General features: G+C 40.7%; 1 protein-coding gene across 3 annotated transcripts; it reads left to right on the top strand.

Moving 5' to 3' along the window:
• Positions 1-5,869: 5,869 nt before the first annotated feature.
• Positions 5,870-41,655, top strand: MAPK6 (mitogen-activated protein kinase 6). Of its 3 annotated transcripts, none has more exons than XM_027099809.1 (6): positions 5,870-6,027; positions 26,815-27,995; positions 30,009-30,153; positions 32,504-32,668; positions 38,051-38,252; positions 39,298-41,655. In XM_027099809.1, exons 2-6 carry the CDS (start codon positions 27,441-27,443, stop codon positions 40,397-40,399), a joined length of 2,169 nt encoding a protein of 722 aa, XP_026955610.1. In that variant the 5' UTR covers positions 5,870-6,027; positions 26,815-27,440; the 3' UTR covers positions 40,400-41,655. The 3 variants fall into 3 exon arrangements, with proteins under 3 accessions (XP_026955610.1, XP_026955612.1, XP_026955611.1); XM_027099811.1 differs by lacking the exon at positions 5,870-6,027 and adding an exon at positions 6,589-6,696; XM_027099810.1 differs by lacking the exon at positions 5,870-6,027 and adding an exon at positions 6,739-6,882.
• Positions 41,656-66,519: the final 24,864 nt, after the last annotated feature.

Here is a 66,519-nt window from a genome sequence, read left to right as displayed (position 1 = left end):
GTGTGTATGGCAGGCGGGAGCTACAACTATTGTATTAGTCGTTTAATTCTACCATTTCTACAAATTTATCTGAACACAAAATACTGACTTTCAAGGCAGATAAATTACAGGGAGGATCCTTTGATTACTTGCTATTTTTGTAAAATTACCCCAATAGGTATTTCCCAGTACATTTACGTATTTAGTTATATAACCATTATTCAAAAAGTAAGTGTAGGGACTTCCCTGGTGGCGAGGTGGTTAAGAACCCGCCTGCCAGTGCAGGACACGGGAAGATCCTGTCCGGCAAGATCCCACATGCCTCGGAGCCTGTGCGCCACAACTACTGAGCCTGCGCTCTAGAGCTCGCACGGAGAAGCAGGCGCGCCGCAATGAACAGTTGCCCCTGCTCGCCGCAACTAGAGAAAGCTCGTGCACAGCAACGAAGACCCACGCAGCCAAAAATAAATAAATAAATAAAAAGTACGTGTACTGATTGTTTCAGAGATTTTGTTACAAGGAAAGCCAGGTTTTGTCTAAAAAATTTAAGTAGTTTATTGCAGCTTTCCTACAAAATCCTATTTACCATAGCCTAAGAGAATGAAATAATGTTTACAAAGTGTTTACCTGAAACACGTTACTTGATAAATGCTATTACCATTCTCCCAAGGAGTAAGCTCTTTGCTGCCCCATCACGTTAAATGTAGGACCCTTGATCTTCATTTACAGGTGTCTCTCGCTTCAAAAAACCTTCATGTGATCTGCCTCTCATTGAACTTTAGATACAGCTTCACTGGATCTTGACTGAAAACATTCTCTTCATAATCTTTAACTACAGTCAATCCTCATTATTCGCAGATTGCTTGCGAATTTGCCTACTTGCTAAAATTTATTTGGAACCCTAAATCAATACTCACAGCATTTCTGACATGCAGAGTGGTGAAAAAATTGTTGCCCTCTATGTATGTTCCCACTGAGGTTGAACGAGGCAACACTCTGCCTTCTTGTTTCAACTCTCACATTATAAACAAATGTCCTTTCTGTGGTCTAGTTAGCACCATGTTTTTTGCATTTTTTGCTTTTTTGTTGGTGATTTAGCTGTTTAAAATGGTCCCCAAGCATAGTTCTGATGTGCTGGCTATAAATGTAAGAAAGCTGTGATATGCCTTTCGGAGAAAGTATGTGTTAGATAAGCTTCATTCAGCATGAGTTACAGTGCTATTGGTCAGAGTTCAATGTTAATGAATCAACAACATATATTAAATAAGATGTCTTTAAAGAAGCACACATAAAACAAGGTTATGTATTGACTGGTTGGTGAAAACATGACCAGAGGTTTGCAGGAAAGTAATCCTGTATTTCCCTTAGAAGCAATGGTTCAGCAGTTACTAATTCAGTGCTCAAAGTGACTTTACAGAACATAACTACCACAAACAACAAGAATCAACTGTACTTGGCAACCAATTTCTTCAGTGGAAAGTTCTTTTGTTTACAAATCAAATTACAATGTGTTCTTTTAGAAACCATGTCTAGGAATGCAATCATTTTAAATTGAGAGTATAAACATCAACACATAGAAGCTTCTATCAATAGTTAGAGAAGACCTCGGATGTTATCACCTCTTTGCAGGTCCCTCCTCCCCCCAGCAATTTCTTTTATAGCATCCCTGACAGGTGGCCATTGTTTTCTGACTGAATGCTTCCAGTGATGTAGCGCTCTTCACCAGGAGGTCCTGTCCACTGTAGCTCAGTTCCAATATCCAAAACTGTCCTTTCTTACACTGATTCAAAATCTTTCTCTCTGTAATAGCCCTCCTGGTGGTCTTAGATTTGAACTCCAGTGCAACATGGAATAAATCTACTCTCTTCTCTGCATAACAACCCTTCAGCAAATTGCTTTTCTGCAGGTTAAGCAGACCCAATTCCCTCATCTTTTCTTCAGAGAAAAAATGGTTTCCACACTCTTCCTAGATGTCTCTTCCTAATGAATTCTGATTTGTTATGCAAGGTAGCTCTTTTTATGTGGTATCTATATTTGAACACATGAGTTCAGAAATCCTGAGCTGAATAGCATAGGTCTGGTGCCCCCGTGAACCGAACACTGTTTTGCATTAACACAGTCTACATTTTGTTAGTTGTTTGGTGACAGCTCACACTGCATGAATATCTGTAACTTATAGTTACATTATCAGGTCAAGCTGTTCCCCAAATCCTGGCCCCTTTCAAATGATTTTTCTGAACAAAGATACTACACTTTATATTTATTGCAGCCAAATGTCATCTTCTTTAAAAGAAAAATCATGATTTTGAATAACTATTCTGTCATCATATTCTGATCTGAGTTCTATATCTTCCTCAAATTTGATATCTTAACTCAAAACATTGATAAAAATATTGCTCAGGTCTGGACAAAGGAGGACAAATCTGCACTGCTCTTCTTGAGAATTTGAGGCCTCAAGATTAATGTCACTCCAGTAATTAGCACTCTTTGAATCAATTCTCTGCAATTATCTAAACCCATATTTCTCAATCTTATCCACAAAAGTGTCTTGACTTTTTGAAATGACCAACATCTTTGTTTAGTAATGTAATAATCCTATCAAGAAAGGAAGTGGTATTTCTTTGTCATGATTTATTTGACAAGAAGCCATGATGACTCCTATTAACTGTTACATTTTCCCTAACATATCGTGTTCAATGATTTACATTAGAAAATTTCCAGGAATTGGCATCAAGCTTAGTGGTCTTATTTCTAAAATCCGCTTTTCCCTTCATCTTGAAAATCAAGATATTGACAGTTTATTTTCATGGGAAGATGGTCATCAGAATGGAAAAAGATAAAATAAGTAGTCTAATGAGGGAATTTAAACTCAAATAGGCAAAATGGGAGCAACTGGGTAATTCAAGACTTTCCCCTCATGGAGTCCAGTTGATCTGGCTCCAAGAATATCACTTGTATTGTCATCCCCTTTCTGTGCCCAATCGAGACACATTCTCTCACTTTCTCTCGTGCTTAAACCAGAGTTTGGATTGGGTTTTCTGCCACTGTAACAAAAAGAATTCTGACTTATACAGGAAAGGGCTCCTTAAAGGACATTAGAGTATTGTTACCAGTTTAAAGCAGACTGGATACAGAGCAGAAAACAACAATGGATCCTCCTGCCCTCTTCCTGTTGCCAACCTCTTGCTCATCTAATCTACCCTTCCCATTCATAGCAGAATTATCACTCTAAAATACTAGGTGAATCATCTAAATTCCTCTCCTTCTGCCTTTAGCATAAATCCAAAAGTTCTGGCATCCAAATAAGGCCTTCTCAACTGGTGCTAACTTGCCTTCATTCCCCCAGGCCTGTAAGACTTTTTACCAAAGTGTGCCCAGCACATTCATGACTTTGTACACTCTGCCCTCTCATCCTGAAATTTCTTTTTTCCTCATACTTCCTGATGGAATCAAGCCCAGCTCAAATGCTCTGTCTTCTTGTTGGAACTTTCCTGATGTTCCCAGTCCTTTATGAATTGTTCCTTCCAACAAGAGCAGGTAATTTGCATCTCTGTTCGGGACGCACTAATCTCAAGCTGCCTTATGGTGTACTTTACCTGTTCCTTTCCTGCATTCTTCCACTACAACAGTGGCTTTCAAACTCTTTTTAACAATAACATAGCTCATAGCAATAATGAGCAATAAACAGTGCCACTGTAATCCAACTGGCACATTTATAGATACCTTATAGTTCAACAATTTTAAGAAGTACTTCCTCCATTTTAATATCTCTGAGATCAGGATGTAGCAATAGGGTATCATTATTTTGATAGTTTTCGCTTTCTTCATAGTACATAAAATAACGGTCTGTCATAATTGATTACATTTTAGATTTGTTGGAATATGATACATAACCAAAACAAAAGTTTCACAAAAGTGTTTACCCTTTGCTATAGACTATGGTCTCTAGTTTGGTTTTATTTTCTCTATTTCATTAAGAAAAAAATGCAGATCATAATCCACCAAAATGATTTCACTGTGTATGGCAGTTTGAAAAACTGAGAACTTAAGACTACTTACAGCCGCACAATAGGATTAAGAACTAAAACCGACTACCTCAACATGACTTTACAACCCTAACATCTGCATAAACATGACTTCAATCCCAAGAAATTCTTGTCTGAAAAAATGAAGTTGCAAGTAACTTTATTGCAGTTTCAAGAACTTCCTCAAAGTCCATTTGACTGAACAACAGACTACAACCGACCTAGCCTTCATCAGGGTAAACAGCCCCTTCTCAACAAAATTACTCTTGCGTTTATCAAACCATTGTTGACTTTTCTAGGTTTGCTTCAAAACTCTCTCCCTCCTTGTGTCTACTAATCCTAAAAGATTGTATAACAAATTTAGTCCCATCTGAATCATGCTTTCATTGAAAGACCTGTCTTAAATTAATCCTGACCCTCTGAAACCATCCCACTCTTGACCTCCCTCTTTGAGATGCTACTAAGACTCTGTCAACACAGTGGTTTCTCTTACCTCCTGTAAGGAATACATTTGTCTTTGCTTGATCAACAGGTTATTTTGGTGGTCTCTGACGGAAGTTAAGAGCTGACACATTATAACCTCCTTGAGCGAAGGCACAGTACTTATCCTCTACCCCCTCCCCCTAGTGATCAAACATTGATGGATGGGGGAGGAAAAGATGTCTTAGGAATCTCAGGGGAGCCTAGAGCAGGGGCTGCAGGGATGTACAATGGTCACAGGGAAGGAGCTCTTGTTGCAGAAAGGCTGCATCCAGAAATAAGAAATCCTGTGGTTAGGACAACCTTCCCCTTTCTCTTGGTTTTGTCTACTCACTGTGCCCTCCACACCTGGTAATCAGATGGTATTGTTTTAAATATAAAAAATATAAAACATTCAAACTCCATCCCAACCACTTAATTTCAAGCCACTATGTTACCTTTGAAGTGGTCTTTGCCTCGTGCTTGAAGCTTCAGGATGCGCATAATAATGGATAAAGGGCTGCCAAACGTTTGGTTCTCATCAGGAATGGTGAATAAGTCATTGAAAAAATATGCTGACCTGCGTCTCTAATTTTATAAATACCTACATACAATTCACATAAACACTAGATGGCTTCTCGGATTCAGTAAGCCATGATGGATAAAATAAGCTTGCTTTTCGTCCAAGTGAGCCCAAGAAGGCACCAATCTACGTTTCCCACTTATCTCACAGTACATTCCTGCTCAAATTCTACACTTCCCTCAAACTGGCCTAGTCCCAGTTCCTGCAACAAGCCAGGTGCTCTCCTCTTCCCTGTCTTTGCTCATTCTGTTCCCTCCGAAGGAACAGCCATCCCCTCACCTCTGGTTTCAAGGGCTCCTCATTTAGCTGAAAGGTCACCAGTGGCAACCTCATTTAGAAGCCTTCCTTAGCACCTGAACTTTAACGGTTTGCCTTGTTCGATGGCTGTTGCTTTCTAGCCCATATATCTTCGGGTCCAGCCTCCCAGTTCCCCGGAGACGGGGACAATGGCCTATTCCTCTAGGTTGTCCAGTACCTTGCACGTAGTAGGTACGCAGTAAACGCTCGCAAAGAGTTTGGTCACTTCGCCCTCTAATGCTGGGGCACGTAGAGCGAAGAGGGCCCGTCTGTTTACCTCCGCGCCAGCCCCCCGGCCTGGCCCAGTCCAGCCCACCCCACCCCACCCCACCCCACGCGAGACGCCTGACGAGCCCGCGTGCCTCTCCTGCAGCCCCTGCACCACGCGGAACCCAAACACCGACGTTGGAAATTCCGGCGCCGGCCGGCGCGCGGGGCTGGCCTGGGGCAGGGGGGGGGGGGGGGGGGCACCCGTGGAGTGAGCCTGTGACGTGAGAGGGCGTGGCTCCTGGAAACCCCGCCCCCTCTTCCTCGCCCTCTCTCGCGGGTCGGGGTTACATGGCGGCGACTGCGGCAAAGCGAGAGCCTCGGAGACGCCGCTGCCGCCAGCACAGCCGGAGACCTGAGCCGACACAGGGGGCTGTCCGTGGGCCCCGCACTCCCTCGATGAGTCGGAGAAGTCCCGTGAGTATGTGTGTGTACGTGTGCAGGGCGCGCCGGCGGGGCTGCTCGGGAGGGCGCCGCGGCGGGCCCGGCGGCGGCGGCGGAGCCGGCTCCCTCCATTGTGTGTGACCCTCCGGCTGCAGCCGCTCAACAAAGGCGCTTTTGTTCCGTCTCCCGCCCGCCCCCGGCCCGCCCGCCGGCTCGCTAACTCGGGCCTGGCCGGCGCGGCCCCGCACGGGCCGGCGGGCGGCGGGCCGGGGTCCCCGCGTGGGGCCGGCAGTGCGACCGGCGCGCCCCTCCCACCCGGCACGCCCCTCGCCGGCCGCGGTTCCGGGCCCGGCCGCGACTGCCCGCCCCGGGGCCCCGCTTTCCGGCTACCGCACCGCCGCCCGCGCCCGGGTCAGCGGGTTCGAAGCCCGGCCCGGCCCCGCCGGCGGGCCCGGGGCGGCGGCCGGGAAGGGCGGCCCGCCCCGGGAGCGTGAGGTGGCGCGGAGTCTCGCCTTGCTGGCACGCTGCCTTTCGAAATGCTCCCGCGTCTCCTCCCCCATCCCACTCGGGTGACTCGGCCTCAGCTGACTCCGGCCGGGCAAAGTCTCCAGTGCACTCGGCAAATTGCGTAGCGCGCCGCTCACCCGGCTCGGCTCAGAGCCCTGAAGTCCTCTGCCTGAGTTGAGTGTGGCCGTAAAGGAGGTACAGAAAAAGTCGTCTGAATCGGAATTCCTAATTTCCTCCTCCTCTACTACACCCTTGCCTGAGCTGCGTTCGGGACGTGGAGCGGTGGTGGTCCATGAAGGTCCCCAAATGAAAACTTGTTTTGTCAGTTCACTGAAAAGGGGCCTCCTCGCTCCGCTGTGCATTTTTCCCTGACTTGGTGAGGTGCGTTGAAAACTAAGGGCGTTTTGGCCGCCTTTTGTTCTTGGCTTAGTAAGACTGGTTCAGGTGTTATGTGGGAGCGCCCCGGAGCAGGATATTTTTGATTCCTTTCCTGTTTTATTTTTTCCTTTGCTCGCTCATTGGAAAAGGTCCAGTAAAGGGAAACTGGTGAGGTGGAATTAGAAGCCTACAGCATTTGCAGCAAAATTCATGTTCTTTCCTTCAATGCTAAAAATGCTCCCCAAAGTCAGTCTGCGTGTTAACTTTTTTACAGGTACAAGATGGTTTGTCAAGGGAAACAAAAATTAACAGGGGACAAAATGGAGCGAAAACAGCTTCAGAGTAGTTTTCTGATTGTTTGATTTGTCTAGCCGTGTCATTTTTTTTTTTTTTTTTTTCCTTTTTCGGTACGCGGGCCTCTCACTGTTGTGGCCTCTTCCGTTGCGGGGCACAGGCTCCGGACGCGCAGGCTCAGTGGCCATGGCTCACGGGCCCAGCCGCTCCGCGGCATGTGGGATCTTCCCGGACCGGGGCACGAACCCGTGTCCCCTGCATCGGCAGGCGGACTCTCAACCACTGCGCCACCAGGGAAGCCCTAGCCGTGTCATTTAAAGTTCTGATTGGACACATTCTCTCTAACGTTGGGAAACTGAGATGGTCTGACTAGAAGAATGAGTATTCTGAGCTAGAAGAATGAAGGGACCAAACAGGACTGGGCCCTGAAAGGGAACTGCCTCTAGAGTTTCTTCTTAGCAATGTCAGATATTTATGTTTGAAATATAATTTCTAATTGGGTGGCAGAGACTTTACACTTCTTAAACGGGTCGTTGTTCAAACATGTTTACATGTGCCAAGGAGCGTGGAGTTCTTTTCCATATATGTGTTACATCACTTAATAAGAATTGCCTTGTGAAACTTGGTAAAATTGCTTATTGGTGTCCTAAATTCAGTAATTGCAGTCTTCTAGGAAATATGCCAGATTTGAGCAGGATACGTTTTAATCACCTAAGTATTACTGTTCAGAAAAAAACTCTGGGAAATGGAGAATTATTTAGAAAAACCATTATATATCACCATATTTTGCAGTTCATTTATTTGCAAAAGAGGATTAAAAGTGTTTGCTACTTTCTGTGATTAAGAAGGAATCCAGAGAAGATTGAAGATCAGTTAATTTTGCAATAGGAAAAAAGCACATGTTCTAATGACAAATGTTAGTACTAAAAGTGTTGCAGCATTTTGCATAAGTTCATTTAAGCATCGTGAGAATTCATAACTGACAAAATAGGAAGGTTTGCTGACTCAGGGTACATTGCTGAAGGGGATGGGGTCGGGTAGGAGGAAGCTTAGAAGTGCTGCAAGTTTTGAGTTGGGTGATGACTCATCCTGCCCACGGACTGCTACGTGGCCTTTTTTTTACACACTGTATTTTTTTAAATGATAGGCTAAAATTCTCCTGTACACATTATAATTGTCTCTCTCATAGAGGAGCCACAGTTTCTGTAAAAAAGTAATGGCTTCTTAAATTGCATTTTAAAAGGATATCATTTATCCTGCAGGTGGAATTTTGTAATATTTGTTGAGAGGAAAGGTAAAATTAATTGCTGGTCAGTTGCTGCAATTAAATACTTGATACTAGCAGTTCGTTGGTTATTATTGAGAGAGATTTCTTATGGATTATTTACAAAGGACAGATAGTACTTTTATGGTGTGGATAGAAATTAACCTTTTGTTTTCATTGGTAATGTAAAAGTTATCTTTATAATATCTAGAAATTACTGTAGTTTAAATAAGTGTTGTAAAAGCACAGCAGTGTTTAATCAGATAAAGCTCTTAATATGAACATTTCACTCTGATGGAATTATATTTAGTGCTTTCTCCTGATCTACGTGAATTTGCTGTTTTAATAAAGACAACTTAGAATAGGTATTGTTATAGGCACTATTTTTTCATCAGTCTTTTTCTAAGATAAGCTGAATGTACAGCTCCAAATTTAGGACTTACATTGAAATTTGGTAATAAAATAATTTTGACCATTGTAGAAAGCCATTGTTTAGCAGGTTGGCTTAAAGTAAGATTGAGGGAAAAAAGAAGATTGAGATAGCAGTTTGTTTTAAAAGTGAGAAAAAACTCCCCACTCCCAAGTTTTTCTTTGTATATATGATTTATCTTCTCAGTGATTTATTTGAAGGGGTTTGTGGGCAGTAAAGTGTATTAATGAGAATCAGATCTTTGGAGAGATTTTGGAAGAACGTTGTATGATTTATATAGGGGAGCTTTAGTAAAATTTAATTCAAACTTTAAACTGTATTTCCCACTAAAGGAAATCTAAAAATACAAATTTAAAAGTATTATAGATTTTCAAAGCATCCTGTCATTTAGAGGTTGAACATGTATTTCCAGTGTGTGTGTGTTGAGAATATAGGTAATTACCTGTCATGCTTCATTCAGAATTTATAAACAAACTGGGTGTGTTAGCCTATCTCCTTTCTATGAGGTATTGCCTTATGAAACTATGAGCCTCACCACTGCTATCCAGTTCCTTGTTTGCATTGCATGCTCTAGGGCCCATGTTAAAATAGAAGATGCCTCAAAAGTAAATTCTTTCTGGCATTGTTGGCTTCCCACTATCAGCTCCTTCAGCCTGTTTTGTGGGCCTGTTACATTACTCCACTGCCTGCTAGGGGTATGGGGATTTGGGTCGGTTTTATTGCTCAGAGCCCTGACTGAGACTTCATAAAAACAATAATGTAATTGTAGTTACTTTTTTTTCCTGGGAGTTGCTTGTCATGTGGAGGTGATGCATTTAGAAAGGTTTGTCTTATATACATGTCAGCCTTTTAAATCCATTTCTGAAAAGTAGTACCGAGACTGATTGTCTGTAGCAAATCACATTTTCCCATTGATATTCATTTAAATTTGATATTTTTTTATGGGGAAAAAATGGTATCACAAAAATTGTTTGTTAGAATCCTAGCATTTACTTCAGGGAAGAGACTGCCTCTTCAAGAGTATGAGAAATCTGTGTGCATTTAATTCTATACAACTATAAAACTATAAAATGTTAGTTTTTATGGAGGGGTCATGGGTATTATCTTCCCCCAGTTACATCATTTGACAGCTAAAAAAACTGAGGCCCAGAGAAATCTAAGACCTTGTTGCTCACAGGGTGATTTCTGGACAAGCAGTATTAGCAGCACCTGGGAATTTGTTGGAAGTGCAGAATCTCGACCCCATCTCAAGACTTACTGTGTTAGAACCTGCAGTTTAACTAGATTCTTAGGTGATTCAAATGCACATTCATTTCTGGAAGCATTGCTAAGTAACCATACATAAGTTGCTCAGCTGGTTAGTGACTGATTTGGAAAACTCAGGTCTTCTGAGTTGCTCTTTCCATTGGCCCTCCTGAAAAAAAAAGTCAAAAGGAAGATTGAGGATCTAATCACTGTCCAGTAGAACTTTCTGTGATGATAGAAATGTTTTATTCTGTGCTGTCCAATGAGATAACCACTAGCCACATGTGACTATTGAGCATTTGACAGGTGGCTAGTGCACCTGAGGAACTGAATATTTAATTATATGTAATTTTAATTAATTTATACTTAAATAGCTGCATGAAGTTAGTGGCTACCATATTGGACAGCACAGATTTAGATGATCTTTGCCCACACTAAATTTAAAATAGTCTAAGCTGTAATTTAATAACTGATTAGGCTTTTAACGTATAATTTTCTTCTAACAGATTTTTTTGAAGGAAAAAAATTTAATCTTTCTCCTTGATTCTTGAGAAAAGTATTAGGTACTTATTAAATAGCTATGTTATAAAAGCAATTGATAACTTATGAAAAATATGCAATTTATTTTAAAACTGATACGTATGAATTTATGGCATGGTGAGCGTGATCCTAAGATGTACAGTTTGATAAGTTTTGACAAAATGTGTCGAGTTGAGAGTTCATATAACATTAAAATATAAAATATTTTTATCACCCCTAAAAAAATAACTGATTAGGCTTAATTTAATAATTTCCCTCTTCATTTACAAATTGGAGAGATGGTAGGTTTCTAACTACCTGCTTTTCTAATATGCCCAGATATTATTTTAGTAGTTATTATAAAACAATGCCAATTATCTGATTGATACTCCTGTGTTCAGTAATGTAGACACTCAAAGTTGCAAGAATATGCATTTTCCCATTTGTCTCAGTAAAGATATTTTCACTTGGATTTAAAAATATTAAAAATAACCTGTTAAGTAAATATTCCTTAATTATCTTGCAGATAGCATTGAGGGGACAGTTTTGCCTCTGGCCTAGTACCTCCAGGCTTTTTTCCACTTGTTGATAAGCTCCCAGATTGATCTGCCATTTGTTATGTTATTTCCAGGCATAGAAACATTGAGTGGTTCTTAACCTCCCACCTTATGCAGTGGTAAGATTCTAACCCTAGAGTAAGTTAGAGTGGCCTGCGTCCAGATCTTGACATTTACTATATGTGTGATTTCAGTGAACTTGATTTACCTCTCGGAGCAAAAGTGTTCATATTTGTAAAATGTGACTTACAAGGTGTTGGTTCTGAGTAACAGAAGTAGTTGGTTTTAGAAAGTGCCTGTCACTTAATAGATAGTAAATTTGAATTACCTTCCCTTCCCCTCGTGATTAGCTTTTTATAGCCTTCTGTATTTAGTCTTATGTTTAAGATTCCAACCAAACTTAAGGGATATTCTGATTTTAAGTCTTTTTGGTTCCCACCGATTACATGGCTTCCTGCCTTGCTTCATTCATGTTATATCCCTTGTACATTCCTCCACTTGTGCTCTAGATTCCTTCTCTTGACTTCTTAAGGACTCATTTCTTGCCTGCATCTTGAATTTTGCCCTTTCTATTGGGCCATCTTTATTGGTATACAGATGTGCTCTAGAGCTATGCTGTCCAATATAGCCACTAGCCACATGTGGCTAATTAAACAAAAATTAATTTTAAAAAATTCAGTTCCTCAGTCATACTAGCTACATTTCAGTTGCTTGGTAGCCATGTGTAGCTATTGACTCTGTATTGGACAGTGCAGATATAGAATAGAAATCTGTTATAAACCCTCTCCTGATTCCACATTCTTCTCCTCTAGTTACTGCCTCATTTCCCTGATCCTCTTTCAAGCAGATTTTCAAGAACTGTCTTTGTGTGCTCTCTCCACTTTCATTTGCTCTTCAACTCCAGACTGGTTTCTATCACCATCTCACCACTGAAAGTACTCTAGTCAAGGTTACCAGTGATATCCATTTACCAATTCTATCTTAAAGGATCTTGCAGCAGCATTCAGTATTATTGACCACAGTTTTCTGCCTATTCTCCTGCTTCTCTTAGTTTATGGGACACATATTCCTGTATTCCTCCTACCTCACACTTTGTCATACTTTTTTTTTTTTTTTTTACAGGCTTCTCTCTCCTCTCCTGCCTCTAAGTATTGGCGTATCCCAGAGGTTAGTCCTGGACTTTTTTCCCCCCTTCTCTTGATTCTATCCATAGGAGGTCTCATTCAATTTAGTTTTTTAAATAGTATCTATATGTGAATAATTCTCAAGTGTTTGTTTCTGGTTTAGACTTGTCACCTAAATAGACTTAATATGTCCAAAATAGACCTCTTTCTCCCATATTGTTCTCCAAGTCTTCCCCATCTCAGTAATTGTCACCTAGGAGTTATCCTTAAAACCTATTTTTCCCTTTATCCACCATATCTAATCCATCATCACGTTTTCTTGGTCTCCAAAATATGATTTTGATTTCTCCTGTTTTACATCTTCATTTCTACCAGCCTAATCTCAGTTGCCATCATTTCATGTGGCCTACTGAAATAGCTTTTAACTGGCCTCTGCTTTCACTTGACCATCTTCTTCAGTGCATTCTCCTCCTGGTAGCCAGAATCATCTTTTAAAAATGGAGAGGAAAAAAAAAAAAAAAATGGAGATGAAACAGGGCTTCCCTGGTCGCGCAGTGGTTGAGAGTCCGCCTGCCGATGCAAGGGACATGGGTTTGTGCTCTGGTGCGGGAAGATCCCACATGCCGTGGAGTGGTTGGGCCCATGAGCCATGGCCGCTGAGCCTGTGCGTCCGGAGCCTGTGCTCCACAACGGGAGAGGCCACAACAGTGAGAGGCTCACGTACTGGGAAAAAAAAAAAAAATGGAGATGAAACCATGCCAGTTGTCTGCTTAAAATCCTTGCAGTAGCTTTCTTAGTTATAAAATTCAGAATCCTGCCTCATGTGTTTGCCATCAGTCCCTGCTCCCTTTGCTCAGGACGCTGTCACATCTTTTCTTTTCCTCCAGAATACCAAGTTATGTCCTGCTCTAGGTTGTATTTGCTTTTTCCTCTGTTTGGAACACTCTTTTCCCATCTCTTAGCAACACTGGTTCTGTCTTACTATTCAGGCTTCAGTTCCTTAGATGGCCATTTGCAAGTCACCCAGTCATAGCACTTGGCCAAATCTGAAGTTATGTTTACTTGTTAATCTTTCCTCATTAGAATGTAAAGTCTTTGGAAGCAGAACCTTAACTGTCTTATTCTCCACTGTACCAGGAAACAGTGCCTGACACGTGCCAAGTGCTCAGTAAATTTTTGTGCACGGTATAAAATGTTTGTTTGACTCCCTTAAACTTCTATAGGGAAAAAGTACATTAAAGATTGCGTTGTAGTCATTGTAACATGTGATTCTGAACTGGGTTTATTTAGCTCTCAAGTACATTATTGGTACAATTGTAAAAACTTAAATGGGATCTGAGTACTAGATAGTAGTACTATGCCAGTGTTAATTTCCTGACTTTGATGATTATATTTTGGTTATGCAGAAGAATGTTCTGTCTATAAGAAATATACTGTACTATTAAAGGGTTGGGGGGGAATGTGTAGTGTACTTGTCAGTAAATTACATTATTATTTGAGAGACAGTCATGGGCTTTGATTTGAAACCTGAGGTTCAAATTCTGGCTCTCACTGATATGTGATTTTTAATGCATTATTTAAATTCTCTAAAGATCTTAGGACCCATTTTGCAGTGTTTTTAGGAGGATTTAGTGTAAGAGTAGTATGCTTCACACATACTACGTTCTTAAGCTTGCTATTGTTTATTCAGTTCTTTTAAAATTCAACTATTAAAATTCTATTCTCATGTTCAGTGCTGTGACTTCCTTTATAATACAAATGTTTTTCATTAATTGCTTTTCTAAAAGCTGATAATGTAGGATAAATATGTACCAGATAATGTTATTTATATCGTCAACTTAGAACTTTTGAGCTGTACTCCATAATGCAGTTTTTTACTTTTTTATATTTTTTTATTTATTTTGTTTTTGCGGTACTCGGGCCTCTCACTGTTGTGGCCTCTCCCGTTGCGGAGCACAGGCTCCGGACGCGCAGGCTCAGCAGCCATGGCTCACGGGCCCAGCTGCTCCGTGGCATGTGAGATCTTCCGGGACCGGGGCACGAACTCGTGTCCCCTGTATCGGCAGGCGGACTCTCAACCACTACGCCACCAGGGAAGCCCCATAATGTAGTTTTTTTAATTCTTTTTTTTTTTTTTTTAATTTTTGGCCGCACCACATGGCATGCAGAATCTTAGTCCCAGACCAGGGATCGAACCGGTTCCCCCTGCGTTGGGAGCACAGAGTCTTAACCACTGGACTGCCAGGGAAGTCCTTAAATTCTTAAAAACTATATACTTTTAAAGTAGAAAGTAGAGCCCCTCAAAATTATTTCAATTAAAATATTTGGGAAAAAATAATAAAATGTGTATTTATCTTGAGTAACATGGTTAATTTCTGTCTTCTTTGGAAGTGTCAGTGAATTTGTGGTATGTATATATGTATGTATGTACATATGTGTGAATGTATTTATGGCCATGCGTGTGGCATGTGGGATCTTAGTTCCCAGGCCAGGGATTGAACCCATGCCCCCTGCCCAACCGCCAGGGAAGTCCCGAATCTGTGGTATTTAAATGTTAATGTATTAGTTTGTGTTATTATTGATGTAAAAGTACACAACTGCTTGGCAAAATAAATCATTACTGATAATTGTTGATTTACTTAGTTTTCTTTTTCCTTCCCTTTACTCCCCATTGATGGGCATGTTAGTAAGTATACATAATGGCCAAAAAGGGACAAGGTGTTTAAAGATGACCCATGAGCCTTTCATTATTTATCGCAGTCTGTTTTGAATAATATAAACTACTTCACTAACACTGCAAACCTTACGATTGCATGATTCAGTTTACCCCCTTCTAGCACATTGTGCTCTTATGTTTTACTTCTACATGTGCTATAACCGCTACAGTACATTATTATTTTTGCTCTAAACAATCAATAGTCTCTTAAAGACATTTAAACATGTGTTTTGTTTTGTTTTAAAGGCTTTTTGTATTTTCCAATTATTTACCCTTTCTGGGGATTTTGTTCCTTTCTGCAGATCTGGGGTTCCATTTGGTGTCATTTTCCTTCACCGTAACCAACTTCTTTTAGCATTTCTTGTAGTGAAAGTCTGTTGGAGACAAGTTCTTTTCCCTTTTGTCTCTTTGAAATGTTTTTATTTCATCATTTTTGAAGTATGTTTTCCTAGATGTAGAATTCTGGGTTGATAGTTTCTTTTGGAACTTGAAAGGTGGTGTTCTGTTGTCTTCTGGCTTTCATTGTTTCTAATGATAAATCAGCCATTGTTTCTATTGTTTTTCCCTAGTATATACTTTTTCTCTTTTCCATAGTTGCTTTTAAGAGTTGCTCTTCCGCCCTTCCCACTCCCCAGTTTTCAACAGTTGATGATGTGCCTAAGTATGGGTTTCTTTGTATTTATCCTGCTTGCTGTTCATTGAGCTTCCAGGTTTGTGAGTTGATGTCTTTTATCAGTTTTGGAAAGTTTTTGTCCATTTTCTCATCACATACTTCTGCCCTGTCAGCTTTCTGAACCTTGGGGCTCTCTACTTTTCAGCCTAGCTGCCAACTCTTTAGATTGCTTGGACATTTTCTTTGCGTCTCAGTACCACCTCAGGTTTTCTTTATTTAACTCATGTTTTTGCCCATTTTCTAATGAAGACTATCTGCCTTACATTCAGAGTGACTTGGAGGGGTTTATCTCATATTCCTGTCTTGGCCTTCACCTTAAGAGGGCATCTGGGGCTTCCCTGGTGGTGCAGTGGTTGAGAGTCCGCCTGCCGATGCAGGGGACACGGGCTCGTGCCCCGGTCCGGGAAGATCCCAGATGCCACAGAGTGGCTGGGCCCGTGAGCCATGGCCGCTGAGCCTGCGCGTCCGGAGCCTGTGCTCCGCAACGGGAGAGGCCACAACAGTGAGAGGCCCGCGTACCCCCCAAAAAAAAAGAGGGCATCTGTCTTGTACACAGTGGAGACCTATATGCTTCATGAGATTTTCTCTCAGCTTTCCGGCCTTGACTTCAGACTTGTGCCCTTAGTGAGGACCCGTGGGGAAGAATTGGCAGGTGGGGCTTGTAACTGGGCTTCCTCTGAATTCTAATCTGTTACCTGAATCCACATTCAGCTAGTAAAATTTGTTTATAAATTTGGTTGGTTTCTTCTTAGTCCTGTTAGTGGAAAATTTCTTGTTTTCTTGCCACTTTGCCAGGAATGAGAATAGCCATGGTCTCTTGTCTTATGAAGAGCTCGACATTTTCTGGAACTTAATTTATTTAGAGTTCTTTGCATCCTTTCTGGTGTTTTTTAAAAATTTATTTGTTTATTTTTGGCTGCATTGGGTCTTTGTTGCTGTGCACAGGCTTTCTCTAATTGCGGTGAGCTGGGGCTTGTCATTGTGGTGGCTCCTCTTGTTGCGGAGCATGGGCTCTAGGTGCACGGGCTCCAGTAGTTGTGGCTCGCGGGCTCAGTAGTTGTAGCTCAAGGACTCGAGAGCGCAGGCTTAGTAGTTTGGCACACAGGCTTAGTTCCCCGCGTCATGGGGGATCTTTCCCGACCAGGGCTCGAACCCGTGTCCCCTGCATTGGCAGGTGGATTCTTAACCACTGCGCCACCAGGGAAGTCCCCTGATGTTTAAAAACAAAATAAAAAAACTACAATTTTGTAGCTTATTCAACTTATCAGGGTTTATAGGATGAGAGTGATGGTGTCTTGCAACTTTCTGCATACTAATCAGGAGTGGAAATCCTGAGCCTTTCACTAAACTTAAAACATTTTGGAGCTGGAAGAGACCATAGAGATCACGTAGTTTAGCTCCATCATTTTCCTGATGAGGAACTAAGATGTAGAAATCTGAGATGCTTTGATTACAAAGCTAATTTAGCCACAGATCCTGGACTAGACTTCAGATCTCTTCATGTTTCTTTGTTTTTGTTTTTAGTATGGGGTTAGTGAAATCAGACAGGAATTTTTCAGCAGTGCCAAACCATAGTGTGAATCTGAAAGGAAACTTACATGATTTTTTATTTTGCAAGCTTTGTTCAAGTCCGGAGAAAATGAGAAACAAAGGAGGAAAGATATTCCAGAAAAGTTATATGCCATTCTGAATCATTTTTTTAAAATTTGGGGGGACTTCCCTGGTGGCACAGTGGTTAAGAATCCACCTGCCAATGCAGGGGACATGTGTTCGAGCCCTGGTCCGAAAAGATTCCCCATGACGCGGGGAACTAAGCCTGTGTGCCACAACTACTGAACCCACGTGCTATAACTACTGAAGCCCGCGTGCCTAGAGCCCATGCTCTGCAACAAGAGAAGCCACCGCAATAAGCCCGCGGACCGCAACCAAGAGTAGCCCCCGCTTGCCACAACTAGAGAAAGTCCACGTGCAGCAACAAAGACCCAACACAGCCAAAAATAAATAAATAAAATTAAAAATTAAAAAAAGGATATCTCTTAAAAAAAAAAATGTTGGGGACTCTCTAACCAAGCATGTGGTTGTCTCCATTTGATGAGGGTCCAGAAATGTTTTGTGTGGTCCTGCACAATGTGGCCTTCTTCAGACCCTCACCAGGGTTAGCTCAAAAGTGACAGCTGTTATATTTGATGTATAGTCTGGAAAGCTGTGGTGCTAGATGCCATAGACCCTACTAGGATGGAGTAAAGAACAGTAAAATCAGAGTAATGTCAGGGTCTTGCATATCTTCATGATACCTACTTGCTGTCATATAGGCTAGTAGGACTTTTTATAGAATCCTACTCATCTGGTTATATAGGATACTATTTCAGTGGCACAGTCCCTCTCCACTACCTCAGCAAAACAAACCAGGAGCTATAACAAAGCTGAAGTGTTTTTGTTTCTTCAGTCTGAGTGGGTTGAAATCAGTTGCTTTCTTCAGATGTTGGCAGACCTATGTGTTCACCATAGGGTGAGGCTCTTGGGGGAATGCATGGAAAGGAAAGTACCATATTTAGGAGTCATCACTGATGTTCCCACTTGGTAGGTCAGAATGTGATCAGATTTTGAAAAATTGAGGGTAGAGCTTGTCCAAAACTTTCTACTATCAAGTAGAATATGTTATTTACATTAATTCATTCAGTAGTTTTTAAGGTGCTTACTAAGTACCAGGAGCTATGATCAGAAAATGTCAGTAAAGCTACTTAGTTCCAAACCTTTTATTTTATTTTATTTTATTATTATTTTATTTATTGGTACGCGGGCCTCTCACTGCTGTGGCCTCTCCCGTTGTGGAGCACAGGCTCCAGATGCGCAGGCTCAGCGGGCACGAACCCGTGTCCCCTGCATCAGCAGGCAGACTCTCAACCACTGCGCCACCAGGGAAGCCCCAAACCTTTTATTTTAAAATACAGCTACAACAAAGGGGAAGGGAGTGGTGCCCTAGAAAATGAAGATAGGATTTGAAGATTAGAGATTAGATGAGATTGGGGGTGGATGGCCAAAGACAAAGGAAGGAAAATGCTATTAGAAAAGAGAAGAGAGAAAGAAGGCCTAGTGGGACAGGGAGGAATGTACTACAATGGAGTCTGTTGTTACTGTGATGCTCTAGGAGTGAATATGTGCTCCATGAGGTTTTTTTGTTTTGTTTTGTTTTGTTTTTTGACCCCTTGTGTACCTTAATGCCTAAAAGAATGCCTGGCATTTGGTAAGCACTAAAGGTTTTGTTGAATAAAAATGTAGTGGATGGGGCTTTCCTGGTGGCGCAGTGGTTGAGAGTCCGCCTGCTGACGCAGGGGACACGGGTTCGTGCCCCGGTCTGGGAAGATCCCACATGCTGCGGAGCGGCTGGGCCCGTGAGCCATGGCCGCCGGGCCTGCGCGTCTGGAGCCTGTGCTCCACAACGGGGAGAGGCCACAACAGTGAGAGGCCTGCGTACCGCAAAAAAAAAAAAAAAAAAATGTAGCAGATGGATGGAAGAATTGAAGCTCTTTTAGTGAAAGCTGTTCGAAACAATCTAGGTTCTCTCTGCTTCTGGGCCATGTTGGGATTGCATTTCCCTACTGCCTTGAAGTAGGTGGGACAGTGTGACCTGCTTTGGTCAATAAAATGTGAGTAGAAGTGAAGTGTATCATTTTTAGACGAAGGTTTAGGCACCAGTGCGATATTCCTTCTTCTTTCCCTCTGGCACACTGAGTGGCAGTGACAGAGATGGTAGCTACTTCAAGAGTTTAGATAACAACTATGTTGGTCTTGTTGCATGAGCTGGACTTAAAAGTTTAAGTCACTGATATTTTAGAGTTATCGGTTACTGTAACACTGCATAACCTATCTTGACTACTACTACAGAAATTTATATTCATTTTTGTTTGGTTGGAGTCTTCAGATTTCCAAAGGTACTTGAAGAAGGAGGCTGCCTACTTGTCTCCTACTTATATATTTGCCTCAAGTGTTTCCTTACCATTAGTTAGGAGAGGAGTCAGAGAAATGAGGGCTTAGGCAGGAAGAGGATAGGAGAGGGATGAAGGGTTATTACAGTCATTAAAAATTTTCCAGCCATAAATTTCTAGAAGGGATCATGTTTGTTTAATGTTAGGTTTATAGTAATTTCAATCACATTTCCACCATTCTGGGCATCCCACCATAATAAGTGGGAGCAAAAACTAGTGAAATAAAAGACTTATATGGTGCTTTCATAAATCATAGACTTTTAGAATTGGAAGCGTCTTTAGAGAGATTCTTTGACTTGTTTATCTGGTCTGTGAAGTTCAAATATTCCAATATAGGTACTTAGAGTAAATTAAATAGCAACTAGAAATGAACATCAAAGTAAACAATGACATTTATTTTATAATGGCCTTTTAAATGGCTGAGTGTTATTTAGGCAAAGTTACAGACAATTTAAGAACAGAAGTTAGGAGTAGAAGAGGAGTTTTTAAAAAACTGGGTATTTTATTAGAAGCTATGTAATCATCCATCTTTGAGAGTTCTTCTGTGTAGCTTACAGTAGTTACTGAGAGCAGGCAAAGCCTGTTAGTCTTCAGGGCTCAAGTGTTAAGGTCCTCCTTCCCACACCAGCCAGGTTCCTAAGATGATTCACTGACACTGGTTTGCACTTTGGACCTCCTCTAGGTCTAAATCCTGAGAGGGGTCCCTGGTAACTCTGAGGGCTACCCTACATTAGGAGTGAGGGCTTTGTCAAGAATGTATATAAGCAAGCAGTTAAGCTGTACCCTTTGGCCTTCTCTGCCCTAGAAACTTAGTATCTTCGATGAGAGCTTGAGAACATGATCTTCGGGAAGGGTGAATTTGCTATAACAACACCTCTCTGTGCCAGGGTTAGGAGACAGTCGTAGGTGAATGTAAGCAGAACTCAACCTTTCCCTTCTCTCCAAAAGCAGCTGGGTTTTGGCTGAGGAGATGTGAGGCTGGCTGAATGCCAGTTAACTCAAATTACTCACTTCACCCTGGAAAAGAGCTAAATAGGCAAGAGCTCGGGGGGTGGGGGGGGTGTTTGAGTGAGTATGATCAGGCCAGATGACCCAAGTCAGCATTTAACCTCAGAAGCAGCAGAATAGAAGATGGAAGAGAAAACCGGACAAATAACCTTTATGTTTAAGGCCCTCACCTCAAACTTTGTACTTTGTGACACTGACCAGGTTGTTCCTGGATAAGAAAGGAAAGAAAATCCAATTTCTGTAGAATGTGGAGATGGGGCAGAGTGAAGTTATTCTACTGTCTTTTCTTTCTTTTGCGTTTTATAACTTTACTTCATACACTTAGGCTTGACTCAGAGTACCTGCATTTCTCTTGGTGTAGGGGTAGGCTAACTGACTGAAAGCAGGAGACAATTTCAGGAAGAAAGGAGAGCTTGAGGCAACAGTTGTGGCTAATGCAGCTTCAGGAAACTGCATGTAAATGTTGGAAACTGGTACCCAGCCTGGGCTACATAGAGAGCTTTTACTTCCATGTTATGGTGAATCACTGAAAGAAAACCAAAGAGCCAGTTTCATCCTTATAAATCATTCTTTGTACTTCATTTTATTTACCAAATTGTTAAAAACAAAACAACATTGATTCAGCTAATTAAAACTTAACCAGTGATCTCTCTCCAAGCAACAAACGCAGTGTCAACCCTGATGTTGGTAGGAACGGGTAATATTTGGAGGCAGAAATTGCAAAGGTGGTGGGAAGGGTCATTTTTAAGTTACTGTCCTGTAATAGTTTTCCCTTTCCTCCCTTGAAGTGTGTGGAAAGTGCAAAAGGAATATAGAATCACAGATCCTTCCAGAGTCTAAGCCTTGAACTTTGCTTTTATGGGGTTAAACGTGAAAGATGGTGGAGAAAATGGTATAAATGAGACATTTCTAGAGGTTGGTGATGTGGATGGAGAATGCTCTGATGAGTAATCTGCTGATCCAGTTGAGTTGCATGTGCATGCCCGTGGAACTCCCTGATGGATATGAAAGATGGAGGTGATTGGAGAGATCAGGATTTGGAATATAACTGCCATGAGGGTCAAGGTGATAAGGAAGAAGCTGTTTTCATGGTCACTAAGGAGGAGCATGGGAGACCTCTGGCTTTTTAGGGCTTCCGGAGGCATATATCCTGACCTCTAATTAGGTCAGATCCCCCAGTGTCTAGGCTCTCATACCATCCTGTACCATCTGGAACCATTTTTCCCTTCTGCATTCTCTTTTTTCATATTGTTAGTTTATTGTTTGTCTCCAACCATACCATAAACTCCATGAGGGCAGGGCCCAAGCCTATTTTTACTTACCATTTTATCCCCAGTGCTTAGTATATTGACAAGTACATAACATATAATTAGCAAATACTTGCTGAATGGAGTGGGACTGAATTGGAAACATTTACTGGATCTACTTTATCATGCAGAGGTATAACATTACCTCCAACTTACTGTTTAACGTGAGCTTATTCTTCAAGCTCCTGGATGAAAAGGTGCTAAATAAATAGCTTTTGGTCTAATAGATACTGAAGGACTTCAAAGAGTACTACTCACAGACAGTGAGGCAACTCACTGAGCAAGCACTATTGTAAATAATGGGATATTCTCCTTTACCCCCCCCCCCCAATTTTTTATTGGTACAGTCCTCACTGTGTAGTGGAATTACAGTTTTGTTGATAAATATTACCTTGTTTCTTTAGATTGGTCTCATTTCTGTAAAGTCTGCTTAAGGCTTTCAATATAGTCATCATCTGAATCTATAATGAGAACTCTGCAGTTCTCAGCGTAGGTAAAACTCCTGCCTTCCCCAAGATGAATTTTTACCCACTCTTTACCCCTGTAAATGCTGACCAGTCATTGAGATTTCTGAAGAGGCATTCTCATCCTTCCACTTGTTTCTGCTCTGTAGTGCTTCTTGGTCTCACTGAAATTGAAAGGGGGCAGTTGTGGTTGGAGGTCTTGAGCAGAGATCTCTCATAATCTGAGTAAAGATGTCTCTCTCATAATCTGGCTGCAGTTCCTACTGTCGTGCTCTTGGATGATAGTGGTGTTTTTTTTCGTGGGGCGGGGGCACGTCGGGTCTTCGTTGAGGAACATGAGATCTTTGTTGAGGCATGCGGGATCTCTTCATTCCGGCGCTTGGGTTTCTCTCTAGTTGTGGTGTGCGGGTTTTCTCTCTCTAGTGGCGGTTGGGTTTTCTCTCTCTAGTTGTGGTGTGCGAGTTTTCTCTCTCTAGTTGTGGTACACGGGCTCCAGAGTGCGGGGGCTCTGTAGGTTGCAGCGCGTGGGCTCTCTTGTTGAGGCTCGCAGGCTTAGTTGTCCCAGGGCACGCAGGATCTTAGTTCCCCAACCAGGGATCGAACCCACGCCCCCTGCATTGCAAGGTGGATTCTTTACCATAGGACTACCAGGGAAGTCCCAGTGGTGGTGTTTTTAGCAAAGCCTTATTTCTGCTTGCCCATGATTGCTATATTAGTAAACTAGAAGCTTAAGAGAGTACCTAGAGGTTTTACTGTTCTTATGTCAAGTCTGTTAAACTGACATAAAAATGTACCTTTATCAAAAACTTAAAACTTGACTGAGCTTTAAGGAATTGTCTATGTTGGGCAAGAAGGTAGGTGTGAACAAACATTCTATTTCACATGGAGACTAGAAATGTAAATTTCAGAAACAGTGGACAGCCTTTGAAAAATACTTTTTTTTTAATGAACAATTATTTTATTTTTTTTTAAGAATCATTGTTATTTATTTATTTATTTATTTATTTACTTAGGCTGCACTGGGTCTTAGTTGTGGCACGCAGGATCTTTTAGTTGCCACATGCAGACTCATCGTAGTGGCATGCATGCAGGATTTAGTTCCCCAACCAGGGATTGAATCCCAGCCCCCTTCATAGGGATCATGGAGTCTTACCCACTGGACCACCGGGGAAGTCCTGACATATACTGATTTTTTTCTAAGATATTTGGTAGGGAACAGGAAGAATCAAGATGTATACAAATAGAAAAAATTGGAGTGGGGGGAGGCACACAATATTAATTAAAGCCCTTTAAAAATCTGAAGTATTTTTTTATTTAAAAGTTTATTTGTAAACCTTAATTTAACTTTTAAATGTTTTACTACAAATAGACTGATAAGCTACAGAATTTTTCGGAGTCTGCGGAGTCTGTGTTTATTTTTTATTTCTGAGAAGCAGACAAAATACTTGCATGCAGAAGAAACCATCTCTGTCATAGTGAAACGAAGAAAGCTATTATGCTATTAACGTCTTTCACAATATTAAGTAGATGTAAGAAACACTCATATTTATTAAAATAACTCAGGGATGGTAAATAATCAGTTTTTATTAAATAAGCTATTGCCATTAGGATCATTTATCTACTTAGTCTCTGAGTTATTAGTGTCATCAGTTTCTCCTTCACACATTATTTTTAATGTTTGTGGATTTCTCAGAATTGAAGCATTTGCTCAGATTGAGGCAAATGCTGTTACCTTATTTTATTTTTCAGAATCTTGTGTTTCCACATGTGAAGTATGTAGGAATGTGAATGAAGCAGGCAGAAAATAAAGGCAGATTCCTCTGTTGTACGAAAGCTTCACCACTGGGAAATAGCTGATGTGTTTGGGTCCTAGCAGTTCTTAGGCCACACCTGAAGGTGATTGTAAGTTGTTACATGTTCAGGTTCGGAATGGACTGCTTTATTTCATACAATGATAAATTTTCTCCTGGCCTTTAAACGATTAGCTCTTTGAACAAAGGACTATTACAGCTGTCCTATTTCCAATCTCTTCAGACCCATTCAGAAAATAGCACTGTATATGCCCCTATACCAGCTTTAAGATCAAAAGTCAGCAACAGGAAGCCAGGGCTTCCCTGGTGGCACAGTGGTTAAGAATCCACCTGTCAATGCAGGGGACACGGGTTCGAGCCCTGGTCTGGGAAGATCCCACATGCCGTGGAGCACCTAAGCCAGTGTGCCACAACTCCTGAGCCTGCTCTCTAGAGCCCGCGAGCCACAACTACTGAGCCCGTGCTCCACAACAAGAGAAGCCACCACAATGAGAAGCCCGCGCACCGCCACACCTAGAGAAAGCCCGCACGCGGCAACGAAGACCCAACACAGCCAAAAAAAAAAAAAATTTTTTTTTAAAGCAACAGGAAGCCTTTCCATGTAAGGGTTAGTTAGGCTGTATTACATGCTCATAGGCATGTACATGAGCTACGACATTGCCCTCCTAGTTGCTTCTGGGACATGAGACACTCACCTTAGTGGCTTTCCAGTCTTAGTCCCTCTGTCTACAACAGTTTCTCCCACATAGCATCCCTAAGGCATACCCACTTCCTTACTTCCTCCTTTAGAGCTTTGCTCCAATAACACTTTATCAGAGAGGCATTTCCTAACTACCCTCCCTGTCCTCTTTCTCTGTTTTATTTTTCCACAACACTTATTGCCATCTAATATCTGTGTTTTACATTTTTGTCTGCCTGTATTCCCCCACTATAATGTGAGCTCTTCATTTACATACCACCTAACTGTAACATTCTAATAATTTGTCACACTTCAGTTTTTTTTTAAGAACTAACACATTAAAGATACAGTTGAAGAGTGCTGTGTAATCCTACCCTGATTCTTATCCCTTCCTTCATTCCTCAAGGTAATCATTATTATGAATTGGTTATTTATCAATCTTATGTTTTTTATACTTTTGCTACATCTGTATGCACCCTAAAAGCATCATTTTGCACTTGATATAACTGGTTTCAGCATGCACATTTCTCTCTGCATTTGCTTTTTAAATTTAGTGTGTATTTGGTGATTTCAACCATCTCTATTCATTTTTTACTATTATATAGTAGTTCACTATATGAGTATAACTCATTTATTCTCTTATTGTTGAAAGTTTAGGCTTTTTTTGATATTTTGCCCTTACAAAGAAAATGAACATTTGCATGTTCATTTGCAAGCATTTCTCTACGGACCTGTCCGTGAAGAAAAATTGCCAAGTCATAGGTATGATCCTTATTTATTTGCTTATGCCAAATTGCTCTTTGATGGTCTTACTGATTTAAACTCTCACCAATATTGTATGAAAGTTCCTGTTTTTCCACATTGCTCTCCAGACTTGATATTAACAGCTGACTCTTAAAAATGTTTTTCAATCTGAAATGTTATCTTCATGAAGTAATTTTTCTGATTACCAGTGAAGTTAAACATCATTTCATGGGTTTTATTCATAGGTTTATTCACTGTTTAAGTTCACTCCTATGTAAATTTAAGAACATGCTCGGCAAATTTGTTATTTGTACTGCTACACTTTTGTTCATTAGATATTGTTAGGCAGAGTTAATAAGTAAACATGTTCTTTTTTTTTTTTTTTGCGGTGTGTGGGCCTCTCACTGCTGTGGCCTCTTCTGTTGCAGAGCACAGGCTCCCGGACGCGCAGGCTCAGTGGCCATGGCTCACGGGCCCAGCCGCTCCGCGGCATGTGGGATCTTCCCGGACCGTGGCACGAACCCATGTCCCTGCATCGGCAGGCGGACTCTCAACCACTGCGCCACCAGGGAAGCCCAGTAAACATGTTCTTTAACAAACTAACACATTGCAGGCTATTATATATATTTTTTTAGAAAAATGTTACTAATGCTTTACCCCTCAAAAATTCTAGAGAATTCTTTAAAAATATTCTGAGCCTTCCTTTGCTCATTGACATTTAAGAAATTATACAAGCTAATGACCTAAATAATATAAAGAATCTAGAATGGTGGGATCTGGAGTCTGAGCCAACACATGTGAATTGCTTACAACATGGATAGCTGTTTTTGATTGAGGGTCATCTTTCCATTTAGTGACTATAAATACGTAAGTTTAATGTACCAGTAGTAGCCTATAGCTAAATGCCCAGTTGTGTCATTTTATAGAGTTGAATAAAAGAGCATTTCCTGGGCTTCCATGGTGGTCCAGTGGTTAAGACTCCTCGCTTACACTGCAGGGGGTATGGGTTTGATCCCTGGTCGGGGAAGTTCCGCCTGTCACAAGGTGCAGCCAAAAAAAAAAAAAGCATTTCCTACAGTGGTGACTCTTTTCCTTCTTTTTTCTCATCCTCCAGGTTGTATCAGAGTAAGATGGACGGTAGCTTTGATTGTGATTGTGGTGAGCTGGAGCCACCTGATCACTAACAAAAGACATCTTCTGTTAACCAACAGCCACCAGGGCTTCCTGTTGAAATATACAGCAACAAAGGAAGAAAAGAAGCAAAACGGAAATAGTGCTTACCAGCACCTTAGAATGATGCTGCTCAGGACCAGTCCAACACTGAATGTATCTGCACTGTGAGGAGAATGTTCATAGAAGCCTGTTGTGTGCATATTTATTCACATTTTTGTTAAATGTTAAATCCTTCAGCACAGTAAATCTGAGTGCATAGTATGTCATTTCATTCCGTTTGAGTTTCTTGAGTGTTTTCTTTAAATGTCTGCAGAGTTGCTGCCCCTTTCTTGAACTATGAGTACTGCAATCTTTTTAATTCTCAGTATGAGTAGAGCTTTTTGAGCTTTAAATCTAAGGGGAACTCAACGGGCCTGGTTGGCATATGCAATGAAACCATCTTGCTGTGGAAGCAAAATTATTTTTTTTCTACCTTTTTGAAAGATCTTTCCTTTTGATGCCAGCTTTCTTCCTTATTTACACAAGTTCAACAATACGAAAGGAAAAGGCAATAGTAAGGGTTTCAGAATGGCAGAGAAATTTGAAAGTCTCATGAACATTCATGGTTTTGATCTGGGCTCGAGGTATATGGACTTAAAACCATTGGGTTGTGGAGGCAATGGCTTGGTTTTTTCTGCTGTAGACAATGACTGTGACAAAAGAGTAGCCATCAAGAAAATTGTCCTTACCGATCCCCAGAGTGTTAAACATGCTCTGCGTGAAATCAAAATTATTAGAAGACTTGACCATGATAACATTGTGAAGGTGTTTGAAATTCTTGGTCCTAGTGGAAGCCAGTTAACAGATGATGTGGGCTCTCTTACTGAACTGAACAGTGTTTACATTGTTCAGGAGTACATGGAGACAGACTTGGCTAATGTCCTGGAGCAGGGCCCGTTACTGGAAGAGCATGCCAGGCTTTTCATGTATCAGCTGCTACGTGGGCTCAAATATATTCACTCAGCAAACGTACTGCACAGAGATCTCAAACCAGCTAATCTTTTCATTAATACTGAAGACTTGGTGCTGAAGATAGGCGACTTTGGTCTTGCACGGATCATGGATCCTCATTATTCCCATAAGGTATGTGGAAAGTCAGCTGAGACAGACCTTTAAACTGATATACATCATCAGATATAAGTGCTTATGTTTCCTTTGTGTGTTGTGGCAGAAATTTTAGTTAATTGTATTAAACTTTACATAGTACCTTTTTTCCATTCACAGTCTCCCTGTGTTTGAAATGAAGGTGGAGTAGAATCCTGATTAAATACAAATTCTTAAAAGTGTATGGTTATTTATTATATTGATTTATATATTTATATTTATTATATAACTGAAATTCTCCCTTATTTAAAAGTAGGATATATCCTTATGTGTTTAGGGCAGAAGGTGGTTCTATCTGAAGGTAATAGGGGTTGCTATTTCAACTTTTATGCCTTTTTTTGGTCCATTCGAGTATACTATTCTGTTTTGCCTTGTTTAGTAAACTTAGTTTAGTTTGAAATCTAAATTCGCATAAAGTAGACAATAAGAATAGCCAGAAGGATTCATAGTAACTTTGCCTTAAATAAAAGCTTGCTTTAATTTTCTGAGCTGAACTCTGGTCTTTTAGTTTTCAAATGAAATCATATGTGGGATCCTGATGTTCAAAATGTAAAAATGGAGCTGCTTTGGTTATAAAGCATCTGTGGGAGGCCTGCTTGCTTGGCTTCCCATAGCACATGTTTCAGACAAATCTTTTCATTTTCATGTATCATCTCACACTGAGTATAATTAATTTTAAAAAAAACCAACTTTAACATAGAAATTGAGTACCAAAATGAAATGGATGACCACATCCTCTTTATGGATAACAGTAAAGTATTGTAGATGGAACACTGAACTAGAAGTTACACTATCTAAAATTGAGTTAATTTCTACATCCAACTAAGCTATATGACCTTAAGCAGATTCTTTAATCTGTGTTAATATCTACCTTCACATTTTCTCAGGGTTGTTTTGAAGATGAAATGAGGCAATATATGTGTAACTGTTTCTGTCAAACAATTCATAAATGTAAAGTAGTAAAATTGATTAGGAATGGGGTATGCAGTAAAGCCAGGCCTGCTGGATTGTCAGTAAGGAGATTGGCAATGCATTTTTATTTTATTTATTTTTAAAATTAATTAATTTATTTTTGGCTGCGTTGGGTCTTCGTTGCTGTGCACAGGCTTCCTCTAGTTGCAACAAGCGGAAGCTACTCGTTGTGGTGTGTGGGCTTCTCATTGTGGTGGCTTCTTTTGTTGCGGAGCATGGGTTCTAGGTGTGCAGGCTTCAGTAGTTGTGGCACGAGGGCTCGGTAGTTGTGGTGCATGGGCTTAGTTGCTCTGCAGCGTGTGGGATCTTCCCAGACCAGGGCTTGAACCTGTGTCCCCTGCATTGGCAGGAGGATTCTTAACCACTGCGCCACCAGGGAAGCCCCAGCAATGCGTTTTTAAATAGCACCTCTGGTGCTCTTTCCTGCCTTTCTCTCATTGATTTAAAGCATACCTGCTCCTTTATTAACTTGAGACTTGAAATGAAAAATAGCTCTTCCTCTGAAACCTGTTTTGAATATGTGGCCTAGAGTTAACACTAAAATTCTTTTTTTTTTTTTTTTTTTTTTGTGGCGCGGGCCTCTCACTGTTGTGGCCTCTCCTGTTGCGGAGCACAGGCTCCGGACGCACAGGCTCTGTGGCCATGGCTCACGGGCCCAGCCGCTCCGCGGCATGTGGGATCTTCCCGGACTGGGGCACGAACCCGTGTCCCCTGCATCGGCAGGCGGACTCTCAACCACTGCGCCACCAGGGAAGCCCTAACACTAAATTCTTATCGTATACTTTGGTTAGCAGACTTCACGTGAACATAATTTTATAGATGGTATATTACAGGGGGAGTTTAACCTCCATTCATGCTCACAAGTGCAAGAGACTTGAAAATAGGCATAGAGATCAACAGTATTGTTTTAGGATTTTACAATTACAGTTTGTTTTTAGATTAAGGATTCTTTAGTGAATCATGTTTTTTATGTACTGTTATTCAGCTAAAGTAAAAAGTATATTTTTGTTCCTTTTTCAGGGTCATCTTTCTGAAGGATTGGTTACTAAATGGTACAGATCTCCACGTCTTTTACTTTCTCCTAATAATTATACGAAAGCGATTGACATGTGGGCTGCAGGCTGCATCTTTGCTGAAATGCTGACTGGTAAAACCCTCTTTGCAGGTTAGAAATTTTAAAATACAGGGGAAAAAATTATCCCAGAGAGAAATAATTTTGTATATATCTATGAAGCAAGACTTATGTAAGATTTAAAACAATTTATTGTAGTGTAGAATATTAAAATGAAAAGATAAAATGGTTTTAATATCTAAAAAATTGAGAAAACTTACGTATTCACTGAATTGTTCACTCAGTAAATTTAGTCAGAATTCTAGTGTTCTTTAGCATATATCTTCTTAAACATAATTTCATATTTTGTAGATCCATAGTATTTGTTAGGTTATTTGTGTTAAATGATACCTGAGTTGCCTGATTCTGTCAGTGTTTGTCACTTCCTGGTAAAATTTTTTAGCAGTTGTTGAAAATTCTGTAATTCTTTCTGTGTCCCCTGTCAACCCTGTTGCTTGATTTGCCATATCCTGTTGCCTGACTGCTGTGATATTTCAGAAACAACCAATTTTTGCAGAGTTTGGTGCTATGAAGGAGTCTAAAAACATGCGTGAGGGAGTTTTTAGTTAAGGTGGATTTAAAAAAAAAAACAACCTCTAAATAATGTAATTTTCGATCTTAAACCCTTTAAACTTTAAACATTTAATTAAAGAGAATTTTAACAAGAACTCAAACAAGTGAAATGATTTGAAAGATTCAGTGATAGTTCCCTTCTAAAGCCTCTTCGGTAGGTTTGTGATCCATCCAGTAAAAGCAACATGAGGGAGATCTAAGTGTTGATTAGTATAGGCCTCAATATATTAACAGAGCAATAAAGGCAAGGACTAAGCATTCATTGGAAATCTGTGTATTTTTAACCTATGGTAAGTGTCCTAGCCTTATTTTTCGGTCTTACTCAGTATCTCCACTTGGATGTCTAATGGCATCTTAAATTTAACCTATCCAAAACTGACTTCCTGATATTTCTCCCTCATACTTTCTCTTTCTGCTCTCTTCCTCATCTTAGTAAACCAGACCCACTACTTAGTTGCTCAGGCCAAAATCTTGGCATCATCTTTCACTTCTCTCAGCACAGATCTTGCAGGCTCTTCCTTCAAAATATGTCCTGAATCTAACTGCTTGTTAGTATCTCTATCACTACCCACCTCCTGCCAGTTCAGTAAACCATTATGCCTCTCCTGGTCTAATGCATGACCTCCTAACTGGCTTTCCTGCTTTAACCTTTGCTGTCTGTGGTCTAGTTACCACATAGCAGTGTAGTAGTTCTCTGAAAACATCGCTCATGTCATTTCTGTGTTCAAAACTCTACAATGGCTTCTTATCAAATTCAGGATAAAGTAAACTCTTTTGTTCTGGTACCACTGACCTCATCTCCTATCACTTGCCCCCGAGCCACTCTACTTGAGCTACACTTGCCTAATTGTTGTTTCTTGGACATCCCAAGCCCACTGTCTCCTGTAGGCCTTTGGGCCTTTTCTCATCTTCCTGGAACTCCTTTCCTCCATATGAATGTATGGTGTGTTTCCTAACTTCCTTAATTTTCAGCTTCTCAGTGAGGCCTTCCTTGGTCATCCTTGGTTGTTAATATAAATTAACCCTACCCCCAACAGTGCTCCTGTCCCCCTTAGCTTACTCTATTTTTCTTCATAGCATTTGTCACCGTTTGATGTGAATGTTTACAGAGTTATTATCTGTCTTCCTCCATTAGATTGTGAGCTTTATGAAAGCAGGAACTTGCTCAGTTTTGTTTCATAGATGTATTCTAAAGTGCCTTGCTCGTAGTAGGCACTCAAGAAAAATTTTGAATGTTGAATGAATTTCTAGAAATAAGTGGAAAAGCAAATGAATGGTTTTTTTAAAATTTTAGTTGCCCATTTAGCTTGAAGTGTTTCCCCTTTTATTTCTTTAATAGTGGTCCTGAAATGTTAACTGAGCCTAATATATAACTATAAAACTTTTTGTTTCACAAATCTAGTCCAGGCCTCTGTTTTATTGAGAGTGAAATTAAGTCATCACCATGTTAAGTATTCTCAGAGTTACAGTGAGTTAATTAGTGGTATAGTTAGGACTAGATTCTAGGTCTTTAAATCTCAATTCATTGCTTTTTTCACTACTTTATGGTACCTTAATATGAGGCCAGACTTCAAGTCAATTTCTTACGGAAACAAAGCAGCTAAAACTAAACATATCAGTGAGCAGTAATTGAAATAGATATGCTTTTTGAGCAGGTTGATGATGATATTCAGTGCAGTGAAATCTGCTGATTAATGATTCAGTTAAAACCATTTTCCCCCCAGTGTTCATTACAATATTTAAGTTACTTTCCTATAGCTTTAGAATGTTTATTGCCAATAAGTAAACAGTGTGTTTATTCCTGTTGTATTTGGTGTTTTTTTGATCTCAGGTGCACATGAACTTGAACAGATGCAGCTGATTTTAGAATCTATTCCTGTCGTACATGAGGAAGATCGTCAGGAGCTTCTCAGCGTTATTCCAGTTTACATTAGAAATGACATGACTGAGCCACACAAACCTTTAACTCAGCTGCTTCCGGGAATTAGTCGAGAAGGTATTGTGACTGAAGAGTAGGCATCATGTAATGGTGTGTTTGTGTGTAAGCAGGATTTGCGTAGGGAAGCTTTAGCTTTTTATCCTTAGATATGTAGCATTCTCGCAAATAGTCTTTAGACACTTTAAGGTATACCTAAAACTTCAGCACTGGCTTTCCCTTTTTTGGCCTGGCACTTAGGCTGGGATCTGTTTCTTTGCTCTGAATAATTTTCTAGATTCTAGAAAGTAACCCCTCTCTCCTGGTTCTAACTCCATCTACTTTTCCAGCTTACACCTCTGATTGTCTACGCTAGGTGAACAGATTAATCACTGACTCTCACTAAGCTGGAATGGGGTTCTGTGAGGGTTATATGATACATAAGTGTGGGTGTGAATATAAATGTGATTTAGATATGAAAGAGGGAATTGAGTCAGGGAAAGCAAAGGTTTCAGAGCAAGGAAGAGAAGGAGGAGAGATCAAAACTCCATGTGAGCAAACTTCCTACATAAAAGTTGGCAGATCACTGTTAGTAATATTAGGTGCTAAATGTGAGAGTTTGTGCAGACTTGAAAGTAGTAGGAACTTGGGGAGAATCAAAACTGTTGACCACTAAAGTAATTAATTTCATATCTCAAAATAAGACATATCTTTAGGGTTTGTTGATATAAATAAGATACAAAAGTCTAACTCCTGTAATAGTTATCTGTAATAAGATAACATTCTTTAAAAGAAGAGCATTAGACATGAAAAACATCTTTTGTAAAAGTTGATTGTGTCTCATTATCTTTAAGAATTATCATACTGTATTTAGCTACATCAATGCCAGGATTGTAATAGTTCTTTCATGAATCATAAAGATAGGAATATATAGTTTCCTAAACATCTTAAGCTTTTCTCACGTTCTGTTCATGATCATTGGAGGGAAAAAGCAAATAAGATTAAGTACATGTGAATTAACACATTAAGACTACTAGGAACCCTGTTCCCACTAGTGTCGTTAGATGAATACCTAGTCTTAAATTTCCCTCCATTCTTACCTTTCATCCTCCCTTTCTCTATAGTTTACCACTTAATTTCTTTTTTTTTTAATGGATCTTTATTGGAGTCTAATTGCTTCATAATACTGTGTTAGTTTCTGCTGCACAACAAAGCGAATCAACCATATGCATAACATATATCCCCATATTCCCTCCCTCTGGAAGCTCCCTCCCATCCTCCCTCTCCCGCCCCTCTAGGTCATCACAAAGCACCGAGCTGATCTCCCGTGCTATGCTGCTGCTTCCCACCAGCCAACCATTTTATATTCGGTAGTGTATATGTGTCGATGCTACGCTCACTTTGCCCCAGCTTTGCCCTCCCACCCCATGTCAAGTCCATTCTTGATATCTACCTCTTTATTCCTGCCGTGCAACTAGGTTTATCAGTACCGTTTTTTTTTTTTTCTTTTTTAGATTCCACATATATGCGTTAGCATACGGTATTTGTTTTTCTCTTTCTGACTTACTTTACTTTGTATGACAGACTCTGGGTCCATCCACCTCACTACAAATAACTCATTTCTTTTGATGGCTGAGTAATATTCCACTGGATATATGTGCCACATCTTCTTTATCCATTCATTTGTTGATGGACATTTAGGTTGGTTCTATGTCCTGGCTATTGTAAATAGTGCTGCAATAAACATTGTGGTACATGTCTCTTTTTGAATTATGATTTTCTTGGTATATGCCCAGTAGTGGGATTGTTGGGTCATATGGTAGTTCTAATTTTAGTTTTTTCAGGAACTCCATACTGTTTTCCATAGTGGTTGTATCAATTTATATTCCCACCAACAGTGCAGGAGGGTTCCCTTTTCACCACACCCTTTCCAGCATTTATTGTTTCTAGTTTTTTTGATAATGGCCATTCTGACCAGCGTGAGGTGATACCTCATTGTAGTTTTGACTTGCATTTCTCTAAAATTAGTGATGTTGAGCATCTTTTCATGTGTCTCTTGGCCATCTATATGTCTTCCTTGATGAAATGTCTATTTAGGCCTTCCACCCATTTTTTAACTGGATTGTTTGTTTTTTTGATATTGAGCTCCATGAGCTGTTTTTATATTTTGGAGATTAATCCTTTGTCTGTTGTTTCATTTGCAAATATTTTCTCCCATTCTGAGGGTTGTCTTTGTCTTCTTTATGGTTTCCTTTGCTGTGCAAAAGCATTTAAGTTTAATTAGGTCCCATTTGTTTATTTATGTTTTTATTTCCGTTACTCTAGGAGGTGGGTCTAAAAAGATCTTGCTGTGGTTTATGTCAAAGGGTGTTTTTCCTATGTTTTCCTCTAAGAGTTTTATAGTGTCTGGTCTTACATTTAAGTCTTTAATCCATTTGGAGTTTATTTTTGTGTATGGTGTTAGGTAGTGTTCAAATTTCATTCTTTTACATGTAGCTGTCCAGTTTTCCCAGCACCACTTATTGAAGAGGCTGTCTTTTCTCCATTGTATGTTCTTGCCTCCTTTGTTGTAAATTAGGTGCCCATATGTGTGTGGGTTTATCTCTGGGCATTCTATCCTTTACCATTGATCTGTATTTCTGTTTTTGTGCCAGTACCATACTGTCTTGATTACTGTAGCTTTGTAGTATAGTTTGAAGTTGAGGAGCCTGATTCCTCCAACTCCCATTTTTCTTTCTCAAGATTGCTTTGGCTGTTCGGGGTCTTTTGTGTTTCCATACGAATTGTAAAAATTTCTGTTCTAATTCTGTGAAGAATGCCACTGCATTGAATCTGTAGATTGCTTTGGGTAGTATAGTCATTTTCACATTATTGATTCTTCCAATCCAAGAACATGGTATATTTCTCCATCTGTTTACGTCATCTTTGATTTCTTTCATCAGTGTTTTATAGTTTTCTGAGTACAAGTCTTTTGCCTCCTTAGGTTTGTTCCTAGGTATTTTATTCTTTTTGTTACAATGGTAAATGGGAGTGTTTCCTTAGTTTCTCTTTCTGAATTTTTTGTTGTTGGTATATAGGAATGCCAGAGATTTCTGTGCATTAATTTTGTATCCTGCAACCTTAGCAAATTCATTGATTAGTTCTAGTAGTTTTCTGGTGACATCTTTAGGATTTTCTATATATAGTATCATGTCATTGGCAAACAGTGACAGTTTTACTTCTTTTCCAATTTGTATTCCTTTTATTTCTTTTTCTTCTCTGATTGCTGTGGCTAGGACTTCCAAAACTATGTTGAATAAGAGTGGTGAAAGATTTACCACTTATTTCTATATCTTAGCATACTTCAACACCATTGTAGTAAACAGACCGATTTCCTCCAGAACAGTGCTATCCAATAGCATTTTCAACAATGATGGAAATGTTTTTTCTTTGCATACATTTGGGAGCTCAGCCTGACTACTTTCTTTTTTTTTTTTTCTGCGTTGAGTCTTTGTTGCTGCGCACAGGCTTTCTCTAGTTGCGGTAAGCAGGGGCTACTCTTCCTTGCGGTGTGTGGGCTTCTCATTGTGGTGGCTTCTCTTGTTGTGCATGGGCTCTAGGCACACAGGCTTCAGTAGTTGTGGCATGCGGGCTCAGTAGTTGTGGCTTGTGGGCTCTAGAGCACAGGCTCAGTAGTTGTGGCACACGGGCTTAGTTGCTCCACGGCATGTGGGATCTTCCCGAACCAGGGATTGAACCCGTCCCCTGTATTGGTAGGCAGATTCTTAACCACTGCGCCACCAGGGAAGTCCATCAGCCTGACTACTTTCTTTGTTACCTCTGCCTCTTTCTACCTGCTATCTACTGTTCCCAAATGCTAGGGATTTTAGAGTATATTCCTCTTGTGTAGCTGGATATATTTCCTTCCAAGGATGGTGATTATGCTGAGTCAACCATTCATAACTCTATGCCTCAGATTGTCTCTTGCCTTGAGACACATGGGCCCTGGCCTAAGACTGACTTGCAGGAGAACCAAGAACAACAGCTTGTTGTATCATGAAATGACTTCCTAGATAGGGTAATATAATAGAGAGGAGTGGAGAAAAGGTGAAAATATAAATGGCTATATAAATGTCAGCTATTTTTCATGTTAATGAGAGATTGGGAATTGAGAATAGCATCCTTTCTAGAGTGCAGCTTAGTTTTAGACAGAAGGGCTAGCTAGCTTTTCCTTTGAGACAGAAAGTAAGGTTAAGTAGATGTGTGATAGACCATAGTGAAGAAGTAGGGATTGAGATAAATGTGAAGTAGGTTTATCTGTTGAGAATAATGGAAAGATAGATAGCATAAAGAGATGGTGAGGGACTTCCCTGGTGGCGCAGTAGTTGAGAGTCCTCCTGCCGATGCAGGGGACACGGGTTCCTGCCCCGGTCTGGGAGGATCCCACATGTCGCAGAGCGGCTGGGCCCGTGAGCCATGGCCTCTGAGCCTGTGCGTCCGGAGCCTGTGCTCCGCAACGGGAGAGACCACAACAGTGAGAGGCCCACGTACCGACCAAAAAAAAAAAAAAAAAAAAAGAGATGGTGAGGAACATTGCTAAGCAATAGCAGAGGCCAAATTGAAATTCCACAGTATGTATGAATTTGTAGAAAGCTAGATATACATGTGATTTTGCATCTAGTTTTTATCAGCACTGTATGGCTAGGAAATGGAGAAAGTGGAAGGTAGGAATGATTCAGAGTTGAAGATTGATGTCAGTCCTAAGGCATACAAGTGTGTGGTGGTGGAGGGCTGGTGACAGAGTGGTTCAGGCTGGGAAAGGAGCTTAGGAAGGCCTAAAAGACTGAGTGGGAAGAATTGGGTTTCTGGTAGCTCCACCATAGCCCTAAAATGATCAAGTGCATTGTGTGATATGCTGTAGTGGGATTGATGTGAAACAGAAATCAACAAATTAGTACAACAGCTAGTCAGTGAGATAAGGGGAAGAAAGGGCTTTATATTAAGCACTAGACACTATACATTTAATTTTTACACCTTGTAAGACATCTATCTATATATCCATTCTACACATGAAGAAACTGAAGTTCAGCAAGTTTAAATAACCTGTCCAGTTCCACATAGCTAGTAATTCAACTAAGCTAGTGAGTTGCAGAGCTGAAATTAGGACCTATGTATTAGGTTGAGCCATATGAAATTGCTGTTGTTTGACCATTTTTGACTGACAAAAATGAAAGTTTCACATGGTTCAACTTAATATATTCCTTTTTCTTTATAACTGGCCATAATATGAGATTGGGGTATATTTCAAATATTTACTTTGTTTCTTGGACGCGTGTCTTTTCAATCAGTGAATCAGGAAAGCTAGTTTTATTTCTCTGACAAAACTTAAATTAACTTACCTTTTAATTGTATAATCCCTTTTTGTTCTTTATGGGTTGGTGGACCTCCAGTATAGTTAAGGTGTTTTATTCCTCTGTTTTGCAGCACTGGATTTCCTGGAACAAATTTTGACATTCAGCCCCATGGATCGGTTGACAGCAGAAGAAGCGCTTTCCCATCCTTACATGAGCATTTACTCTTTTCCAATGGATGAGCCAATTTCAAGTCATCCTTTTCATATTGAAGATGAAGTTGATGATATTTTGCTTATGGATGAAACTCATAGTCACATTTATAACTGGGAAAGGTAAATTGACTCTAAATTAGAAAAAGATTTTTTTTGAAAATTATTTTCAATGAACCGTAATATAGTGAGTTTTATTTTTAAATTATAAATGATAAGAAAATGTAAAAGTCTTAGAAATTTAGAAATGGTCTTGGGTTTTTGTTGAACTTACTGCTGTCTTTGAATAGCCTTTATGTGATTTAAATATTTAATAATTACTGCTTAGGATATACATAATGGGAAAAATTAAATGCTACTTTGGAACAAGAAGTAGTTAATGTCGAAATTAGTTTGTTCACTTGTTGCATTTTTTTTACTCCTAAAATGTTGAGGTGTTTGAGAGTATGTTTACACACATCTGCCAACCATTTTCTTTCTCCACATGAACATTTCTACCATCTGTGTATAGTTCTTTCCTCACATACCCGGATGTTTTCCAGTCTCCACATTTTCTGTCATACTTATTAGTTATCTAATCTCTTTTCTAGTCCCTCCTCCTCAACCCCCCATGTTTTCATGTGTGTCTCAGTCTGCCTCTACTTGAGCATGGTGTGGTCACCTTACTGTAATGTGTCAGTAAGAGGATACCACATTCAGTAAAACATATACATGGATACTTGTTGGGTTTTTTTGTTTTTTCTATTCATGGTGATGATTTCCATCAAGTCCTTATCTGCCTTATTACCAGTAGAGTGAAAATCTGTATGACACCTGATTGAAATTAGAGATCTACATTTTGTGGCCATAAAGTATTTTTTTGTGTGTGTGAAACTGTGTTAGAATTGAACTGTACATCAGCCACTCAGATGTTTATATGCATTTTATATAATTATATACTTTATTGGTAATTACCAAATATTGCCTCATATTGCTTTATATAGTAACAGAGCTTACCTATCCGTTAAGATTATATATTATAAATTCCTGGAGGAAGGCTCATGACTTAACACTCCTGTTATCCCATTATAGACCTAGCACGCACAGTGTTTTGATCTAAAAGGCACGCAGTGAATTTGAAAATGAAATCATACACCTGGACTAAGACTAATGTATTAATGTTTTTCAGGTACCATGATTGTCAGTTTTCAGAGCATGATTGGCCTATACATAACAACTTTGATATTGATGAAGTTCAACTTGACCCAAGAGCTCTGTCCGATGTCACTGATGAAGAAGAAGTACAAGTCGATCCTCGAAAATATTTGGATGGAGATCGTGAAAAGTATTTGGAGGATCCTGCTTTTGACACCAGTTACTCTACTGAGCCTTGTTGGCAATACTCAGATCATCATGAAAACAAATACTGTGATCTGGAGTGTAGCCATACTTGTAACTACAAAACGAGGTCATCATCATACTTAGATAACTTAGTTTGGAGAGAGAGTGAAGTTAATCATTACTATGAACCCAAGCTTATTATAGATCTTTCCAATTGGAAAGAACAAAGCAAAGAAAAATCTGATAAGAAAGGCAAGTCAAAATGTGAAAGGAATGGATTGGTTAAAGCCCAGATAGCTCTAGAGGAAGCGTCACAGCAACTGGCTGAAAAAGAAAGGGAAAAGAATCAGGGATTTGACTTTGATTCGTTTATTGCAGGAACTATTCAACTTAGTTCACAACATGAGCCTACTGATGTTGTTGACAAATTAAATGACTTGAATAGCTCAGTGTCCCAACTAGAATTGAAAAGTTTGATATCCAAGTCAGTAAGCCGAGAAAAACAGGAGAAAGGAATGGCCAATTTGGCTCAATTAGAAGCCTTGTACCAGTCTTCTTGGGATAGCCAGTTTGTGGGAGGTGGGGAGGACTGTTTTCTCATAAATCAGTTTTGTTGTGAGGTAAGGAAGGATGAGCAAATTGAAAAGGAAAACACTTACACCAGTTACCTGGACAAGTTCTTTAGCAGGAAAGAGGATACTGAAATGCTAGAAACTGAGCCGGTAGAGGATGGGAAGCTTGGGGAGAGAGGAAATGAGGAAGGATTTCTGAACAACAGTGGGGAGTTCCTCTTTAACAAGCAGCTTGAATCCATAGGCATCCCACAGTTTCACAGTCCAGTTGGGTCACCACTTAAGTCAATACAGGCCACATTAACACCTTCTGCTATGAAATCTTCCCCTCAGATTCCTCATAAAACATACAGCAGCATTCTGAAACACCTGAACTAAAACACTCAGCAGACATTTCTTTTTGTATTCTTCATGAAATGTGTTTTGTCTTCTTTATTACTAGTGTTTAAGTCATTTTTTTACTTGAATCAGATGGTGTCATTTAGAAAGGATATTTTCTTGGTTTTTAAAATCCAGACTTTTTTTCTACATGTGAGATGGTTTTCGTTTTAACTGGCATGTCGTTTGCACACAAAAATAAAGAATAGAGCAAAATAATGCAATGCAGGAGGAGACAAAAGAAATGCACTAAGACAAGGAAAAAACATTCTCTCATAGAACAATGATCTGTTTTACAGGAAACAAAAATCTTGCCTTGAAATTTACACAGTGAGACTGTACATAGTTGCATGAAAATATCTATTTTTTTCCTAAAACATTTTTCATTCATGAGTATTTTCAAGTTTTTCATACTGTACACATTTCTTAAAAACACATGATACCAGCAGCAACTGAAAATGAATGCCGAATTTGGTACACATGTGTTATCTACCTCAAGGTAACAAAAGTATGTGGCAAAACATATACCACCCATAGTGCTTCACAATATGCACTTCTATTTAGCCAGCGTTTATTGTAGTAAACTAAATAAGATTCACTCACCGTTTATAAATGTTCTGGTATGCATTCTTTATAGTGAAGTGTTACTACATCACATCTTATTTATTTTAGCAAATCAGTATATTTTCTGTATTTAATTATAAAAAGTTAACGTAGTTTTTGAAATTTATTTGCAAATACACTTTTTCCATTTGGCACTATGGTTTGTTGCCTACTTAGCTGAATATATAATGTCAGCTTATCCTAAGGCTGTCCATGTACTTAATTTACTTAAGTATTCATTTTAAGTAAAGCGCTCACTGTGTATAGGAATTTGTATTTTGGAGGTGCTTGATCTATCTACAAAGAAAAATTAGGAATTACTTTATTATAAAATGCTCCTAGAAGTCTTAATTGTGTTTATTTTAAGAAAAAGAACTGTAATGTTAGACTTGTGTGCATGGACGTAATTAAGGTACATCATTATTGTAGTTTAAAAGTTGTACATGATAAGACATATTTTGTTTTTACTGTATGTTTTTACTGAATGATCTATTCCCCATCCCAAGGCAAGCATGAATAAAATTAGGTTAAATGTAGCATGTGGCATCGCAGTCTCTTAGAATTTGTTTCATCTATTTTATTTTATTGAATACTGTCTGTATCTTTGGTTATCCTGTTTGAAGAAAAAGGACAAATAAATCATGGCCAGCAAATATGGCTCTTGTTTAACTCTTTAGGTAATGAAAATAATTACCTGCTAGAATGAAAACCACTAGCAGAATCTCATCTAGTTCCACTTTTCAGCATCTTTGAATCGTGGCTACAGTTGAAACTATGTTAGGCTAAAAGACTTAAAAGAAAACTCTTCATCTCCACACAAAAATCTCTTGTTGACTTAACCTCACACATTAAAATAGAATAAGGCCTTCATAGATTTCAAAACTTATTATGTAAGATGTGTGTGGAAGCTTTGAACTATGCAGCTGGAGGAAGCTCCTTTAAATGTATTTGCTCTACAATACACCATCTTTCCTTTGCTCAAGAATTTACCCATTTACCTATCCAAATATAACCATTCTTCCTTTAACCTCACTTTTCTGTTTTGTCTTCCATTCGTGTTTTGTACAAAGCCAGTTCTCTTAATATCTGGACTTCTACCTTTCTACTGACCTATTTATTAATTTCATGTGGATTCACAAAGGTTTTTAAAATGCATATATTTTCAATGAATTCAGTGATTTCAATGAATATCGTTGTGAATTTAAATGTAATTCAGGTTACCTTAAAAAGGCAAGCTCTTAGAGGAAAAGCTTTCAGTTTTTCACCCTTGAATATGATGTTAGTTGTGGATTTTCATATGTAGCCTTTATTATGTTGAAGTAATTTCCCTCTGTTCCTATTTTGTTGAGTTTTTTAATCATGAAAAGGTGTTGAATTTTTGTCAAATGCTTTTTCCATATTAATTGAGATAGTCATGGGAGTTTTGTCTTTTATCCTGAAAATGTGCTATATTACATTGATATTCATATGTTGGTTGATTCTTATATTCCAGGAATCCCACCTGTTTATAATGTTAATTCTTTGTGCTGTTGAATTCAGTTTGCTAGTATTTTTTTTTAGCATTTTTATATCAGTGTACATCAGGTATATTGGTCTGTAGTTTTATTTTCTTAGATCTTTGTCTGATTTTGGCATCAGGATAATGCTGGCCTCAGAATGAGTCTGGAAGTATTCCCTCTTCAGTTTTTTGGAAGAGTTTGAGAAGGATTGATATTAATTCTTCTTTAAATATTAGGTGGACTTCTCCAGTGAAGCCACGTGGTCCTGGGCGTTTTTTTGTTGGGAGGTTTTTGATGATTGATTAAATCTCCATTTCTTCACAGTTCACTCTTACAGGTTGCATGTTTCTAGAGATTTATCCATTTCTTCTAGGTTATCCAATTTGTTGGCATACAGTTGTTCATTGTAGTCTCATATGATCCCTTTTTAATTTCTGTCTCTTTCATTTCTGATTTATGTTGACTCCTCTTACTCTAGCTAAGCATTTGTTAAATTTGTGTATCTTTTCTATTCTCTATTTCATTTATTTCTGTTCTAATTTTCCTTCTGATAACTTTGGGTTTAGTTTTTTTTTTTTTCCTAGCTCCTTGAAGTGTAAAGTTAGATTGTTGATTTGAAGCCTTTTTTTGTTTGTTTTTAATGGACTTTATTTTTTAGGGAAATTTTAGGTTCACAGCAAAATTACGCATAAGGTACAGAGATTTCTGATAAACCTACTGTCCCCACACATGCACAGCTCCCCCATTGTCAATATCCCCCACCAGAGTGGTACATTTGTTATAATTGATGAACATAACGTTGACACAACAGTATCAGCCTAAGTCCATAGTTTGCATTAATTAGGGTTTACTCTTGATACTGTACATACTGTAGGTTTGGACAAACGTATAATGATGTGTCCACCATTGTATCATACAGAGTAGTTTCACTGTCCTAAAAATCCTGTGTGTTTTGCCTACTCATTCTTCCTCCACTCCCGCCCTGCCCCAAAACCAATACAACCACTGATCTTTTTACTCTCCGTACATAGTCTTGCCTTTTCCAGGATGTTATATTGAAATCATATAGTATGTAGCCTTTTCAGACTGGCTTCTTTTACTAAGTAATATGCATTTGTCCACTTGATTTTGTCTCATAAGTCCTTTAGGCTTTCTTCTTTTGTTCTTTTTGTTTGTTTCTCTGACTTGATAATGTCAAATGAACTGTGTTCGAGTTCACTGATTGTTCTGCTTGATCAAGTCTGTTGTTGAGCCCCTCTTGTGAATTTATAGTTTCTAAACTTTGTTGTATCCTTACTTTGTTCATGCATTGTTTTCCTGATTTTGTGTGTTGTTTATCTATGTTCTCTTGTAGCACATTGAGCTTTATTTATTTATTTATTTATTGGCGGTACACAGGCCTCTCACTGCTGTGGCCTCTCCCGTTGCAGAGCACAGGCTCCGGACGCGCAGGCTCAGCGGCCATGGCTCACGGGCCCAGCCGCTCCACGGCATGTGGGATCTTCCCAGACCGGGGCACGAACCCGTGTCCCCTGCATCGGCAGGCGGACTCTGAACCACTGCGCCACCAGGGAAGCCCGTCATTGAGCTTCTTTAAGATGATTATTTTGAACTATTTGTCAGGTAATTCATAGATCTCCATTTCATTTCCTTTCAGTATATGGGGATTTATTTCTTTGGGCCATGTTTTCGTGTTTCTTCATGTGTCTTGTTATTTTTTGTTCTGATTTTTGCATCTGAAAAAACAGCTGCTTCTACCTATCTTTACAGACAGGCTTGTACTGGGGAGTAATCTCACCAATCGCCCCAGCTAGAGATTCTCAAACCTTTTATGGGATTGTGTAATCTCGGTACTTGTGTGTGTTGCTACACCCGCACCCCCCCAACCCCTCATCCCCCAGCTAAGTTTCTTTTCCAGGAGGTTGTCGTCTCTTGCTTTGTCCGATGTCTGTCCCAGGTACTGCAGGTTCTCTGGTGCTGCACCAATTCCCTGAGCTCTCTTTTGTTCTCAGCAGCCCCCAGGCAGCCAAAGGGGTGCTTTGAGTCAGGCCAGACTGCGATCAATCTCTTGGGCAGCCCCCCAAAACCTGGAACATTGATTGACTGTTCTAGCCCTCCCTGCCCCTCCCAAAGGAGAAGCTTCAAAGTGGGCTTTCCCTCCCAAGCATGAGCGGTGCTGGCTTGAGGAAGGGGCTGACATGGTTGAAACAAAACTGCTTTTCAAATGATGCACTTCAGTGCGTCTGTTCTTGGCTTTGAGATTGTCTGGGGGTTCTGTGACTTCTTAACTAGGATCTGGAGTACTCATAAAGGCTTTTTGGACCATGTATCGTTAAAGTCGGTTTTTCTATGGGGCAGTGAGGTCTAGAGGTTTTCTATTCTGCCATTTTGCTTACGTCCAAAAATAATTTACCTTTTAAATGACTAATTCTAACTTAGAGGAATGTTCCAGCTGTTGGCTTGGCATCACAATTTTTAGAGCTATTTCTGAATCTTAGATATTAGGTTTAATTTGGAAACAGCAACGCCCCCCCCCACACATACACACTTTTTTGGTTATTATTTAAATAAGATTTCAAACACGTGGGAAAACTGTAAAATTTTTTTAAAAAACGTATAGATACTGAAGCTGTGCACCTCAGATTGGGACTTGAACCCATGCTGCTGGGACTCGAACCCAGCCAAAACCCTGATTGCGACTTGAACCCGGCCAAAACCCACAGTCTTCCAACTGACATCACACACCTGGTTTTAGGACTTAAGGAAACTCAGGTTCTTGATGTCTCATTGCAGAAAGAATTCAGTGAGAGACAAAGTGATAGGTAAGAAGTGGATTTATTTAGAGAGAAACACTCCAGAGTGTGGGCCATCTCAGGTGAGAAAGGCACCAGGGTATGGGGTTGTCAGTTTTTATAGGAGTGGGTAATTTCATAGACTAATGAGTGGGAGGAGTATTCCAGCTATTTCAGGAAGGGGTGGGAATTTCCAGGAATTGGGCCACCGCCCACTTTTTTTTTTTGGGGGGGGGTATGCGGGCCTCTCACTGTTGTGGCCTCTCCCGTTGCGGAGCACAGGCTCCAGACGCGCAGGCTCAGCGGCCACGGCTCACGGGCCCAGCCGCTCCGCAGCATATAGGATCTTCCCGGACCAGGACACGAACCTGTGTCCCCTGCATCGGCAGGCAGACTGTCAACCACTGCGCCACCAGGGAAGTCCCCACCGCCCACTTTTTGATCCTTATGGTCAGTCTTGGAACTGTCATGGCACCCGTGGGTGTGTCATTTAGCTTGCTGATGTGTTACAGTTAATGTATACTGAGGCTCAAGGTCTAGTGGAAGTTGACTTGCCATCTTGGACCCATTTGGTTCTGATCAGTTTATGTCACTTCCTTGGGCTATGTCATTCTTTCAAAGGTTGTGCCTTGCCTCCTTCCCTCCTGTTTCAATACCGCTTGCTTTATCAGTTCATCTAATGTCCATTTGCATCAGAGAAACACCTACAGATACAATTGAATCCCTCTCTTTAACCCTCCCACATCTCATTTCCCTACCTCCCTCCTCAGAGGTAGACAACTTTTCTGAATTTTGTTTATCATTCTCATGCACAGTTTTATACTTTTGACACAGGAGGGAAGGGGGCAGGGCACAACCTTTGAAAGAATGACATAGCCCAAGGACATGACATAAACTGATGGGTCCAAGGTGGCAAGTCAACTTCCACTAGACCTTGAGCCTCAGTATACACTAACTGTACACATCAGCAAGCTAAATGACACACCCGCAGGTGCCATGACAGTTCCAAGACTGACCATAAGGATCAAAAAGTGGGCAGTGGCCCAATTCCTGGAAATCCCCACCCCTTCCTGAAATAGCTGGAATACTCCTCCCACTCATTAGCCTATGAAATTACCCACTCCTATAAAAACTGACAACCCCATACCCTGGTGCCTTTCTCACCTGAGATGGCCCACACTCTGGAGTGTTTCTCTCTAAATAAATCCACTTCTTACCTATCACTTTGTCTCTCACTGAATTCTTTCTGCAATGAGACATCAAGAACCTGAGTTTCTTCAAGTCCTAAAACCGGGTGTGTGATGTCTGTTGGAAGATTGTGGGTTTTGGCCGGGTTCAAGTCCCAGCACGTGGGTTCAAGTCCCAATCTGAGGTGCACGGTTTCACTTTTACTAATGATTTTGTAAGCTTGTAATATTGCATGTTTTAAAATCTCATGGCATATTCCTATTTTTTCAACTTATGTTTTTCACTCAACATGTCTCTGAAATTTATGTTGATATATGTAGCTCTAATTCCATTTTAATTGCTGTGTTGCAGTGTATCCATTTTTTTTCTTCTTTTGGGGTCGGGGGCTCAGTAGTTGCAGCATGCGGGCTGTAGAGCATGTGGGCTTAGTTGCCCCACAGCATGTGGGAATCTTAGTTCCCCAACCAGGAATCAAACCCATGTCCCCTGCATTGGAAGGTGGATTCTTAATCACTGGACCATCAGGGAAGTCCTATCCACTTTTTAAATGACACTTGTTTTTAAAATTTTGCTGCTACAAACGCATTTGCAGTGAGAATTCTTGTAAACATGTATAAGAGTGTCTTTAGGGTATATATCTAGAAGTAAAATTGCTGGGTCACAGAGAATGCGTATCTTCAAGTCTATGAGATGCTATATTGCTGTCCAAAAGTGAGCATATTGATTTACATTCCTGCGAGCATATGAGAGTTCCTATTCATCCACATCTTCCCAAATAAGAAACCAGGTATTTTCTATTCAATTACCCTTACCAGGCTTGCTGTGTTTAGTTTACTTTAATTACAGTAGGAATCGGAATTTCTAATGCCAAACAACTTCATGACAAAGTCATGACTACACCTTAGGGATCCTTATGCAGCCACTTTGATGATGATGATGAGACAGTCTTGTTTCTTATTTCCTGCTGCAGTTGCTGCAGCTTGGGAACAGGTGGTTTGTATCATAAAGACTGAGCCAGTTATATATAAATTTATACTGGGGCCTACATCTAAGGAGTAAAAAGAGCGTTATGAATCAAACTTTTTAAAATAAAATTCAATATGGTATCACCTTTGCTTCTAGGTTAAAATAGTGTAGATTCTGCATAGTATTCCTTACAAAATTATTTAAAAGTATTGTTTTCCATCATATGCTATGGTGTGTAGCACATTTAGTTAGTGGGCTGGTTGTCATGTTCTCTGACTGAACTGCTCACCTAATCTTGGCCTTTTCAGTTCCCATTTACTGTTGAACTCAAGTCAAGTAGACGCTCTACCCTAAATGGGTTTATCATGTATCTAGTATTAGTAATTGTAGTTTTACCATATGCCTGTTCATATTAGGATTGCTTACTATTCAAATCTATTATCTCATTAAAATCTAGATAGAGAAGAAAGAGGACAAATTGGGAATTGGGAGATCAGAGTTCTGGATCCACTTTCACCACTAACTCACTCTCTGTCACTGGGTGGCACTTATCTGTATGGGCCTAAGGTCCTTGTTAACTTAGAAGATGCAAATTACTTGGGCCTAACAATACAGCCTACCTGGGACAACTCTGAACAGGACAGCACCTTGTTGAATTCTAACCCACTATAATAGCCACGATGATTAGCCTTTACCAGTATATACTGCTTATAGCTCGTATTTCTATAATAGCTGCATTGGACTGAGTGCATTAATGTGCCTTTTAAGCAGATTAAGAATGGAATTTGTGTTCAGTGTGTTCAGTTCCTGCATTTGATGGAAGAAAAGAAACAAAAGTATTGGAAGCCCAAAGTTGTTTACCTTTGAAAGAGCATTGTGAACTCACCAAGCTCTTCCCTGGTAGTGCCTCGGCCAGGCTCCTTAAATAAACCAGGTAAAGAAAAGGATATTTATGAGCTCTTCCAATGCTTAGTATGTAACAAGTATCTTACACAAAAGACATTTGATTACCCATGTTGGAACACTCTCAGTTCCAGTGCAGAGGTCTAACAATCAAATTCCGTTGGATTTGCATGCTACCCTTGATGCCTTGGTATAATACGGTGGCATGGCAGTGTTACAAATCTAACAAATCTAGCTAAGCAGAATACTTACCTTGCATTACAACCGTCTGCATCTGCAATGCCTTGCTTAGCTCTTGGTGCTGCTGCAGTAGGGTGAGTGTGTTGCTGTGTCAGATCCTGGGTTTCTGATTTCAAACTCCAACTTGGATCCAAATTTGTCTGTATACTTGGACTCTGCTTCCACTTGTGCTTACTACTCCCACACCCACCTAACTTGAACCTCTGAGATGACTTCAGCTGCCTACTGAGACATTGAAACTTGCAGTATCGCTCAGTCTTTAAGCTTAAACTCGTGCTGCAGAGTCAGATCCAAACTAAGCTTAAAACCGTGTTCTACTGCTTACCAGCCACGTGTAGGTTATTCACCCTTTTGATTTTCCTCATTTGTAAAATAGGGCTAAGGACACCTAATTCTTGGGGTTGTTGTAAAGATTAAATGAGATGTTGTACTCAAAGCCTTCTCATATTTCATAAATTATCCTTGCTCTTGTCCCGTTTGAATTATTGCCTTTGCCTCCCAAACTGGACTGAAACTCTGAAGTCTGACCTTGACTTTGCTTTCAGTATTGCATCCCCTTATCTAAGTATCTTAACATCCGGCCTTGACTTACAGATGGCATTCTGTTCTAGTCATACTGCTCGTCAGCTCTGCCCAACTCTTGGCTCCATTTTTTGATCCTTCCTCATCAGCCCAGACCTTGGCCTGAAGTACTTCAGCACAGGCAGGTCTCAGATCCATAGCGACTAGACTGAGTTCATGTCCACTTTCTGTGTTTGATGTAAATAGTCTGCATTGCCTCCCCACTCCGCATCCCCCCGGAGGACAAGCATCTTCATTTGGAAGCCAAAAGCCTAGGAGTCGTTTTGTACTTTCTCTGAAAACCCACATCCAATCCCTCAGTGAGCCTTATGGCGATATCCAAAATCTGACCACTTCTCACCATCGTCATTGTTGCTACATGATCTAATCCACCATCTGTCTGCTGGACTACAGCCATAGTCTCTTTACTGGTCTCCCTGGATCCCCTACAGTTTATTCTCCATATAGCAGCCAGAGTGATCCTTTTAAACCATAAGTCAGACCATGGCACTCCTCTAGTTACTCAAAATCTCAATGACTCCCTTCCTTAGAGTAAATGTGAGTTTTTACCAAGGCCTACGAGGCACCCCTCCACCACTCCTCAAGTTCTCGTGGCTCCAGCCACATGGGCTCCCACTGGCTCCCACCTTAGGCTGTTTACTACCTCTTCCTTCTGCCTGGAAAGCTTTTGGCCCAGAGAGCTGCATCCCTTTCTCCTTCCCTTCTCGGAAATTTCTATTCGAATGTCACCTTATCACAGAGGCTGTGCCTGACCAATGTATGTAAAATAACACACATCCATTACTCCTATTCGCCTGCCATGCTTAATTTTTCTTTCCAGCGCTTACAACACCATGTTACATCCCGATTTTATATTGTCTCTCTCCCTCCACTTAGACCATAAGCTCCTTGAGGCAAGGACTTCATCATTTTTTTTTCACAGCTGTATCCCCAGCCCCTAACACAGTACTTGGCACGTAATAAGCTCTCAATATTTGTTAAATGAATGAAGGCATGAAGGAAATGAATGATGACTGCTGTTTTCTAAATTCTTCTGTATTGATGGGACTCAGGGGCAGTGAGGCTCTATTGATATTTCTGGGGTTCGCTTGATAGTTTTGAGGTTAAGTTATAGTGTTCATGGATCTCCAACTTTTCTGTGATTTGCAGCAGGGAGTGTGTAACTTTGGGGTTCCCGTGACTGTGACTCTCCAGAACCAGCAAGCTCTAAACCGCAGTCCCAAGAGCAGTTAGAAATTCTCAAAAAATGTCTGGTCCAGCATGTTCATTTTCCTGAACTGCATTTTCAAATGTCGGTGCAGTTTAGGTTAATGACTGCATTACTCCTGACTCAGCTGCTTTCCTATTATCCTGTTCTCTTTGTTGGAATGACTATACCTGTCAGGGTTGCGCAGTATGTTCGTGACCCAGTTAAGCCAGTGCAAAGTGGTTTATTTTTTAACTGCCTCTGTGCTATTCCTGTTAATCGTAACCCTGCCAAATGAGCCAGATGTAGATTACATGTTTAGTTAAGGATCTTTGGCAACAGGAAACATGCTAACCTTTGAAAAATTTTCAGGATTCAGGGTGACTCATGGAGCCCAAGAACTGGGCCTCAGGAAGAACCGGAACCAGGCCGGAGGGCACCAGCAGCCCGAGGAGGGTTAGGCTGTTTCTCAACTCTGCCTCACTCTAGACCAGCCAGGCTTCCTGGCCCAAAGATGGCTGCTCATAGCTCCAACTTCAAATGTAACTGTTCCGGCTGTCCAGAATTCTTCTGTCTGGCTGTCCATCCCTCTAACTATTTCCTTCACCTAAGTGAAAGTTTCTCTGGAAAAAAATCATATTGCCCCACCTCTACTTAACTATGACCAGCTGGCAGTGTTGTGTTGAGGAAACAGTGCTGCCAGAAGTCAATTCTAGTTAATGGAGAGTGGCAGGCAGGTGGGGGATTGTTTTTAGCTGGCTGTCCCCAGTATGCCTGCAACACATGGTAATAAACTACCTCTTTCCTCTTATATTTTAGTCACCTTTCTATCATTCTGAAGGGCAATGCTTTTCCAACTGGACCCACTGGAGTCCTCTAGGCATTGATTCCACTGGCTTGTCTCTTGTTGGGTTCATCAGAACAATCTATAGCTTTATCAGTCTCAATTCTTTGACTTGTGTATAGTGTTTGATGATTTTTAGAGTGTACTTCTTTTTTTTTTTTGCGGTACGCAGGCCTCTCACTGTTGTGGCCTCTCCCGTTGCAGAGCCTAGGCTCCAGACGTGCAGGCTCAGCGGCCATGGCTCACGGGCCTAGCCGCTCCGCGGCATGTGGGATCTTCCCGGACCGGGGCATGAACCTGTGTCCCCTGCATCGGCAGGCGGACTCTCAACCACTGCACCACCAGGGAAGCCCTAGAGTGTACTTCTGTACTTCATGTGAGTTTCACAATAACCCAATGAAGTCAAGCAGACCAGGTATTATTATCCCCAGTTGCAAGTTAAGGATGCAGAAAGAGAAATTAAGTAACTAGCTGAGTTTTGGACAGTGGTGGAATCAGGACTAGGTTCAGGCCACCTAATTCTTAGGTGTTTTTTCAGGGGTTTTTTATTAGAATAAAAATTTCCTTAAATCCTCTGCTGTCACACCATTTAATATATTTCTTTTTTGTTGGTGGTATTAATTACTAAATTACTGATAAAGCAATTTCTTATTTTTAATTTTAAAATATGTGTATATGTTCTTTTAATTTTTATACATCTGTCACTTAATTATCATTAGTTATAATTCTTAAAATTATATTTATTCATTGTGAGATAATAGAAATATATATGTTGGTCTCTGCTCCTGGTTCCTGGCACAGAGGGTTTTTTTTTTTTTTTTTGTGGTACGTGGGCCTCTCACTGTTGTGGCCTCTCCCGTTGCGGAGCACAGGCTCCGGATGCACAGGCTCAGTGGCCATGGCTCACGGGCCCAGCCACTCTGCAGCATGTGGGATCCTCCCAGACCGGGGCACGAACCCGTGTCCCCTGCATCGGCAGGCAGACTCTCAACCACTGTGCCACCAGGGAAGCCCTGGCACAGAGTTTTTAAAATCCTTGTAATTTCCTAAGTGATAGACCACAAGGAGCATCTTTTGTTCTAATATTTGGTCTTTGACCCCAGTTCTGCCACAGAGTTCCTAAATCCCTTGGAATCTCCTGGGTGATAGCAGTGTCTTTTGTTCTAATGAAGTGACCCTTGGTGGGATCCTAGATGGGGGCTGGTCACCAGAAAGACCAAGCCGTGCTTAAAGTTTTCAGCCCTACTCTCCATTCTCCAGAGATGGGGGAAGGGCTGGAAATGGAGTTAATGATGGATTGTATTTATGTGATGAAGCCTCCATAAAAATCCTAAAAGTATGGGATTCAGAGAGCTTCCAGGTTGATGAACATCTGTACATACTGGGAAGGTGACTCACCCAACTACACGGGGAAGAAACTCCTGTGCTCAGCATCCTCTCAGACTTCACCTTATGCATCTCTTCATTTGGCTGTTTGTCTGCATCCTTCATCACATCCTTTATTATATAATAAACTTGTAAGCATAAGTAGGTGTTTCCATGAGTACCATGAGCTGTTCCAGCAAATAATTAAATCCAAAGGGGAGAAGGTCATGGGAACCCCTGATCTGTAGCCAAGTCAGACAGAAGTTGCAGGTGACCTGGGACTGACTGCTTGTGATTGGCATCTGAAGAGGAGGGCAGTCTCAGATCCCCTTAACCTATGGGATCCGACGCTATCTCTGGGAAGACAATGTCAGAATTGAGTTAAATTATGCGATACCCAGCTGGCGTTGCAGAATTGGAAATCCCCCCAACATGTGTCAGACTGTCGTGAGTGTGACAGTAGTGTGAGGGTAAGGAAAGACATTGTGTGTTTCACACACAGTTGTGTAAGTTATGATTTACCAACACATTATGTCTATGGCTTATTACCTTCTGGAATATAAGCTTCATGAAGGTAGGGATCTTTGTCAGAGTTGTTCACTGATGTACCTCAACACCTAAAACAGGGCCTGCATATAGTAAATCCTCAAATATTTGTTGAATCTATTTTTGTTTTAACACAAATACATAAATGTAATTTCACACATTTTGAGTACATTTTATTTTCTTTGCTTGGTTCTCCCCAGTTGTCTACTTCCTCTCTCTCTCAGAAAGCCCCACCATACATGCCTGGTAATCATATGTATCCTTACAGAGTATACCTATAGTATATACAGACAGACAGATAGATATAGATATACACACAAATGCAAATATACTTTTAGAGTTTAAAAATGATTGTTTTTCAAACATGTCATATTGTTGGAATAAACTTTCTTGTCCATATTGCTTTAAGACAGGGAACCTACCTGACTCAATTATTTAGCTACCTTCATGCACAATGGGAGAAAAGACCAAGGAGTTCTAAGACTTCTAACAAATTAAAATGTTACCTTGTATACCATCTGGACTCACAGATGTCATTTGAGCTCTGTTGTCCATAACGATCAATTGGCATAATAGAACTTTCAAGGTTCAAGTGCATGTTTCACAAAGAATACGTTAAAATTTTGAAGTCCTCATGTCTCAAAGAGACACCTTCATGATTACTAAGTATGTATGTGACTTAGGAGTTCATTTTTATATATGTTTCCATCACCAACTCTCTTAACATTATCTTCTAAACGGCTTCATTGTTTAGAAACTATCTCCTTTTGCACCCACATCACAAGTCTGTTCAGCTGGTAAGCAGAAAGGCATGAGGACGTTCTTCTATTTCTGTTTTTTTAAACAACTAATAAAAACTCATTGAAAAATTAGAAAATGCAGGTAAGCAAATGGGGAGAATTCCCCAAAACTCCATCACCTAGGTAAAACCACTGTTAATTACTATTCATATATTGTACTTTCCCTGTCACCTTCTCTGCTTCCTTATTTTCTCCTAAGGTAATTGCTTTATTTTTCCATATTTACCAAAGTATAAAAATAATTCACAGGTATATAAAATAATTTCCTTCCCCCCCCATACTCTCTCCCCTCCAAATATTCAATCCTCACAGGTAACTACCGTTAACAGCTCACTGTGCATTTATCCAGAATTTTTTCTATGCATATAGAAACATCTATACCATTATTTTTTCAAAATTGCCATCACGTTATACATACTGTTCTGTAACTTACTTTTTTTCTCTAGCCATGCATTTCAAGCATCTTTCTCTTCAGCAGTGATTGAGTTATATTATTTGTTTAATGGCTGCATAGTATCTGATGGTGAGGATACATCATTTATATAACCAATTTCCTATGAATGGACATTAATTGTTTACTACTACAGACATAGCTGTAGTAAACATTTTTTGTGTGCCTTTGAAGCATGTCTGAGGATACAGTCCTAGAAGTAGAAATGCTGGGACAAAATTCTGCTTATGCTGAACATTTCAAAAATTCCCCAGGGCTGACTTTCAGTCTGTCTGCCTCAGTGTGGGAGGCTGGTTATTCTCAGCTGGTGCTTCTCACTTAGACTGTGCCGTACCCATTGAAAAGGTTTTGCAGGTCACTCCTGGACACCAAGTTGCCCTCCAATTGGCTGCACTAATTTACACTCACTGTTTCTCCACACGAGTGCCCCTTTCCCCACACTCTGGCCGGCACTGCATGTTACTGGGGAGTTCATCTTTTTCCTAATGATTTTAAAGACTATTCTCTAAATATATTTGTTTCTCATGTTGCAAAAGTTATTCATATATATTTAAATTTTATAGTGTCTTTCTACATTGAAGATTATTTATTCCAATGTACTCAATCTGTCAACATTGTCCTTTATGTATTCCTAGTTCCGTATCATACTTAGAATGGCCTTCCCCACACCCAAATTATTGATCCAGTCTTCTATATTTTCTTTTATTTTTAAGGGTTATTTTACATTTATATATTCAATCCACCTCAGATTATTTATCAGCTTAATTTTGATATAATTTGCATAACATACAATTCACCTTTTCTTAAAGTGCACAATGAAATGCTTTTTACTATATTCACAGGGTTGTGTAACCATCACCACACTCTAATTTCAGAACATTTTATCTCTCCTAAAGAAACTGTGTCCCATTAGCAGTCACTCCCCAATCTCCACCCCCTCTCCATTCCCCTGCAACCACTGATGTTTCAATGCATAATGTTCTCAAGGTTCATCCATACTGTAGCATGTATCAGTACTTCATTTCTTTTTTTTGCCAAATAATGTTCCATTGTATAGATACACCACAATTTGTTTATCCATTCGTCATTTGGTAGACATTTAGTTTATTTTCACTTTTGCTATTACGAATGATGCTGCAACATACATTAACATGTGATCTTTGTGTGGAAGTATGTTTTTGGTTCTCTTGGGTATATACCTAGGAGTGGAATTGCCGGGTGATATGGTAACTCTATGTTTAATATTTTGAGAAACTGCCAAATTCTTTTCCACAGTGGCTGTACCATTTTATATTACCACCAACAATGTATGAGGGTTCCAATTTTTCCACATCTTTGCCAGTACTTGTTATTGCCTGTTTTTTTTTTCCCATTATAGTCATCCTAAGTATGAACTGGTGTCTCATTGTGATTTTGATTTCCATTTCCCTAATGACTAATGATGTTGAGATATTTTCATGTGTATATTGTATATCTTCACTGAAAAAATGTCTACCCAGATCTTTTGCCCATCTTTAAGTTGGATTGTCTTTTTGTTATTGAGTTGTGAGAGTTCTTTATGTATTCTAGGTACAAATTCCTTATCAGATATATGATTTGCAAATATTTCTCCGATTTTGTGGGTTGTCTTCTCATAGAATGAGAAAATATTCCTTCTTCTATTTTTGGGGAGAGTTTGTGAAAGATCAGTATTAGTTCTTCTTTGAATGATTGGTAGAATTCATCAGTGAAGTCATCGGGGCCTAGGCTTTTCTTTGTGGGAACTTTTAAAATTAATTACTAACTATTAGATTTATTTTTGTGCGTGATTTTAAGATGGGACTCTAACTTAATTTTTTTCTAAATAGATAGTCAATTGTTTTAGCATCATTTACTGAATGATCTACCTATTCCTACTGATTGTAAATGCCACAGAAACTTCTTTAGACCATTTTGGATCTTGATTGCAACCTTACTCCTGATGGGGCACAAAACGAATTTGCTTTATCAGTGGCTGTAGTGTTGGAGCCTTGAGAAATTCTTTGTCCTCTCAGCATGTGAGGTTGGAAAACAGAAGGGACCAGGAATGGCTCATGATTCCCCTGCCTCACCGTGAATGTGTCAGTGTGGTCTGGACTGCACACAGAGCCCACCAACACCTGCAAGCCTTTGTCCCCAGGCTGGGAGCACATCTGTGGATGCCTGCCTGCCCACACCACAGCAGAGGTCCAAGCCAGGCCAGGGGCCACCAGTCTGCTGGCCTTGCTCTTGTGGTCTGGATTCCTGCCTTTGGTGATTTCCTGGACCTTGAAGTCAGTTGGGCCCACCCATCTTTCCTGCACCTCTCTGCAATCACATTCTTCTCAGACCTTGGACTTGGTCTTCTAAAGCACATGACTGTCCACTACTCCCTCCACACTTGGGAGCAATGAGCTGTGTTCTCTGCTTTCTTCCTGATCCAGGACATTGACTGTACTAATCAGCATCTCTCCTTTCCCACCCCAGCCCCCATTACATTCTGACCCTTTCCACCTTGACTCATCCCACAGTTGCTCATGGTTCAGTATGAACATGCAGACTCAGCCATGACACCCAGGAGATTGGACCGTATACTTGATTTGACTTGATTCTGGCTCCTCCTCTCTCCCCTGATACTATTATATATATAAAACAGATGCATGTGAAGCCATGGGAATAAACGAGGTGGTTGAGAGCAAGAGTGAATAGTGAGAAGGGACCAAGACAAGGCCCTACGGAACACCAACATTCAGACCCCAGAGAGGCAAGGAGCGGTCAAAGTGGAAGCCGAGAAAAAGTGACCAGAGAGGTAGATAGAAAACTGGGAGAAAAAAAAAAAAAGAAAACCAGGAGAATGTGGTGCCTGAGAAGTCAAGACACGAGAATGCTCCAGGGTGGAGGGAGAGAGCAGCAGGACCAAATGCTACCACAAGAATTTACATTAGATGCAGACTGAAAGTACACAATGGATTTGGCAACACAAAAGTCATTGGTGACTTCAGCAAACTTCCATGTCAATGATCATCTAACTCCACTGTTTAAAACCCTCAGAACTTCCCGTTGCCCTCCAGAGAAGGTGGCCTCCACTCCAGCATCGCCTCTCACCACATCCATGCACCCACTCCAGGCTCCAGACAGGCTGAGCTGCTTGCATGGACAGATGCCACATTCTCTCTCCTGTGCTGCTCCCTCTGCCTGGAACCCTCTCCTCCTCTCAGACTCCCGTATGTCCTTCCCAAATAACTCAAGTACCATTTCCTTCAGGAAGCCTTCCCTGACCCCCAGGTTGGGTAGAGGGTGGTCCTCTTCTCTCTTCCCATCACATCGTGTATTAGGATGAGAAAGGTATGTTTTCCCCCAGGGGCATGTCTCGTCCACCTTCGTTCCCCAGTCTTCTGGTCAGGACCTGCCCCACTATGTTCCTGAGCATGCAGGGAAGCAAGCCTTGCCGATGGAAGTGGGACTGCATCCAGCTTCCCTCTGACCAGGTAAGTAAACACTTGCGAGCCAGACTGGCTGGCAGCGGTGGAATGGCTGCGTCAGCACCACGAGCCGCCGGCGTTTCTTTGCTCTTTTGTTTCATGTAGGTCAGGTTTGCTAAGAGACCCGTGGCCAGGAGTGCAATTCCTGGTAACCCCTTCCTCGGGGTCATTAAGTTGCAAAATCTCCAGTACCAGTTCAGGTCAGAGGCTTTTCACAGCACTGTCTGTGCCTCCTGTATGTACTTGGTGGCCTCTGCCTCTGTCTGCTTCTCCACCTGCCCTCCTCCCCCAAAGCCCTTCCCTCCTCTATGTACCCATCTTTCAAGCATCTGATAACATCATGCTTATTCACATTTGCTTCTGCATTGATGAACCTCTGCCAGATCTTCCCTTGCCCCGCAGGTCTCTTCCTCCTCACTGTGAGTTTGGCCTCTTTGGTTGAGTCGTTAACTCTCCAAGGGCAAGGAGCATGTTCTTCCTCCTTGTATTTGCTGAGTTCAAACCTTCCTAAACTGTACTTGCTAACTGATTTCAAGGAAAATGGACTTTGATAATATTACTGACCAGGGAGGCAGGTGTTCTAATCTTTCAAGCCACTCTGAGCATGGTTCTTAGGTGTGGAGGTGGAATTTCGAAAAATTTACCCTTTACACATCGCTCCCTTGAAATCTGACTCCTGACTCAGGGCTCAGCTGCCTCATTACTTGAAGGCAAAACTCCCCCTTGAGGAAGAATACAGTCTCCTCAGAAAGGTCAGACCCCTCATGCCTTTAAATCACACCTCCTTGCTCCTTTCAGAAAACCCTTCCTGGGGTTGAAAGGTAGAATAGCTCTGCTTTTTAAAACATGTCATGTTATATATTGTTCTATTCCTGATAATAAACTAGGCCTATTCATGTTATAAAATGTAGCAAATACAGCAAACTATAAAAAAGATAAAATAAAAAATCACCACAATCCCACCTTCCACAGATAGCCACTGCTGACATTTTGGAGTATATTTTTTTTCTATGAAAATATGAGATATGTAAAGAGACTACATAAGGATATATATTTAGTATAGAAGTTAAAATATAAGTTTAACAGGTGAGGCCATACACGTACTTTTGAACATAGATGTACTCCTCTTGAGAGCAGCGTGGCTAAGCCCTATGTCTTCAAGTCTTTGTGCCCCTGTTTAGCCCTGCAACCAGCCCTTGCCCCACCTCTCAGCACTCTGGCTTTCCATCCTGCTCTACTTTTGTTTTCTTCAACACTTATCACCTTTAACCTATTACACAATTTTCTTATTTCTTATGTTTATTGGTGTTGTGTGTCTCTCCCTCACCCCCTCAATGTAAGCTACAAGAAGGCAGGACCTTGTCAGTTTTATTCAATGATGTATCCCAAATGCCTAGAGCGTTGCCAAGCACATAGTAGGTGCTCAATAACTCCTTGTGGAAGGATGCCTTAAGATTATATGCCTTCCAGTTTTTTATTACTAAAAATTATAAGCATATGTAATAGAGAAAAAAGTATACTGTTACTGAACTGAGGTCTGGCTGCTCACCACTTGAAAGCCAATACTCGAGAGATGAGTGTTGACTGGAAAGGAAAAATTGCTTTATTCAGAAGGCTGGCTACCTGGGGAGAAGGCAGACTTGTGTCCAAAAACCATCTTCAGGGCTTCCCTGGTGGCGCAGTGGTTGAGAGTCCGCCTGCCGATGCAGGGGACATGGGTTCGTGCCCCGGTCCGGGAAGATCGCACATGCCGCGGAGCGGCTGGGCCCGTGAGCCATGGCCGCTGAGCCTGCGCGTCTGGAGCCTGTGCTCCGCAACGGGAGAGGCCGCAACAGTGAGAGGCCCGCGTACCGCAAAAAAACAAAACAAACAAAACAAAACAAAAATAACAAAAACCATCTCCAGGGACTTCCCTATAGGTCCAGTGGTTAAGACTCTGCACTTCCACTATAGGGGGCATGGGTTTGATCCCTGGTGGGGGAAGTAAGATCCCACATGCCGTGTGGCGTGCCCAGAAAAAAAACAAAGACAACTCTGAAGATTCTGCTCAACCATGAAAGTTTTTAAAGGGAGAAACATTTGGGAAGGGTGTCTTTGTTATCCTCCACTGTGTGCAGACTTTCTTCTGATTGGTTGGTGATGAGGTAACAGGGTGGAGCTCCAGGAATCTTGTGCTCAGCCTAAAGTTAACATCCTCCATCTGGGTGGAGGCCTTAGTTCCCAACAGAACTCAAAGGTATTTTATTATGTATATTCTTTGAGGAGGAACCAGGACCCTGCCCCACAGCTGCATTATTGTTTATTGGCTGCTCCTACCTTGTTTCTGCATCCCCTCTCTTCCCTGATAAGCAACTGTCTGAATCTGACCTTTGGAACTCAGGGAAGGTCTAGGAGGCTGAAGTCTTTTTCTTACAAACAAGAAATGGGGGACATGGATAGGCCTTTGTACCTGGAAGAGTCCCACAGGGTACTGCTCATTTTTAGGATCTGACACTATCTTCAGGTACATAGTGTCAGAATTAAGTTGAATTGTAGGACATTCAGCTGGTGTCATAGAGAATTGCTTGGTGTGGGGAAAAACCTCCACACATTTGGTGACCAGAAGTGTCAGAAGTGAAGTGTTTTGTGTGAGTAGTAAAGAAGGTATACAGGAAAGAGAAACTAGTAGGGAAGTACTGGGTTTTTCCCTACTCAGGTGGAAAACTGAGTTTTTCCTTTATCATCTATCATCTGTCTATCTCTATTTTGTTCTAGCTCTGACTAAGGAAAAGGTCTATATATGTAAAGCGCTAAAAAAAAAAATCATTTCTCATTCTCTATGGAGTTTACTTTTTATAGCTCTCTTCTCCTGAAAATCTGATGAAGGTAGAATGTCAGCTATGTTACTAGGCAACATTGCTTGTGGTAAAAATGACACACTGCATCTGGACAGTGAGGACTGTGAATGAATTAGAAAGACCTGGTGGAAAGCTGTGGCTTTGAAGCTTCCTGAGAATTATGACTCTTGAAACTGGACATGTCCCTTGAGGGAACATGGAAGCAAGCTAGTCCCATAAAAAATATTGCTAATATTAGGATATTGGTTTCTAACTGGAATATGAGGCTTATCTTCATTGTTTGTCTGAAATTCAAGTTTAATTGGGTATCCTGTACTTTATCTGACAACCTATGCGGGGAGGTGGTGTTGGTCTGCAAACTGGCCCCCACACATGGAACGCCAGGAGAGACAGAAGAAAGAGGCAGACCACTCCAGATTGGTAGGTAGCAGGTTTTAATAAAAAAGATAACTTACATACCAGGCTTGTCTTAGGATGCTGAAAGATGAGTAGATCGCTGCACCCGCCTGCCAGAAATTTTAAAGTTCATACAGTTTTTCCTCAGTATCCTCAGGGGATTGGTTCCAGGACCCCCATGGATATGAAAATACATGGATGCTCAAGTCCCTTATATAAAATGGCATAGTATTTGTATATAACGTACGTGCATATCCTCCCTTATCTTTAAATCAGCTTTAGATTACTTATAATACCTAATATAATGTAAACACTATGTAAGTAGTTATAAATACAATGTAAATGCTATGTATTCAATAAATAGTTACCAGTCCACTGGCAAGTTTTGCTTTTTGGAACTTTCTAGAATTTTTTTTTTCTGACTATTTTCAATCTGAGGTTGATTGAATACAAGGTTATGGAACCTGTAGATACAGAGGGCTGACTGCCTTAACTGGCTTCAGTCATGTATACTGTTCAGATGGTCTCAACAACACCTTACTCTCTCAAGGCTGCATCCCTGGAACAGCTCCCAGTGTGGAAACAGTTGGCAAAACATACATTTTAAGGACAGGGGAGGAGGTGAGGAACCTCTGACTGCCTGGGCCCAGCTTATGGGTCAACTGGCAGTCATGTTCTTTTGATGACCTCCTCGAAGGGCCAGAGGCCGGCAGTACCTAGAGAAATGCCTGCCACTGCCCTGCTGGTGGGCTGTGTTTCTTGTCCTGTATCCTTATTCTAAGTGAAGTCAATGCCAAGTGTGGCCTGTTGCAGTGATGTGAGTATAAATGTTTACTAGAGTCTGAAAAGAACGCCAAAGTAGGCATTGTATCCTAGAAAGAATGATCAGCTCAGATGCAACAGTACCCTGAGGACCCAGACTGTGTTCTCAAAATACTATTTGTTTAAAGGAAATGGCTGTTTCCACTGAGACAGCAAAAGTACAGGATGAACCTGGAGCAGCTTATCATACCAGGAAGCAGGACCACTTGAAGACCTCTATGTGCAGGTCAGAGAACTCAGAAGCTTGCAATAGAGTGGCTGGGATTTGCTTTTTGAAGCGATAGATTGTAAGGGAGGGTATAAATGAAAAAGGATTGGTTGTGAGCTGATAATAGCTCAAGCTGGATTTTGGGTATGTGAGGATTCATTATGTCATTTCCTCTAAATTTGTATTTTTGAAATTGTCCATAATAGAAATTTAAAAATAATAAAAAGTGGCTGTGCCACATAAAAAGGACCAAGTTGTAAAAAAAAATTGCAGGGATTTAATTGTACATAAAATTGAATAAGTAATTTTAAAATCTAGCTTCAACAGGTAAACAGCTAAGGTTGAAAGAGAATTTCAATTCTCTTCAAAAGAAGATAAGCCAAACAAACCACACTGGCAATTCTGGGATGCATGTTCCTCTGTGCTCATCTATTCTCTCCTCTGGGAGCAGAAAAGAGGCAAACCAAGTACCTTGCGTCCCCAGAAGACCCAAGCCTTCCCCATGAGCCTAGAGGCGAAGGCAACCTTCCTGCCTAGGCACATCCAGGGCCCGCATCCCTCTGCCTCACCACCAGGGGACCCTCAGAAACCCCCCACGAAGAGAGAGCCAGGATTACCAAGAATTACTGTTTGAGAGCCTCCTCTCATCTCCTCAGTGCCTGTGAAAGGAGGTCATGTTGGGAGACCAGCAGAGAGCAGGGCTGTTTGCGAGTGCACTGCTCAGGCAGCATAGATGCCAGCTCACCCCGCACAGTGGGGCAGTCAGCACAAGGTCACCTGCTGCCCTTAGCCCACCAGGTGCCTTCTCCCTACTTCACTACAGTGCCACTCGCTGTCTTTTGGCCCCTTCTTTTATTCAGTCCCCACACCCCTTGACACCTCCCTCCCCCCATCTCCTTATGGAGCAGGCCCTGGTCACTAGGACAGCTGCCAACCTTGAGGGCTGTTCACAGTTACTGGAAAGCAGCTTTAAAAATAAAGACCAGTCAGAGCTGTCAAACCACAGTAAACCCAACTTCCCTTTCCTGAAAACTGATTTCTGAGAAATAGTCTTCTCCCATTGAATAGCTACTGTGGTCTCCAGCTGTGGGAGAAACTTCAGTTCCCAAAGGTACAGAAGATCCTGTGGTGGATGATGGCCCTGAACCCCCTTTACCTGACCCTCCCTGATTTTTCAGCAGGAAATCAATTTCATAGCCAAATTGAGCCTTTTCTGGATGTACAATTGGTGCTTAATACATGTCTTTTTTTTTTTTTTTTTTTTTTTTGCGGTACATGGGCCTCTCACTGTTGTGGCCTCTCCCGTTGCGGAGCACAGGCTCCGGACACGCAGTCTCAGCGGCCATGGCTCACGGGCCCAGCCGCTCCGCGGCATGTGGGATCTTCCCGGACCGGGGCACGAACCCATGTCCCCTGCATCGGGAGGCGGACTCTCAACCACCAGGGAAGCCCAATACATGTCTTTTAAATAAAATTTACTCTTGCTTTAGCTGCTTGTTTTTTTAGGGTGATGGAAACATACAATTACAATCATGCCAAAATGCATTTGTTTCTAGAAAGCTTCAATGTCTGGTTTTTAGAATGAAACAAGCTTTATTTCTTATGCCATTCTTTTGCTCCCTGTTAAAAGTCTGATTCAAGGATGGTCTACCTTCGGAGCACAGATTACAGTGTAATTATTATTTGGGTTCAATATATATAACAGGCAAGAAGCACAAATGGATATGCCAGTATTTTAGTTAAAACCAAGTGTTCCTCTGCCAGAGCTTTTAGGTCTTTTTCCTCTCTTGCTACTTTAAGAAATGCTACCCTACTGTCCAAACACTATAATTCTCTAAGCTTGTGAAGTGTGTGCAGTGGAGTTTTACATGCTTTCTCAGAACCATGACACCGATCTCTTCTCACTTCCCCCAAGCACCTTTTGTATCTCTGCCTGCTTTGATCAAGTTCCTCTTTTTTACAGAGGTTTTGAAGACACCAAGAGAGACTTGGGTACTTTTCTTTCTCAGTTTTCTCCCTTGGAGAAGACACAGTTTCACATATGACACCTATGAGCGCAAAATCTTTCCTCCTCTCTGTAGAATTCAGCCAAACAAATGTTTATCAAACATCTACTGTCAGCAGGAATCTATCAGTTAGGAATAAATTTGGCTGCACGTAACAGAAAAACCAACCTACAGAGTTTTAAAAAAATAGAGATTCATTTTTCTCATATTAAAAAAATTCAGGAGACATGCAGCTTCTGGTATTGGTTCAGTGATAAAAAAAATATCAGAGATATATTTTGCCTTTCCCTCATGGGTTCAAGATAACTGTTACAGCTCCTTTTTTTTTTTTGGCTGCACTGCGTGGCTTGTAGGATTTTAGTTCCCCGACCAGGGACTGAACCTGGGACATGGCAGTGAAAGCACCAAGTCCTAACCACTGGACAGCCAGGAGTTCCCTACAGCTCCATTTTTATCCATATGAATCCATATTCAAGACAAGCAGAAAGAAGAAGGGGTCGTGCTAGCACTGTCTGTTAGGGAAGCAAAAGATTTCCCAGAAGTCCCGACAGACTTTTGCTAACACTTCTTTGGCCAGACCATGTCACATGAACACTTCCAGCTGCAAAGGCAGCTGGGAAAGCAACTTCCACAACTGGAGGACACATGTTTCCAGACTGAAAGGACTCATCTAAGTGCCCAGCACAATGGATGAAAATATACCCATATATCATTGTGAAATTTCAGGATCCTAGGGTCATAGAGGAGATCCTTCAGGCTTCTGGAGAGAAGAAAATGGGCCACCAAAAGAGGATCAGGAATCAACACTGCAAGCTAAAAGAACATGGAAGATTGCCTTTAACACTGGGAGCTAGAAGAAAATGGAGAAATGCCTCTAAAATTCTGAAGGAAAATAATTTACAATCTAGAATTTTATACCCAAAGTATTAATCAAGTGTGAGGGTGGAACTAACACATTTTCAGACATGCAAGCCTTCAAATTTTTTACTTCCCACATACTTTTTCTCAAGAAGTTACTGGAGGATGTACTTCAGCAAAATGAGGGAGTAAACCAAGAAAGAGAAAAGGCAGAGAGAGCTACAGAAACAGGAGATATAACAGGCAATAAAAGCTAAGGGAATCCCAGGATGATGATACTGAAGGGATACTGCAGGATGACAATTGTGTACCAGGTACAGAGGGCAACCAGACCAGATTTGAGCAGGTCAGAAAGCTCTGGGAGACAGTTCTTCAGGAAGATGAAATTTATAAAATACCTGATGTGAATAAATGTCTTGAGAAGAGATTTAAACAACTAGTGGAGAATTTAAGGATGGAGTAATGAAAAGTTCATAGAAAGCTAATAAAAAACTAATCAAGTGAAAAATTAAGACGAATATTAACTCAAGGAATTAAAAGAAATGTATAAGAAAGGAGAAGTAATCATAGTTTGTTACATGGCTCAGCTCTGAATGGTATACAAAATCATAATAATGTAAAAAATGAATATTTATTTAAGCAAAATTATATTTATTTAAGCAAAATTATTATATTGGGTGGGGGTAGGGGGACAGAAATCTCTGTGTGGCAGGAGATGGTGGGGATGAAAGAGATAAATCTTCACTATCATGGTGTGAAGACAATAGATAATATCCCAAACTGAAAATCAAGAAATAGCAATCCAAGCATTCTGCTTAAAGATATAGAGTCAAATACCAAAAGAACCAGTTAAAAGAGTTAAAAGGAGTTGTCTCTGGGGCTGGGAAATGGCAGGAGGCGGACTAGGTACTGTTGTTTTTCCGAACAGACCTTACTGAACTACTAGACTCTTTAAATTATGATTATATATAACTTCAAAACAAGTGAAAAAAGAAATTTGACACTCATCATATTCAAATGGACATCTTTAAGTATCTTAAGATTTAATTGAAGTCATAACCGGATCAATTAACTTGATTGAGCTCAAATGGAACTGTATTATCATGAAAGGTTAACTGTCACGTACTCACTCACTTAATGTATTGGTTCTCAACTCTGGCTGCACATTAGAATCACCTGGGAAACTTTTAGAAACTGCTCATGCTGTGCCTCACCTAAGCCAATCAAATTGAGCCTCCAAACTGGCAGAGGCACCCCTAGTTTTACTTGAGGTGATTCTGATGTGTATCAAGATTGAGACCCACCAGTCTAATGACAATCTGAGGAACATATTTTAAAATTTACCCTATTTCCTTTAAATGCAGCTCATAGGATACTTGATCAGTGACCCCATTTCCGGAAGAAGGAGGTGAGGTAGAAGATATAAGTGAAGGCTGATGTGCAGACCCAGCATGGAGGCGGGCCCAGGCCTGGGTATCTAGGCTGTATGGAGAAGTCAAGGTCAGTGTCACTACAGTCCTAAGGTCAGGAGAGCAGTGGCCTCCATTGT

The sequence above is a fragment of the Aethalodelphis obliquidens genome, unplaced genomic scaffold (assembly GCF_003676395.1).
Source record: "Aethalodelphis obliquidens isolate GAN/ISIS:26980383/991018 unplaced genomic scaffold, ASM367639v1 scaffold142, whole genome shotgun sequence".
NCBI classification, from domain to species: Eukaryota; Metazoa; Chordata; class Mammalia; order Artiodactyla; family Delphinidae; genus Aethalodelphis; species Aethalodelphis obliquidens.
Note: the sequence above shows the minus strand (reverse complement) of the source record. Positions and strands in the feature narration are given on the sequence as shown.

Excerpts from the sequence above, each read along its gene's own strand:
- MAPK6 (XM_027099809.1), top strand. The coding sequence starts at position 27,441 with ATGGCAGAGAAATTTGAAAGTCTCATGAACATTCATGGTTTTGATCTG. Across the intron at positions 32,669-38,050 it reads TCCGGGAATTAGTCGAGAAG|CACTGGATTTCCTGGAACAA; the intron begins GTATTGTGACTG and ends TCTGTTTTGCAG. Across the intron at positions 38,253-39,297 it reads CACATTTATAACTGGGAAAG|GTACCATGATTGTCAGTTTT; the intron begins GTAAATTGACTC and ends AATGTTTTTCAG.